General features: G+C 36.4%; 1 pseudogene; it reads right to left on the reverse strand.

Annotated features, from left to right (window-relative positions):
• Positions 1-20,662: 20,662 nt before the first annotated feature.
• LOC101100471 lies at positions 20,663-20,923 on the reverse strand (annotated as a pseudogene).
• Between the last annotated feature and the right edge of the window lie 51,166 nt (positions 20,924-72,089).

A 72,089-nucleotide genomic window follows, 5' to 3' on the forward strand; every position in this document is an offset into this window, starting at 1 on the left:
AGTACGAATTCCTTCTTGCACAAGTTAGTGTTTTACAGGAACTATAGGCTGGTGGTTCTACTAAATAGGTAGAACCAAGCGTTTTTGTAGTTAGGGAAGATTCACTGGCAGAGGATAGAAAACCTGGGAAGAGAGGGAATAATTAACGGCACACAATCTTGGATAAAGCAGCAAGGATTTTATGCAGAACCGAGTTGAATTTGTGTATTTTGTTAAGAAGGATGAACATGTTTCTGTAGACTGAGTCACCAAGGAAAGCAAGTAGGCTGGGTTATCATTCTGTCTAACACTGAGGTAGAGATTATTATCAGATAGAGGGGATAAAAGTGATTAAACTCAGTTCAGGAGGACTTCAGTAGCTCAATAACAAAGCAGCACTGATGAGAGTGTAGTCACGGTTGTCGCAAAGTATGTTGAAATCGCACTGGCAGGTGTATTAATTTGCTAGGCCTGCCATGACGAAGTACCACAGACTGGAGGGCTTACACAAAAGACATTTATTTTCTCACAGCCTGGAGGCTGGAAGTCCAAGATGAAGGGTTGCTAGGTCTGGTTCCTTCTAAGGTCTCGCTCCTTACCTCATAGATGGTTGTCTTCTGTGTCTTCATATGTTTTTTTTTTTTTTTTTTTTTTTTTTTTTTCTTCTGTGCATGTCTGTATCCTAATTTGCTCTTCTTATAAAGATACAAGTCATTTTGGACTAGGGCCACTCACTACCCCATAAGCTCATTTTACCTTGATTACCTCTTTAAAGGCCCTATCTCCAAGTCAAGTCATGGCCTGGGGCACTAGGGGTTGTGACTTCAACATATGAATTTTGGGGCAGGGAGGAATAGTAGAGGGATACAATTCAATCTATAACAAGAAGAATGTAGTCAAAACAGACAAAAGAATTCAAGTTATTTTCTTAGAGTTGAATATGTTGTAATGAGTAGAACTTCTCAAAATTTAATGTGGAGTAGGGACGCCTGGGTGGCTCAGTAGGTTAAATGTCTGACTTTGGCTCAGGTCATGATCTCACAGCTCCTGGGTTCAAGCCCCACATTGGGCTCTGTGCTGACAGCTCAGAGCCTGGAGTCTGCTTTGGATTCTGTGTCTTCCTCTCTCTGTATCCTTCCCCTGCTCACACTCTTTCTTGCTCTCTCTTGAAAATAAATAAAAACATTAAAAAAAAATTAGTGTTGAGTAAGCAGAATCATGGCCTCCAAAAATGTCTAAATCATAATCTCTGGGAATATAAATATGTTACTTTATATGACAAAAAGGATTTTTCTGATGCAATTTAGTTAAGGATTCCAAAGTGGCAAGATTATCCTACATAATCCAAATGAGCCTAATATAATCATGCTAGCCCTTAAAGGTGGAGAACTTTTCCCTACTGAGTTTAGGGTTAGAGAGAGACGTGATTCTGGAAAGTCAGAGAGATGCAACACTGTTGGCTTTCAAGATGGAGAAAGGAAGCCATGAGCCAAAGAATGTAGGCTGCTTCTAGAAGCTAGAAGAGGCAAGGAAATAGATCCTTTCCACAGCCTTGAGAAGGGACTGAGCTCTGTTGACAGCCTTGTTGATTTTAGCCCAGTGAGACCTGTGTCACACTTCTGACCCATAGAACTGTAGCATAATAATTTTGTTTTAAGTCACTAAGTTTGTAGTAATTTGTTACAACAGAAATAAAAAGGTGCCATCCTGTGGGTAAGAGTCATGTGGAAGTCTATTTGAAATGCTGACTCTGGGGGCGGCTGGGTAGCTCAGTCGGTTGAGCAGATGACTTTGGCTTAGGTCATGATCTCATGGCTCCTGGGTTCAAGCCCTGCATCAGGCTCTGTGCTAAGAGCTCAGAGCCTGGAGCCTGCTTTGGATTCTGTGTCTCTGTCTCTCTCTGCCCCTCCCACCCTCCCTCCCTTTCTCCCTCTGTCTCTCGAAAATAAATAAACATTAAAAAATATTTAAAATAACATGCTGACTCTGGTTCAGTAGGTTTGGAGTGGGACCTAAAAATCTGCATTATTGACCAGTTCTCCAGGGATACCAGTGCTGCAGGACTGTGGAGCACACTTTGGGTAGTAAAGCTTGAGAAATCTAGCCTGATCAAATCTCCTCATGTCATAGATAAAGGAATTGAAGTTAAGAAGAATTCATGGATACTGGTAGAACTGTCTTCAACTCCCAGCCTACTACAGTGTAACAGTACTTTGGAAAAAAAAAAAAAAAGGAGCCCATTAGGGAATAGCAAGCAAGAAGAAATGCCAGAGTTTGGAAAATTTGACTCCAGAGACCCTGTATGTTAATGGTGCCCGTGAGGTGTCCTGGTTGACATGTAGCTAATACAAATTGTTAATTATCAGCACTTTGTAAACTAACAGCTGTTTGCTATGTGCAACAGGATTATAGCCCTCTTGGGTCCCAGGAGTTTCTAACTTCCTAGGTGTCAGCAAGTTTGAGAGAAAAATTTCAGGGCAAATGGGCATTTTGTTGTGACAATTTAGCAGGAGGGAGCTCTAAAGCTGTAGATCATCTGCAAACTCAGAACTGTAAACATGGAGGGAGTATTTCCAGTGACCCAAAGGGCATGTTTTGTGTTTATCTTGTTGCCGGAGGCACTCTGTAATTATGTGAGAGCATAATGTCAGCTGATCTGCTGGCAAAAGTGAGGAAAACTGTCAGGCTTATTAAAGAGGATAAAGAGCTGACACGACATAACTGACATCTAAGGTGAGAATCAGACAGGAAAAGATTCTAAGAATGTGGCAGGGACTCATAAGGAGAAGGGGGTGAGCAGAACATCATAAGGAAGAATTTGGAGACCCTGGATAAACAAAGATTTCTGGAAACTTCCCACTCTACAGAATAGAAAGGAAGATTTATAGGCACCAGAACCAGGGTTCCCAAATGACTTCATACATGAGTACCACACGGATAACTTGCTAAAATGCCCGCTCCTCAGATCCAACTCCAGAGGTTCTTTTCAATTTCTTATTATACATACAGAAGTAGAGAGTGTAGTATACTGTGAGAAATAAGCCCACCTACCCAATCAAAGGAAGGGCGCAGGGACTTGGAGTGCAGTGAAGTGAGGCTTTAACCAACGTTCCTGCAAGAGTGGGTGTCTGCTGGACAGGCACACTCAGGGCAGTTACAGCAGACAATTTATTTCCTAGCATGCAAATCCCTCCCCTGGTTCCTCATTGGCTGAGTACTACAGAGGTTATAGCCTTACCTGGATGTTGCTTATGCCCATATAAGGCAGAAAATAGTCTGACTGAAACAAATGTACATTCCCTGAGGTGACACAGAGATTTTCAGTCCTCCTCCCCTTGTTCTTTGGCACATGCTCTTTGCAAAGCCCACAAAAATAAGCCTGTGAAATGGAGAGGAGAAGGACCAGAAAGTGAAGTGTCTAAGGATTTGGGACTCCTTTGTGGCAGGGATGGGGTGGGGAGGGTTCCTACATATTTCCAATAGGTTATAAACCTACTGTTAACTAGACAGCACAGCTTTTTTTTGGTATTTCTGAAAATGAATCATTTCCCTTACTTCTTATAATACTGACCTCTCACACACACATCCTCAGACTCAATAAAGATCAATGCACAACCAATCTGCCTGCATTTATTCCATCTGCTTAATGCCTTCCTTCTCATCTTTTCTCCTTCACTAGACTATACTGATGCCAATCCCAGCCATCAGGGAAAAGCATTTCCAGTATAGAGCAGAAAAAGCACAGAACACAGGGACAGAGGATTCCTGGTATCTTTGAGCAACACTACAGAGTTCTATGTAGGTGGGACGGAGGGAATAGGGGACAGTTGGTAAGGGATGAAATCAGAGACATAACAAGGCAAAGAGATGTAGCAGACACACTACTTAAGTCCTTGCAGCTCATTGCAACAGCTTTGGCTTTTAGTCTGGAAACTTCAGAGCAGAAGGGACCAGTAATTGTGTAAAGCTAAAATTGAAAAGGCAAAGGAGCCCATAGGAAAGTAGCTTTCTGGTAGGCGCTATAGTCAGAAGGAGTCAAGAATGCAGCTATGGCCAAGAACTTTGTTCCAAATTTGGGGGGCAGTAGGAGAACTATTACCCTGATCCCCATGGTAATAGTAATCAATGTCCCCGATGAATGGAGTAACCTCTGCCTCTTGGTTCAGTAATAGGAGAAGTCTTAATGATCAGAGGGCTGTCTCAGCTCTCAGTTACATGGAACATGACTACCTTCCTCACTGGAAGCATTTCTCCCTTGGTAACTAGCACCTTCAAATCACCCAGTCCAAGGCTGTGGGCACAGACACCAAAAAAAATCCCTTAAGTGAGTTATTAGGTGTAATAGTGAAAGGGATCTCTCCCACTCCCACTCATTGGCTCTTGAACCTATATAATTTGGTGATGTAGGGAATGGCATTTCTTAGTCCCAATTTCACCAATGTGATAGGGCACTCATTTTTTCTTGGCTTCTATCCAACAGGTCTGGGCAGAAATTTGGGGGGAGGGCAGAAAATGGTTCTTGGTTTAGTTCCCATGATCTGTTAGTCTTATCACTCCCCTGTGGTTAAATATCATATGGGGTTTCCCTTCAAAGAGGAGAACAGACAATTTCAGGGCAATCCTTTTCCTGTCTTCATGAGGCTACTTCCTGAAAAGCACCACTTTCCTTGTATGTAATGGTAAGCAGTTCAGCCTTTTCTGTTAAAAGGCTCTGAAATGAGTCAGAACCTGTTAAATTAACCTAACGTCCACTTTGTTCTCTAGGTCAGAGGTTCAGCATCAGGGGGATTTTGTTCTCTAGGGGATATTTGGCAATGTGTAGAGACAATTTTAGTAGTCACAACTGGGGGAGGGGGCAAGATAGAGCTACAGATATCTAGTGGCTGCAGGTCAGGGATTCTGCTAAACATTTTACAATGCATGGGACATTATCCATAAAAGAATTATCTGCTCAAAATGTCAATAGTACTGAGGATGAGAAATCCCGCCCTAGGCTGAAGAATTCACTACTTATTTGATTTCTTTTCTTAAACTTTGCCTAGTCATGCTGTCCAATGTAATTTATCTGAGACCAGGCAATGAGCCTGAATGATAAAATAAAATTTATATAAGTAAGACAATGCCAGCAATATACATCTGCTTCAAGTTTGAGCAATATAAATCCTCCTATTATTGTATTTTTAGGGAGAAACTAAAGCCACAAATTAAATCCTTTAATCATTTATAGTCAAAATTTCAGAAATTAAAGGTCATGGTTACTTTTTGCTCTGTCTCAGCCAGAGAAGTCTCAGTCAGATGCACGTGTATGTTTGGAGTTCCTTCTGCAGCTGAAGCATCCTTCACTAGGTATATAGCTCTTTCTGTACATTAGCTGAAATTAGTTGCATTAATCTACCTCACTCTTCCCATGTGCTCTTTTATAAAGAATCTGAACAGTTAATAGGGCCCATAAGCCTATCATAGTCTCAGCCAAACTCCCATACACATCAGCAAATCTCTAGTATCCAATAAAGAGTAAAATAGTCATATTATTATACACACCCAAGGACCCCCAATGGACAGAATTACTAGTTTCTAAGTGAAAGCAAGTCTATCACAAACTGAAAAATCTTTTTGACTTCATTCTTGGCATTCATTCCTGGTTAGTTTATGCCAGTTGTCCAAAATCACCCACCTGTGACTTGAAATTTGATAGGGAAACATCTTCCACAAAGATGTTTACTATGTCTTTGTATTCATGAGGAATAATCCCCTGATCCAATTGCCATCTTTTTTAGAGTGGTCTGTGAGCAAAATTAGACTCACCCAGGAAACTGGGTGCTATCCTGATCCATCAGACCCTTATCTGAGGTTCCTTCTTCCCTCTTGCATATTTAAAAATCTTCTTTTCCAGTTTTTTTAATCTTGTGTCCCTGGCCTTCCTGAATCATAGATTCAACTGTGCAGTGGCACAATCTTCACACTGTCCTTGGAGCAGGGAGCCACCCCTCCTTCATACCACATTTCATACTCAGACATTCTCCACATCGCACTCCCTTCTAGTTTCTGCATGTTTCCTCGCCATCTGCTGCCATCACCTATTCCTCTGGAAATCCTCAGGCTCCTGCTACACACCTTCCCTGGCATCACCTGCTATCACCTGCCCATGCACTGGGGTGCCAAATGCATCTTCTGCATTTTGTTTTGAGTTTCTTTCCCCTTAAATTTCAACATTTGACGTTTCTTTTTGAAACTTCATATTATATTTGCTCTTAATTCATAAATATTATTATATTACTTTTTGGAGTGTTTCTGATACCCAGAAAACTTTGGAAAACTTTGTTTATGACTTTTCTAATGCCTGTTTTTTATTTTATTTTTTTGCCTTTAGCATGGAGGCAAGCCCTTGATAGCGAAATCTTATTTTGCTGGCTTAGAACATACATGAATGTTTGCAACTTTTTGAGACTCCAATTTCTCTCTGTTCTGTCAGTTCTGCCCCCCTGAGATATTTGCAGATGTGCAGTTTAGAACTATAAGCTAGGAACAAAAGATTTATGTTGGTTAGGAAGGTGTAGTGAATGTCATATTAAATTCATAGCAGGAATGTATTGGAATTAACCCTTGCCATGGGCACATTATAAGACAGATATAAATAAGGAAAGGTCAAGAGTGACATGTATTGTAACTAATGTTTTATAAGAACAGTACTGTCTTGTTTTGGCATATTTGTTTAGATAGATGTGGGCATAGCAGTTAAAATAAGAAATAGAGAATTGTATACTGATTTTTATTGCCACCGATGTTATTTTTGTATCATACTGAAAACTACTGGTGAAAATTTCTCATGCTTCTGTTTATTCAACAACTTCTTGGGTGTTCTGAATATCTATTTATTTGGGGGCAATGTTCACAGCTAAGACAATAGGGCATGGGTAATCTATTGAAGATGAGATCATTTTTTAAACACTTTCTTCAAGGACTTATTTGGTCATCTTTATTTGTTCCTTCTTTTCTAGTAGAATATATATTGATATTTGCTTAAAATTCTTATTCAAGTAAATAACATATAGAAGATATCTCTTGCATCATAGGTATACCAATATATGAGAAGATATTTTAATAAAATAAAAAAGAAAACATTTTTCATTGTAGAACTCAAGAGGAGAGATAAATATTTGTTTATACTCTTACAGAACCAACACTCATCTTGTAGCTTTGGTTATTGGGGACATGGGGAAGATAAAGAAGGAGAGGACTAATGCTTTCTTAGGATACTTTTGGTTGAAGTATGTGAATATCAATTTAATCTGACTAAACAATAAAGGATTTTAATGGCTTACATAACTATAAATCCAGAGGTAGGATTTAGGTTTAGTTTGATTAGGGTTCTAGCAATATTTCTCTGCTTTTCTCTCAACATTGTCGATGTCAGATTTGCCCTCAAGTTGTCACACCTCATGCTGTCAAGATGGCTGCCAACAGTTGCTAGTATAAGGTGCTTCATGTTCACATTCCGTGAAAGGTAGAGAGAACAATTTTCCATTATACTGTCTTTAAGAGTAAAAAGGGAGTGCCTGGGTGGCTCAGTTGGCTGAGCATCGGACTCTTGATTTCAGCTCAGGTCATGATCTCACAGTTTCATGAGATCAAGCTCCATATTGGGCTCAGCACAGACAGTGTGGAGACTGGGATTTTCTCTCTCCCCCTCTCTCTGTATCTCCTTTGCTCATTCTCTCTCTCTCTCTCAAAATAAATAAATACAATTTTGGAAAAGAAAGAGTAAAAAGGGATATTTTCTAGAAGTGTTCAGCAACTTTCTCCTCATATTTGAATGGCAGGAATCAGCCCATTCTGAACAAGTCACTTGGCAAGAGAAATAGGATTATTCTTAGCTGGAGCAGACCCATCTTTTGAATTAAGACTAATTCCCCAAATTGAATGACTGTTACTAAATGGGGATGAGTGGAAATGTATGTTGGGGAGGCAATAACGATATTTACTAAAAGTGTGACTCATATCATAGAAATATAAAAGGACTATTTTTTATATTTATTTATTATTATTTTTTATAATTTATTTATTTTTTAATTTACGTCGAGTTAGTTAGCATATAGTGCAACAATGATTTCAAGAGTAAGTTCCTAGGGGCGCTTGGGTGGCTCAGTTGGTTAAGTGGCCGACTTCTGCTCAGGTCATGATCTCACATTCGGACCCTGCATCAGGCTCTGTGCTGACAGCTCAGAGCCTGGAGCCTGTTTCAGATTCTGCGTCTCCTTCTCTCTGACCCTCCCCCATTCATACTCTATCTCTCTCTGTCTCAAAAATAAATAAACGTTAAAAAAAATTTAAAAAAAAGAGTAGGTTCCTTAATGTCCCTTACCCATTTAGCCCATCCCCCCTCCCACAACCCCTCCAGCAACCCTCTGTGTGTTCTCTATATTTAAGACTCTCTTATGTTTTGTCCCCTTCCTTGATTTTACATTATTTTTGCTTTCCTTCTCTTATGTTAATCTTTTTTGTACCTTAAAGTCCTCATATGAGTGAAGTCATATGATATTTGTCTTTCTCTAACTAATTTCACTTAGCATAGTACCCTCTAGTTCCATCCATGTAGTTGGCAAGATTTCATTCTTTTTGATTGCTAAATAATACTCCATTGTGTGTGTGTGTGTGTGTGTGTGTGTGTGTGTGTATATATCAAATGCAATCAAAAAGAATATATATATATGTATATACATCACATCTTTTTTATCCATTCATCCATCGATGGGCATTTAGGCTCTTTCCATACCTTGACTATTGTTGATAGTTCTGCTATAAACAATGGGGTACATGTGCCCCTTCAAAATAGCACATCTGTATCCGTTAGATAGATACCTAGTAGTGCAATTGCTGGGCCATAGGGTAGTTCTAGTTTTAACTTTTTTGAGGAATCTCCATACTGTTTTCCAGAGTGGCAGCACCAGTTTGCATTCCCACCAGCAGTGCAAAAGACATCCTCTTTCTTTTTTTTTTTTTATGAAATTTATTGACAAATTGGTTTCCATACAACACCCAGTGCTCATCCCAAAAGGTGCCCTCCTCAATACCCATCACCCACCCTCTCCTCCCTCCCACCCCCCATCAACCCTCAGTTTGTTCTCAGTTTTTAACAGTCTCTTATGCTTTGGCTCTCTCCCACTCTAACCTGTTTTTTTTTTTTTCCTTCCCCTCCCCCATGGGTTCCTGTTAAGTTTCTCAGGATCCACATAAGAGTGAAACCATATGGTATCTGTCTTTCTCTGTATGGCTTATTTCACTTAGCATCACACTCTCCAGTTCCATCCATGTTGCTACAAAAGGCCATATTTCATTTTTTCTCATTGCCATGTAGTACTCCATTGTGTATATAAACCACAATTTCTTTATCCATTCATCAGTTGATGGACATTGAGGCTCTTTCCATAATTTGGCTATTGTTGAGAGTGCTGCTATGAACATTGGGGTACAAGTGGCCCTATGCATCAGTACTCCTGTATCCCTTGGATAAATTCCTAGCAGTGCTATTGCTGGGTCATAGGGTAGGTCTATTTTTAATTTTCTGAGGAACCTCCACACTGCTTTCCAGAGCGGCTGCACCAATTTGCATTCTCACCAACAGTGCAAGAGGGTTCCCGTTTCTCCACATCCTCTCCAGCATCTAGAGTCTCCTGATTTGTTCATTTTGGCCACTCTGACTGGCGTGAGGTGATACCTGAGTGTGGTTTTGATTTGTATTTCCCTGATAAGGAGCGATGCTGAACATCTTTTCATGTGCCTGTTGGCCATCCGGATGTCTTCTTTAGAGAAGTGTCTATTCATGTTTTCTGCCCATTTCTTCACTGGGTTATTTGTTTTTTGGGTGTGGAGTTTGGTGAGCTCTTTATAGATTTTGGATACTAGCCCTTTGTCCGATATGTCATTTGCGAATATCTTTTCCCATTCCGTTGGTTGCCTTTGAGTTTTGTTGGTTGTTTCCTTTGCTGTGCAGAAGCTTTTTATCTTCATAAGGTCCCAGTAATTCACTTTTGCTTTTAATTCCCTTGCCTTTGGGGATGTGTCGAGTAAGAGATTGCTACGGCTGAGGTCAGAGAGGTCTTTTCCTGCTTTCTCCTCTAAGGTTTTGATGGTTTCCTGTCTCACATTTAGGTCCTTTATCCATTTTGAGTTTATTTTTGTGAATGGTGTGAGAAAGTGGTCTAGTTTCAACCTTCTGCATGTTGCTGTCCAGTTCTCCCAGCACCATTTGTTAAAGAGGCTGTCTTTTTTCCATTGGATGTTCTTTCCTGCTTTGTCAAAGATGAGTTGGCCATACATTTGTGGGTCTAGTTCTGGGGTTTCTATTCTATTCCATTGGTCGATGTGTCTGTTTTTGTGCCAAGGACATCCTCTTTCTCTGCAGTAAAAGGACTAATTTTTATTCCAGGAAGACTCTTCATTGAAAAATGCAACTTCTTTCTTATGAGTCTATAGAAGAGAAGTGCTAGCTTAGAGTTAATTTATTCCTTTTAGGAATTTTAGTTTTTTTAGCTTCAGAGGAAACGGTATTCAGTCTTAATGTTTTCAATAAGATCTTCATTCTGCCTTAAAAATTAGAAGTCAAGGGCGCCTGTGTGGCTCAGTTGGTTGGGCGTCCGACTTCGGCTCAGGTCATGATCTCGTGGTCCGTGAGTTCGAGCCCTGCATCGGACTCTGGGCTGACAGCTCAGAGCCTGGAGCCTGTTTCGGATTCTGTGTCTCCCTCTCTCTCTGCCCCTCCCCTGCTCATGCTCTGTCTCTCTCTGTCTCAAAAATAAATAAATGTTAAAAAAAATTAAAAAAAAAAATTAGAAGTCAGATCTGACAGGGTAGCCAGTGAGCCCTCAGGAGCCACTGTATTCATGACTCCAAGAAATGGAGAGGCCCACTGCTTATTGAGAGAGTGTGCAGTTCTGGGGATCGAGGATGTTGTTGTAAATGATGTAATTGTTTCTACCTCTGAACTAAGCTCCTTGTAAGAAGACTATACACCTTTACCCCACTGAGTCAGGTTTGCCATGTAAGTAACAAAATATATGGTAATAGAATGTGAGTGGAAATGACATATGTCACATCTGAGCAAAAGCTTTAAGAGGCATTATATAATTCTGTAAAACCTTTTTTTTTCCTCTACCTGAAAAATGGCACACTCCAAATAAGGCTTCTTCAAGCTAGGTCTTAGAACGAGCAGACACATGTTGTAAAATAGCAGCCGACCAAAGTGAATGAGGAGTAAACCTTTGTTAGTATAATCCAGAGATGTGGGAGAGTTTGTGTGCTACTGTAGCATAATTTATAAAAGCTAAGTTTTATTATTTTTAAAAAAACCTTCCTGTCTTTTTTTTTTAAAGTTAATTTAATTTAATTTAATTTAATTTAATTTAAGTGAGGGAGAGGGGCAGAAATAGAGGGATAGAGAATCTCAGGATCCACACCCAGCACGGAACCTTACACAGGGCTCGTTTCCACAACCCTGGGATCATGACCTGAGCCCCAAACATGAATCAGACGCTCAACTGACTGAGCCACCCAGGTGACCCACAAAAGCTAAGATTTAAAAAAAAAAAAATTAAGTGTTTGTTTATTCTTGGAGAGAGAGCACAAGAAAAAGAGGGACAGAGAGTAAAGGAGACAGAGATTCTGAAGCAAGCTCCATGCTGTCAACACAAAGCCAGATGTGGGCCTTGAACCCACGAACAGTAAGATCATGACCTGAGCCGAAGTCAGACAATCAATTGAGCCACCCAGGCACACCAAAAGCTCAGTTTTAATATCAGTTCAGCTACAAGAAAAAAAATCTGTGTTATCTTGGATAAGTCAACTAAGCTTCTCAGACATAGTTTTAATCTATAAAATAAAATTTAAAAAAAGGTCTTTAGACTTTATCTATAATGCTTAACAATTTGACTACTAAACCCAGTCTCTTAAAGCGTTGCCAATTGATTAAGTTGTATAATATAGGTAATAATGATGCATTTTCTTTCTTTATTTTATTTAATTTTAATTTAATTTTATTATTTAATTAAAAAAAATTTTTTTAAGAAGGCTCCACACTCAGTGTGGGACTCAAACCCTGAGATCAAGAGTTGCTTGCTCTACCAACTCAGCCAGCCAGGCGCCCCTATTTTCCCTTTTTTAAATAATTAAAGGCATTTATAACTTTCATTCAGCATGAGATAAATCACGCTTTCATAATAAAGTATGTGATTCTTGCCAAAAGAAACATTTTAGTTTGCCTAAACTACCCCTTTATAAATAAATATATATTTCTGAGTCTTTTTTTAAAAAGACTCTTTTATTTATTTTTGAGAAATAAATAATTTTTTAAATTATTATTTAAATATTATTAAATTATTAAATAAATATTATTTAAATTTAAATATTATTTACTTTTATTTATTTTTGAGAAAGACAGAGAGAGAGAGGGAGAGAGGAAAGATGAGAGAGAGAGGGAGACAGAGAACCTCAAGCAGGCTCTGTGCTGTCAGTGCAGAGATCAATGCGGGGTTCGAACTCACGAACCATGAGATCATAACCTGAGCCAAAATCAAGAGTCAGTCGCTTAACTGACTGAGCCACCAAGGTGCCCCTGAGTCTTTTTAATATATAGGAAATAGCTAAATCCCTATCTTTTTAGAACTCCCTAGTGGAATCTAAAATGCTCCATTTTAGTTCTTTTCTAGCACATTCTATTTTGTATTATCTCTCTCTCTCTCTTTTTGACTACTTTGAGTACATGATCCAATAAATGTTTAATTTAAATGTAAGGATGGTTAAATTGCTACAGTTCTAGAGATTTTTTTAAGTACAGACTTTTCTAGCATTATGTAACAAAATAAGGAGAAATTGAATTTTTTTTCAGAAAAACAGGAAAACAAGTAACACAAGTTACAAAGTAATTATAGCAGTCCACATATACTTCCTCATACACACATCCCAAACTTTTGTTAATGGATCTTCTGCTAATCTTGTCCTGCAGTTATGTTTTGATTTTTTTTACAGTGTTTCAAAAAAGGTATTTAATGAAGAGAAAAAATGGCCTATGAAAACCAATTCTAAGTGGGACATGAACTAAGATTCTTTATTTGTTTATTTTTATTATTATTTTTTTAATGTTTATTTCTTAGTGAGAGATAGAAACAGCACATGAGCAGAGGAGGGGCAGAGAGAGAGAGGGAGACACAGAATCTGAAACAGGCTCCAGGTTCCAAGGGGTCAGCAGAGAGCCCGACATGGGGCTTGAACTCACAAACTGTGATCACGACCTGAGCCGAAGTCAGACACTCAACTGACTGAGCCACCCCGGCGCCCCAAACTAAGACTTTTTTGTTTAGGGTTTGCTAGATGCTGCCATACCTGCTCCAACATCAGGCGGTCAGAGAGCACCGGGGCCTCATAGCTAGGCTCTGGAGATTAGAGGAAGGACCACCAGTAGATAAATGATTTATGAGTTAAGCAAGTTTTAAACATTTTCTTTTAATTTTATTGTTGAGGCAATAATAGATACAGGTAATTTAAATGCCATTTTAACATAACTAGAAGATATTTTATGTACGATGTTCCAACTCATTTCATTTATATCTATTAAGGTATTAAAATATTTAAAATACTAAAGATGTTGACCAAACTCATTATCTCAGTTTTCTGCCCCAACTATTCCAATACATAAAATTGTGGGTTTGTGCTTGGCCTAAACCTGGCAAGGGTGAGGAATGGAGAATGGTGAAGAAGCAGCTTGTAGGGAAGTAGAGAAGTAGTTCCATTATATTCTATATTAATAAACTGAGCTATATTTCAGAACATGCTGGTAGTAAATATCTCTACCACTGTAAATGTATCTATTTTTCTTAGTGACATTCTAAGCATCTAACATCTGTACACTGAGTTTTATTACAAAAAACAACATTTAGACAAATTAAATCTACTAAAATCAACATTTATATGACTATATCCAGTCTCAAGAACAGCAAACAAGTTGTAAGTACTAATGAGAAGATATTTGAGAGCTTATTGCATCACTATTTGTACATGCGGATGCAGAGGAAGTGGCTAGGTCGTTTTGATGGTCAATTATTAGAATTGTTTATACTTAGCCGGATAGCGATTTTCCAACTGAGTATGGATTATAAACAAATAGCATGTAACTATCTAAAGAGGTTCGGTGTTTAGTGCAGGCCAGAAGAAAGCTAGCCTTGAATGAGAATGAGGAAAACACGTGTTTTGTGTTTAGTAAAGTCACATTAATTAATATTTAGGATAACTATAAACCAACCTCTTACCAAACAGGCCTTCTGGACAGGCAGGGTGCTTGTGATACTGGACAGAGATGGGGGTTTATGGAGGTTTTGCTGAAAGTGGTGCTAGATTGTATCCTGAGACTCTGAAGATCTGACTAATGCGTGCAGGAGGGAATCTGGAGTTGAAAGTCAAACAATCATTCCAGCCAAAGGTTCAATCTGGAAAGACTGGACACAGAAAGAGAAATTGCACATGGCACAATGGGGTGAATCAATGGCTTATAGACCAAATGTGGGGTTCCTGGCAGTAGTCCATGAGACTTAGGTGCTGGTGTTTTATAACCTGAGACTCCCCTTTGGTGATAAGGAAGCCTGTCGTTAAGGCACTTTGTGATGCTTCCTTATAAACCAGAGGTTGCAAAATGTCATGTTTTGTTTGATCCATGTAGTACTTAACCACAGAGTGATTTAAAGATATTTGCATTAGTTGCCAACACTTAACACCAACACATGCTCGATTTACAGCTTTTGTGAAAACATCAGAAATCTAGCATTATCAACCTTGCTGCCAGACATAGCATGGATAAACCTTGTGCTGGGCCACTCCTCTTGCAATGGCCATGCACTCTTCTATCCCCACCAGCCCCTAGTGTCCCAATCCTGCGGATAGGAGATGGTTGCCTTTTACCATCAGACTAATTTTGTTGTTTTGCGTACAGTAGAATTAAGACAAAACTAAGATATTTCTTAAATCCATTCTGTAGTTTTTTAATTTCAGCTTTTTTTTCAATTTTAAAAGGCTTCTGTTATAAAACATTTCAAACATATAGGAAAGTAGATATAGGTAATCCCCATGACCCTATTTCATGGCTTTAACTGTCATTACTCATTACTCAAGTCCCATCTTGTTTCATCTATATCCCCACCTCCTTCCCTCCACTGTATTATTTAAAAGAAAATCTCTGACATCCTAGGATTTTCTCTGTGTTTCGGCATGTAACAATAAAAGATAGGAACACTGATGTAAAACAATCACATAATCATAATATAGTCACACCTAAACATTAACAATAACTATTTATGCAAAATATCCAGTGTGTTAAAATTTCCGATGGCCTCATGCATGTACGTTACACGTTGTTTAAATCAGGATTAAAATAAGTTATATACAAGGTAATTGACTGATGTCTTTAAAATATCTTCTAATTTATAGCTTCTCTCAGTCTCTGTCTGTTTTTTTTCTTTCTCTCAATCCCCCCCACCCCTTTGTCTCTTTCTTCTGGTCACTTATTTGTTCAATAAACCTGGTTGATTGTTTTGTAGTTTCTCACAGTCAAAAATTTGCTCATTTACCATGATAAAATTTAGCATGTTCCTCTATTGTCTGTATTTATTGTAAACTGGATTGAATTTTTTGGAAATAGTATTTCATTGGCAGTGGTATCTTCTATCAGGAGGCATATAATGTCAGGATCTCTCTCTTATTAATGTTAGTGTCCAATGCCTAGATCCAGCAATTCATGAAAGGTTGCAAAATGTTGATGGTCTCATTAAACTATCCTGTCCTTGTTTAATACCTGAAATACTTCTATTAAGAAAAACATTCTCTTGTTTATTATTTGTTTACCTAGTGGCACAGTTCTTACAGGAAAGGCTGAATAAATGTTTGATTATTTTCTTCTATTAATGAGTTTCTCAAAATAATTGGCATCCTCCATTTGAGACTAATTTGTATTTTTTTAGTATTATGGGCTCATGTATTTAAACATATTTCTTATGTCTCAATCCATAGGAGGTATTGTCCTTACTGATGCTTATATTTTTCTATCTTTAACTTCATTTGGATTCACCCTAGGGAACTTTGAAAATTCCTTTGTCACTTGTTGGACAAACTGTTCCAATCTCATCATGTACATTTTTAGCCCAGACATAGACTTCAGGAATCCTGGCTCCTTTGAGTGAGGACTGGTATTTAAAGGCTGTGATCTGGATGTTGGGAGCCATTTAAAGTTAAAGATAACTTAGAGAACCATGTATTGATTTTCTTTATTTCTTAAACCTGACTCACTTTACTCATTGTCTTTCTTGCCCTCATTATCATTTCAGTTTGCAACTCTTGCTCAAAACCAATTCTAAACCATCAACCTATTGGTCTAAATGCAGAAGTATTCTACAACAGGGTAAAAGGTAAAGAATTTGAATTACTTCACAATAAGAGAAAAAAAATGGGGAGGAAATAATTGAAAATTACAATTAATTTTACTTGCAAATCTCAGTCTGAACTTCTACTTATAAATAGCAGAACCCAGACACTGTTTACTCACTTGTGAAATAAACCATGCCCTTGGTGTCCGGGACTAATTGCTTTATTTACTCTGAATTTCAGAGGATCTTTCTTTTGAGATTATCCATGTGGAAACACCCTATCAAGTTGGTAAAACTTAAGTGATGCTAAATTTAACTGACATTTTTTTTATTACCGGAAAGGAAGACAAAAAGGAAACTAAGGTTTATTGTCTACAATGTACTAGTGGTTTTCAAATACATTATCTCATCCTTATAATCACTCTACAAGGTAGTATATCTCCATTTTTTTTCTTACTAAAGTTCATTAAATCTGGAATTACCAAATTTAAAGAAAAAAATTCCAAACATTTTTCACTATAATATTTTGAAAACTCAAAAGTAAGAAAAGAAAGGTAAGAATGTGGTGGGGGGAATGTTTTCTTAGTGATCAACATGAATAGCATTGAAGTTCTGGGTTCATTCTATGTAAAGAAATTCATCCCATGAAATTGATTGACTTTCATTTATTCTCAAGAAATTATATTACCCCAAAGAGAAGGGATGTTTATGGACACTATATTAGTCAAGAGAGGCTAGGCTTTGCAGAATAACATAACAGTTTGTCTCTCACCATTGCTTATCTATTATAGGTCAATAGGAGGCAAGGTTGAGAGAAGTTCTCTTCCATACAGTCACCACCTGACTAGGTCTCACTGCCTGTAGCTATATAATTTGGAACAGGTGATATGTGAGGTGTCAGCAGAAGGAGAAGAGAGACTGAAGAATGCACTCATATGGTTAAATGTCTAGGGTGGAAATGACTTACCACATAAGCTCACAGCCCATTGGCCAGAATTAGTCTGAGAGGAACATTTGTATGCAGTAAGTTTATTGGAAAGTGCTCTCAGAAACACCTGTAAGAGAGTGAAGAAAGCAGGTTTGGACAGAGGGAGAGCTTGCACTGTGTGCAGAGACAAGAAATGATGGTTTAGGGAACTCTGGAGCTGAGATGGCACCTCAGACTTGTCCCAAATGCTGGGCCTTTGTAGCCTAGCATCCAGTCAACTGGATAGAGCCTGCCTTTAGCTTCAGATCTAATGGAGATGTACTTGGTCTCCTAATGCATTTCTATCTATAAAGCCCATTTAATTGTTTAAATCATATTAATCTTAGTATATCATATTAATCTAATCTATTTCAAGATTGATATTTCTCAGTGAGAAATTTGGGAACTATAGTCATATTTGCTTTAAACCATTAAATAATTATGGGACAAAAACTCTTCATTAAAATTTTCCCTTTAGATGTATTGCAGGAGAGATTTTTTATTTTGATGATTGTTAAGATTTTGGGTAATAGTCTCATGCTCTAGAGGAAGATCAATGGTTGAGTTATTTCTAATCAGAAATTCCAACTTTTCCAGAAAGTTTAAACAACAGAGAAATTGTATCATCTAATACAGTGTCAGTATTTGTCTTCCTAATTTTATTTCTGGGGTGTGCTGAATATTAGTATTAAAAAGCATGTTATTACAGCAGAGGTTTAGAAGAGAAAAACAACGAAAATGTTGAAAAAATGCCACAAATCTAGCAAATATATTTCTTTCCTTTTTTTTTTCAAACTATTTTTTATGATTTGGAAAAAAGGTGGGTTTTTCCCACTATTATTCCACTGTTTAGGTGCACTATTATTTATATAATTATGGAAAAAAAAAGACGAGTAGAGGGAAGCAAGAATTGTAGTTTTTAAAAATTTGATGTAAAAGTCCATATTCACTTGTCAAATAGATTATTTCTTACTCTCAAGAATAAGCAGAAGAATCTTATTAGAATATATGTTTTGAAACATATAAAACTTTTAGGTACTTTTTTTTTTATCCAAGAAATTTACTGCAAAATGGTCACAATTAATTACATTATAATTCTCCTGTGAAATTATTTTTCTCTTTTCCTGTTTTTGCTTTATGCAGGTGCTTAACATAAATTTATAAACATGATAGCAAGTGTATTTATCTGGAGATCTGCACTGGTAATAAAGTAGACAGAAGTCATATGTATTCAGCATGTAAAAAATGTGGTTACCCTAAATTGAGATGTGCTTTAAGTTGAAAATACACACTAGATTTTGAAGACTTACTATGAAAAGAATATTAAATTTCTCATTAATAACATTTTATTGATTACATGTTAAAAATAATATTTGGATGCATTAAGTTAAATAACATATTATTAACATTAATTTTACCTGTTTATTTTTCTTTTTTTAATATGGCTACAGAAAATGTGAAAATATATTTGTGACTCAAATTTGTAGCTCCCATTATATTTCTGTTAGATAGTGTGATCTAAATTATTAGTTTTTTTTCAATATTTTATAATGAAAGTTTTCAACTATAAAATAGAAAGGCTAAAACACTTTTACAGTAAACATCTGTTCTTATACAATCAACATTTACTAGACTTGTTTTATCCTGTATATAGCTATGTTTTTTTAAAAAATTTTCACCAATCCATCTGATTTTCAGAGTAAGCTGCAGACATCTATGTTCCTCTAGATACTTTAGCATATAGAAACTAGTTTTGAACTCTATTAAAAACTGAATATTCCTTTAGCCATGTTCTTGCTTCTTTAGATCTGAATGTGTTGGTAAACAGAGGCATAAACAGACTAAATATATCAAATCAGATTTAATAAGTCTTCTGAGTAAAAGGAACATTTAATCTCTGTTGACATTAAAGTACAGATCTAGATTACCCAACAAATATTTGGAAACCTTATAACATTAAATACTGATTAGAAAAAGATTTCTGCCATCTTCTGAGCAAGTGGCAGAACAACCAGGCTGTGTTCCAAGCCAATTGAGTTACCATGGATGGTTATATAACCTTTGAGCCTCTGGTAGAATGTTTATCTCACAAGATTATAGTAATTAAAAGAAATAATAATATGTAACTAATTTGCTTGAGGTTTGGGCATATACTAACTTTTATTTTACTATTTTTTTTAAATGTTTATTTTGAGAGAGAGAGAGAGCAAGAGAGCGCATGCGTGTGCACATAGGGGAGGGAGAGAGGATCTCAAGCGGGCTCTGTGCTGACAGCAGAGAGCCAGATGGTGATGTGGGCCTTGAACTTACAAACTCAGGAACCATGAGTTTGAGCTGTGAGATCATGACCTAAGCTGATGCTTAACTGACTGAGCCACCCAGGTGCCCCAGGCATATACTAACTTTAAAAAATAAACTTAACTAGAAATGAATGTAAAATATTTGGAGTATTTTGTCTGGCAGGTTGATCAGCAGATCCCTTGGCAGTGTAGGAATATCACTAATAAGGAAAAAGAATATTCTTATTGATGCTTCATCATTGACAAATATACCAGAAAGACATATGTTATGTAATACCCTCAAAAGAAATGGACATATGTTTCTTCCTTGTTTTACTGATAAATATCTTATAGAACTATCCTGAGACTTCTGTCAACATTTACCAGATTGAAAACTCCTAAACAATTTGGATTTATGCTTGTGGCTGACATGGGAAACTTGATGAGAAAACGTGTTTATGGAATTAAATTGCTGGTGATTCACTAACAGATGATGGGCCGGTTGAAAATAGGATGGTTAGCTGTGTTGTTTTCCACTCTCTGTGTATAGCTATATGGTCAACCATGTTAAATATCCTTTAACATTGTTATGATACTGAACATTTTTTACTATTATCCAAATAACATAGACACATAATTTTAAAAAGTTTTAACAAATAAAGCCAGATGCCACCTCCTTTCAGTTTCCTTGCTCTTGTTACTACTTAAAGGCAATTATTTTGAACTTTTAAACTTCTTTGAAAAAAAAATTAAAAAAATAAACTACTTTGTGGTGTTTGCTTACATATTCCTAAATCCTTTCAAAGCATCGATAGCTTTTGGTGTGTTATTTTTAGATATTTTATATTTACTTTATGTTAAAGTAGGTAAAACCTCTAGTTCTTTTTTCTTCTTTTCTTTCTTTCTTTTCTTTTCTTTTTTTTTCCTTTCCTTTTTTTTTTTCACTTTTCCAACGAGTATTTATCATTGGCTAGGCCATGATTCAGGATCCCAGAGTTGGAATCACCATGTACTCAGGTCCTCCTTCACCACCCTGTTCAGATCTTCGCAGGAAACTTGCCTTCTGCCCTGTGGTGGTCCAGGCTGACACACAGGATGTGGGGCAGAGGGACTTGTCCACACGCAGGTACCATTTGCACGGGGAGACATCACCACCCCCTTAACAGTCATTGCCTTCTCACAGTGGTGAAAGTCCCAGTGGTTCTGGCAGCAGTTCCTAATTGGTTCTGGTTGGGGAAGTGGTTGTCAAAAGGGGCAGTCTGTTAGTTCATGATTTTGGTCTTGTTGTCTTCTGCCATGCTACTGACTCTTAAAGACACCCTGAAGCACCCTCAGCAAAGATGGAACGTTTAGTTCTTTTACATTCCCCTTACAATTCTCATATCAACCCAATATAGTTATAACTCAGTTTTTAAAATCCGTAGCTAGAATTATTATTATGACTTTGCAAACCTTTTTCACGCTGAGCTAAATGGTACAGATGTAGGCTCTTTATCTGCACTTTAAAATTTTTCCTGGAGTTAATCATTGCTTTCTTCTTTCCATTTATTTTGTTTCTTTGAATCAGGAGTTAAGTTTTCTACCCCTTCCAATAGTTCTGCAAAGTTTCTCAATAGATTTCCTACTATTTAAACCTATCAAATAATCTTTCATATACTTCTTTTTAATGTAGGATTTTTCTCTTGAAACCATCCATCCTCCTCTTCTAATCTGAACAAATTACTATCTATGCTTGCCCTTGACTGTGGAATTTCTTTCATATATCTCTCATGCTTGACCTCAATTTCTCAGGACTCATGTTTTTTTCTTCTTCATTTAGTCACACATTTTGAAGAGAAATTTCTCCAAAAGCTTCATGAAAAAGGATAAAAAAGAAGTAAGTAATTTTTTGAGTCTTTAAATATTTGAAAAGTCTTTATTTTTACCTTATTTTACCTGATTGATATTTTGGTTGGCTCTAGAATTTAGGATTAAGAATCTTTTTTTTCCACAAAGAATCTGGAGGGCATGGTCTTTGTCTTCTAGCATTTAATTTTGTAGCTGAGTAATCCATTCCCAGTCTTTTAAAGTAATTTTATTTAAAAAAAATCTGGAAGCTGTTAGGGTCTTTTCCTTCCTTCCTTCTCTTTCTTTCTTTCTTTCTTTCTTTCTTTCTTTCTTTCTTTCTTTCTTAGATTTCATAATTAAATGAGTTGGTGTAAGTCCCTCTGCCCTTATTAATTTATTGAATATTCTATTAGTCCTTTCTATGTAGAGATTATTTTCCTTATTCTGGGAAATATTCCTCTTCATCTTTTACTCTTCAGAGTGGGGGATAGTATTCTCCCCATTATCTTCTTTATGAGTTCTTTCTGGAATAGGTACTTGCTGAATGTACAACATCTTGGATCAGTTTTCCAATTTTCTTTTTTTGCTTTTCTATTTACTGTCATTTTTGGCTTTTAAATTCTATTTTCTAGGATTTTTTTTTTTACTTTATGTCATTTATTGACTAACTCATTTATTGACTAACTCATTTATTGACTATTTTGTTTGGGTATTATTTTAAATTTCAAAGAACACTTTTTCTTTTGTTTTCTGATTATTCCTATTTTATGAAGTCCTAATCTTGTTCCACTAAAGAAAAATCAGGATTCCTTCAATATTTTCTTCCCCCTAACCCCCGCACCATCTTAGCTTCTCTGAAGTGCACTTTACAGTTTGTTTTGGTCATTGTTTTGAATATTTCAGACTGTCCCTTGACATTCTCTGATGATCAATATATATTCAAGATGAAACATTAATAAAGAGATGGGAAGTTCTTTGTGCTGGGGCAGATTTGTCCATTGGATTGGTAGATCTGTGTAATTTTTGTGGAGTGGTTGAGTGTTCCTAGAGAAAGATCCTCCAGGCTTCTGCTCTGAAATTGTAAATCTTAGCTGGCATACGGGGGGATGGATAGGTCCAGGAACTGTTTAGCTTACCACTGGGTATGGAGACTTTTACTAAGTTCTCTCTTTCTCTCCCCCCATCACCATGCAGAAATTAAGTTCAATATCTTACTTCAGAATTACTTTGGGTCTTGTTTTCCAACTCTGGAACAATTTAGGTTCAGTTTCTCTTGGGAAAAAAAAACATTGTCTTCAGTGTACTTGAGGTGTAGTGACCTAAAAGCACAGAGAGGGGACAATCTGGGAGTCTTACTGCTTCTTTTAAACATTTATAAATATTCCTACTGTCTTTAAATCTTTGACATGCCCACCTTAAGAGATGCCTGACAACCCTGTTTGTTCTCTGTATTTAATAATCTCGTATGGTTTGTCCTCTCTGTTTTTATCTTATTTTTGTTTCCCTTCCCCTGTGTTCATCAGTTTCATTTTTTAAATTCCACATTTGAATGAAATTCTATGATATTTGTCTTTCTCTGACTGACTTATTTTGCTTGGCATAATACACATTGTTTCATATGGTAAGATTTCCTTCTTTTTGATCCCAAGTAATATTCCATCTATCTATCTCTCTATCATCTATCTATCTATCTACCACATCTTCTTCTTCCATTCAGCAGTAAATGGACATTTGGGCTCTTTCTATAATTTGGCTGTTGTAGATAGTGTTGCTATAACCATTTGGATGCAATGTGCCTCTTCAAATCAGCATTTTTGTATCCTTTGGATAAATATCTAGTAGTGCAATTGGTGGGTTGTAAGGTAGTTCTATTTTTAACTTTTTGAGGAGACTGTAGAAGGGTATTTTTAAAAGAAGAATTAAGAGGAGTTTTCTTTACATCCAATTTTAAATACTTTCCTTTATTCTTCATCTTTGTTTTGCAATTCCCTCTTAATATCATCTGTTTCTTAGTCTTTTCTTTTTTCTTACCTTAAGTGCTAAATTATTCATAATTATTTCACCTATTTTTTTTAAATAAACATTGTCTCAATATAGGATTATTGCCCACTGCTAAATAAATGCTGGTTTGTTTTTGGTTTTGTTTTTGTTTTTTTTTTTTCCCCCACAGAGAGGTGGTCTGTTTGTCTGCCATCTTCTCCTGATCATCTTTCCCAAATATTTAAAACTGGGATAGGTTTCATTTCCACGTGTAACTCTAATTCCATTGTAGCATTTACCATATTATATTGAAGTGACTGGTTTGCTTGTCTTCCTAAAATTTCACCAAGAGTAGGAACTGCATCTCATTCATTACTGTATTCCCAGTGCTCAGCTCAATAACCTCAAATATAATAGGCACTTGGGAAATATTTGTTAAATTAATGAGTGTTAAAATGCATAGATAATTTTCACTAGTGTAAAACGGTAAAATATTTTAGTTCATTAGGCTTATGATTGTTATTATTTTGATCATTATAAGAGATAGTGAAAACTAAAAATTTTAAGATCATATCTCAGCACTAATTATCCTTTTATTCTTTCCCTGCAATTAGTGAAAATGTGACTTCTTAAATGTTTCAAAGAATACCTTTGAATAATTCTATTAATGCTTTTTTTGTAGTTCCATTGCAGTTTTGTTAGCCCAAGTTGTTTTAACCTTCAAAAATTTTGCCTTTCAGGTCTTAATTCTAGTGCATTTTTAGGATTTCTGTCTAGTGCTTGCTTTTCTCCTCACTGTGAAGAACTTTATAAGAGAAAGGAGGCAGGCATTATAATACACTTTTTTCATACTGAGATAAACAAAGAACTGTGAGTGGAAAGGTTTATGTGCATGAAATATTTATGCTAGAATGAGGAATCCTTCACACTATGATATAATTGTGATTGTCTCTCTCAGAGTAGTTCTTGGCTTACAAAACAAAATGCTACCCCAGGCTGAACTTCAAAGTAGGTGGAGGCTTCAAAGAGAAAGACATTCAGCAGAGACAAAAAATAGAAATAAAAATGAAGCAGAGAGAGAGAGAGAGACAGACAGACAGACAGAAGGCTCAGAGTTAAGTCGGGATGAAAGCACAATACAATGCACCATGCTTAAAATAAACAACTATGAACATGCCCCAGATACAGTACTTTTGTATTTTCACTGATGGAAATCAGTTTTGAGATGTCCAAAAAAAGATTTTTAAGTGCATTTATTTAAGCAGCTGAAATATTTATTTTTGATGTTATCAGCATGTGGTTCAGGTTGTCTCTTGAACATGCTTGATTAAAAAGTGATTTGGCTTAGCTCAGTGTTTTGCTCATCAAAGGAATAAAGCAGTACTGGAGATTTTCACAAATAATCTTTTTAAATACCATGAATACAGTTAGCTATGTTCCTAAAATAATGTTTCTCAGTTCTCTTTGGATACTTATGTACATGTGCAATAATAGTAAAATAAAAAGAAGTCTGGGATTTATTTAGGTTTAAAGTCCAGTAAAAGGAAAGGGGATGGTACTCATTTCATAAAGTTTAATTCCTAATGATTGTCTTTATTATGCATGTATATATGCTCATTAATGAACATTTATCCAAAATAAACAAACAAAAAGAACAAAATGCTCATAGTTGCAATTTACATCCATACAAGCATTCTTAGCATTTCAGCATATTTTCTTCAAACCATTCTTTTTTATGGTATTATTTATGTTAAAGTTCTTTTCATTATAAACAATTTTTAACTATGGTGAATAACAAAGAGAAGAACAATAGGTAAAGATAATGAAAAAAATGATCAGGAAAGGGAAGTAAAAATTTTTATTTCTGGTACTTTCCAAATACTGAAATTTGCTTTCTCATGACAGTCAGAAAACTGCAATGAACACACAGACCCAAAAGCTTTGAAAGTACTGGGCGATAACGCTTGCAGAATTTAAATGGAACACATGTTATTTGGACTCCTTTGCCATGAAAATAAAATAAAAGCCTTACAAAATAAAATGAATATTTGGAACATCATTGACTGGTTCCCCTTTATGTACAAGATGTCATGCAGGGGATATTGTGTCAAAATCCATGGACATTTTTAGCCCATAGCATATAGTACTTGACCCAAAGTAGACGCTTAAAAAATATTCTTTTGGGGAAACTAATGATGTTTTTAACTGCAATAGACTGTGAAAATAATACAACAGTTGGCCTGTATTCAAAAAGATTGTGTAATATTGTTGGGAAGATGAATCAATACACAAAAATGTGAAATGTGAAAATGAGAATATTAGAGGACTTCCGAGAAGACAGTGGCCATTGGGGCATGGAGTGTGAGAAACATGGAGAAAGAAAGATGTGAGATGAGCCTTAAAGCTAAGTAGAACTAAGTAGATTTTAAATTCTCTGGCTTAGTTAACTAAAGAAGGAGAGATGTCACAGATGGGAACAACATCAGGAGCAGCAGTTGAGAGAAGATACTGGCCATGGCATGTCTGCAAAATAGTATGAAATTGGAAGACTAACAGAAGAATGGTATCCTGAATACTCAGGTTTAGGGATAAAGCTACAAGAAAGCGGTCATGGAATAATTAGACATCAAATAAGTAGTTACAACTGTGATGAAATTTACAAATGTAAAGTTGTGTACCACGTATATGGGAGTATAATTGGCGTGTTAAGCACGTAGGAACAATGAGTGTAGCGGTAATGCACCTTTATGTTATTTCTCATTAGCTCTTTAAAATTTGGTGAGGAGTGATCTTCCTCTGTTTCTATGAAAACTCTAGTAGTGTCATGTTTCTCTCATGGTCACTTTAAATCGCAAATACTTTCTAAATCAGAAATTACAGCGTGCTTGTCTTTTGTAATAGTCAAAATTTCCAAGTCCATTCCATGTACAAGCTATCCACTTCTATCTAGGCTTCTATAGGAGTAGAGGTATGGTTGCCTTTTTCTCTCTCACTCATCTCCTTACCCTTTTACTGCTTGCTTTTTCTGGCTCTTCTAGGGGGAAAGGTGGAGGTGTAAAGCAGCAAGGGAGGGAGGGGAACAGAAAAATTTTTATTTGACTAGGATTATCCTAAAGTGATCTTTTGGTTTCTGGGCCTGCCTGGTATGTCTCTAAAGCTGACTCTGTTGAGGGTGCTTTGTGTATCCTTATTAGGGCCTCTTACCTGTGCTTTCCTTCATAAGGTGATATATTCTCCTCTTGCAGGTTGTATATACCTTCCTCATGCCCTGAGAATCTTGTGATACCTTTAGCTTATCTCCACTGAGAACTTCTTCCCACTCCCCCTCTGCCTCCCTCTGCCCTGACAAGAACCTATTAGGCAGGGCCTAAATCAATTCCACATCTGCTTTCTATTGTGCATGACCCACAACTGGATTTGGGGACCCCAACACAGCCTTTGTCCCTATAGATTCTAGGAATGTAGGCTGATTTCAAGGCAGCCCTCTCTTCCTCAGGTTATCTTTTAACATATAGACCATTTCTCATCCTTTTTCAATTTTCTGGACAGCACACCAAAGACACCAGCTTCATTTGCTTCCCTAACTGGAGGTGACAAATAATGAACTCTTTAAAAGATCTCTTTGAAGTCACTTTCACTAGGCTTGAGGTGCAGATGAAGAACCCTTTTCCACTAATGGATATTAGCCCAGGTATTTCCAAAAAATTCTCATCTTAAAAAATTCTTTCTCTCAATATGAATATGAAGGTGAAGAGTTATTAAACTGATTTTGATACTTTTCTCTAAAAGTTTCCATCTTGGTTTGACACTTCACTTTGGTGAGGATTTCTTTTTTAGAGATTTGGATAAAACTTTCATTTTATATCCTTGTCTGGAAGCATTTAATAGGGTACCTAGCAGTTTATGAGACCAGGAAATATTTTCCTGTGGAAATGAACAGAGAAATTTCATGGAATTCAAGAAGAGAGCATTTGAAGAATGGAAGATTGCTCCACAGTAAGAAAGGCATCTGGGGACCCAAGTAAGAGAAAGACTGAGAAGAACCCATTTTCTTGGGGAGCAAAAAGGCTATTGATGATCTTGGCAAGAATAGTTTCTTCCATTAGTTAAATTCTCTGAGGTTGAGGAAAGAGGGGAAAGTAACAAAATGGAGACTGCATGTGTAAGGAAACAAACTACAAATTTCAGAGCTTCAGAAAATTTGGAGTGAAGAAGAGGGAAGTTGGGAATTCTTTTCAGACATAAGTGCTGGAGGAGGGAGTCAGTGGATAAATAGTGGTTCAGGATACCAGAGACAGAAGTGATCATGGAAAAGGAGAGACAGGTGGGCTCAACAAGACTGCAGGGGATGAATCTAGAGCTGAGTTAATCATTAGTCTTGAGCAGGAGACTCTTACAAGTGTACCAGGAGAAAGAATGTGTGTGGGTGCAGACCAAATGTGAAGATCTGGTGTTTGAAAGCTGAGGACTATATATGGCTTGATGTCTTCTACTTTCTCTACTTAATCACAAAGTCCTCGAATGACTGTTGTTTGGAATTGAGAAAAATAAAATAAACCCGAATAGCAGAAGTCCTTTAACTAGCTTTTATATCTGGATTTGACATGATAGGAAAGATATGTACAGAGGAAAATTATGAAACATATAAGTATAAATATGGGGTTGTGATGATTAATAATTTTACTTAGTGCCTACTTTGCCCAAGAACATGTGCTAAGCTCTTTACAAACATACAATTCCCTATCTCCACTCACCTAGACTACAGTGGATTTCCAATCCACTTTTGCTCCTATAAATCATTCTCTGTTCAGCAGCGAAAGTGGGTTTTTAAAAAATGCAAACCAGAACATGCCCCACTTGAGCCTTGGCACGGCTTCCAAGTGCCTGGAGATATGTCCTGCATCTTCTGGACCCTTCCTGCCCCTTCAACCTCATCTTTCCTTTGTTGTGCATTATACTGTTTTGGAGTTATTGTAAATAAATGTTTTTATTTCACTTAAGTTTTCTAATAGTTTTTACAAGGGATATAAAAAAGCTACGGAGTTTTGGGGCACCTAGCTGGCTTAGTCGGTTGAGCGTCCGACTTCGGCTCAGGCCATGATCTCACAGTTCATGGGTTTAAGTCCCGTGTCAGGCTCTGTGATGACCACTCGGAGACTGGAGACTGCTTTGGATTCTGTGCCTCCCTCTCTCTCTGCTCCTCCCCCATTCATGCTCTGTCTCCGTCTCTCAAAAATAAAAGTTAAAAAAAAAAACTACTGAGTTTTACTTCAATTTATTAATTGTCTGGTAATACTTCAAAATATTATTTAGGTTAAATCTTTTGCAACATACATATAGAATGAATGCACTGAAACAAATGAACTTTTCCCCAAACCCCAAACTCCTTTATCATATAGCTTGAAATCCTATTTTGGTTTGAGTAAAAAAAGAAAGATCTAGAATGTTGTATTCTCATTTCTAAGTAGGGATAGCAGCAGTCAATGCATGGCAACAAGAATTATGGGAAAATGTTAACATCTAGTTTTCCACTCCTTTATTCATTCAGACCTCTCTCTGGCTCCATTTTGTTTTTATACAGCTCTCTCTGAATGAATATGTGTTGGGCATAATATCAAGATAAATTTTCTGTTATTTGTCATAGTGGTGCTTTTTGTAACACTACACTTAGCCTTATTCCATATTTAATGAACCCATAAATTTAGGGTAGTTTTAATAAGGCATTAATTAAAATTTTCTATGAGGATAAAATATGGCTCATGAGGTTCTAGCATGGCCTGCTTTCCTTCCTTCTTTCTTTCTTTCCTTCCTTCCTTCCTTCCTTCCTTCCTTCCTTCCTTCCTTCTAGTAATTAACAAGAATTTGTCTGCCTGAAACCAGTATTGCACTGTATGTTAACTAACTAGAATTTAAATAAAAATTAAAAAAAAAAAAAGAATTCGTCTGGATATCCTTAAATCAACATTATCCAGAACAAATAAAGAAAATGTAAAGACATGGTTTGGTTTTAGCAATTCTTTGTATTCTAGTAATTAAAACAAGGATAGGTAAAACTGAAAATAATTTCTACTTAAATGTTTTGGGAGAAGAACATTAGGAGATGTTTACTAATTCAGCGTGATCTCCACAAACTGACACCTTTAGCTATTTTTAAAATTTTGCAATGGGTCAATAGATTTACAATTTACACATCTTAAGGGGAATGTTAGAAAATATGAAGATATTGGGGTGCCTGGGTGGTTCAGTCAGTTAGACATCTGACTTTGGCTCAGGTCATGATCTCACGGTTCGTGGGTTCAAGCCCCACATCGGGCTCTTTGCTGACAGCTTGGAGCCTGTAGCCTGCTTCGGATTCTATGTCTCCCTCTCTCTCTGCCCTTCCCTGCTCATGCCCTGTCTCTCTCTGTCTCTCAAAAATGAATAAAACGTTAAAAAAATTTAAATAAAGAAAATATGAGGATATTTAAGTAACACAAGTATCTCAAGTTAATGTGTTTGAAACAGTATGTATATTTTTCTATAATTTATACATTGCTGCTCATTTTTATAAAAGTTTTAAAAACCATTCTCTCTTTGGTACTTCCTTAAAATATCTGAATAACTTTTGTAAATATTACTTATGTAGTAATTGGCAAGGAAATAAACATCACTCACAAAAGCCAGAAAATAGATCTTAATTCAACATAGTTAGTAACAGTTTTCTTCCATGTTTAGTATATATACATAGATTGATTTGGGTTTTGTTATGGGGCATTTGAATCCAAGTATATAATTTGTTCCAAGCAATTATTTCCCTACTCTACCTTAATAGCTTTAATGACCTCTATATTCCATGGACTATAAGGGTAGATGCATTTGTTTTACTGATTTAATATTTGCTTTAGGGAAGACATAAATGAATACAAAGAACCAGAAAAGATGGTTTAACAAAGTGCTAACAAAGAAAATCTTATACACAGAGGATCTGGTATGGCTACTAATTCAGCCAATCCTTTCATCTTCGGGAAGCTACTCTATGTTTTACCTAGAATGCCAAGGAGACAGGCATCTTCATGCCCCTATCACACTTATTAGGTAGGATTCCATGCGTTAGAACAGTGGCTCTTAAAGTGTGGTCTGAAGACCAGCAGCATCAGCATCACCTATGAACTTGTTAGAAACGCAAAATTGTGGGCTCCACCCCAGGCTTGCTGAATCAAAACTCCAGAGTGTAGGGCAAGTGACCTGTATTTTAACAGGACCTCTGGGCAATTCTGAGAGTCACTGACCAATAAGTTGCACGTAGCTCTACACAGTTCCTGGGGATGGACTAGAGCTCCATTCAGAACATGATGTATTTATTATACATGGCTTAATTCTGCTTCTTTCTTAACTGAGCCATCATATCCTTCCTCTAGGTATAATGACATGATGGAAATCTGTATGCAGAATTAGATAGGAGAAAAGAGAATTATTCCCCATCTTCTCTATGTTTAGGCTTTTTTGTTATGTAAGACAGAAATTCCAACACAAACTGCTTCAAATAAAAAAGAGTATTCACTCAGTAACTGAGAGTCTAAGAATGAATAATAGTAATAGGTAGCATTTATGGAATGCTAAGTTTGTGTCAGACACTGGTCTAATTGCTTTTCTTTCATCAATTCATTAATACTTACAAAACTTTTCTGAAGATTGTTATAGCTTCATTTTAGAGAAGCAGAAATTTAGGCACAGTGAAGTTAAATAGCACGGTTGGGATTCAAACCTAGACAGTGGACCTAGCTTCAGGCTGGCTTGATCAGAGGTCAAGTCACATCACTGGAAATCTTTTTGCTCTCAAAGTTCAGCAGAAGTCCTGAGTCTGACTCATGTCATCTCAGGATCATAGGCTCATGTCTGAACCAATCACCATAGCCATGGGGGTGGGATGTACTAATCAGTTAAGAACAATCAGGACCATTCTCAGAGGTGAGGGTAGAGTCAGGAAATCAACCCTCTTCACAGGATACTTTTTTATGAGATGAGGGGTGAATGAGTAATGGGATACTACAGAGGAACAGAGAAGATCACCAAAGAAGATCACTTTATTACTCAAGACCTCTCCAAGTGGCATAAGTCCCATGCTAACTAGCTTTGACAAAGAAACATTCTTGCCATGGGAAGGGGAGAGTTTCATGAGGATCTGAGGCGGGAACTGTCACTGGAGACACACTGTTGCCAATACTCCTCTTCACTTTTCCACTTGGATTTTTTTAACGGGCACCGTCTTCAAAACCAAACAATTTCATTCTCCAGTGATAAGTTCAAGATCCAGGAGAAGAGCTGATATTATCTAAGCTTGGGTGATGGAGCTAGCCCTGAGTGACAGCTGTGGCCAGAGAGCTGAAATAAACTAAGGGCTGTTTTATAATAGATGCCCATGGATGCATACTACGCAGTGGACTCTCTCCTTTCTTTTTTCAATTCAAATTATGTAGTTTTGTTCAGATGCCTACTTTCCTTTGCATAACCCTAGCATTGGGAAGTGGTGGCCCCAAGATCTAGCCCCAGGTGGTGAGTGATTGATAGAAGCTAAGACTTTGTAGATATTGTTTTAGGAATTGACATATAATCCATTTCTGGTCAAAGAGATGTAAGGGGACTCTGCTGAGCTGTTTCTGAGTTTGGTTTTCCTCACTGATAAAAAGAAATTTATGGGGTCTTAAAAAAATTCTCTAGTTTGTGTAAAGATAACAGCTGAAAACAGAATAAAGACACTACTTTATATAGTGACTTTGTTTTCACCAGACTTGGATTTTGCTTTTGATTTCATGACTATTTAAATAAATTGTTGATATATCTGTTTCACAAATGGGTAGCCATTTTTGTCTTTATCTTGACTTGGCCATACATCATAGGTGTTTGAACTATACAGGAAAAAGGAAATGATGGCTCTATATGGTTTATCTTATTCGTCTCTTTCCTTTTCCATTTTTCTTGTTAGTAGAGTCTGGTACTGTTGATGAGTTTTCCCTTAAGCAAATGCTGGATAGTTTTCATTTTAGTATTTACAGAACTTTGGGACCTATGAGTCATTATCCTCCAAGAACTAATCGGATACACTGATTCAAGTGATCATTATGTGCCCCCATTTCATTTATAATAATTTTTCTATGTTTCTTTTTTCATGATAGACTCAAAGAAGCTAATTGAGAGTGAGCATGGAAATACCCAAAGAATGATTTTTTAAGACTATTAAAAAATGGGATTATACAAATAAAGAGCAAGTGTATGTCAATATCAGCATCAATATGTCAGTGTTACTACCAAAGGAAACAGAATGGTAAACTGATTCAAAAGGCATTTGAAGAACTGGATTTTTGTATGCACTGAACAAAAAGGGTTGGATTTCTAGGTTAGGTACAAACCTAATCCTGAAGGGCAACAAAGCCATATCATTTGGGTACAATTTCATTCAGACAGAAATTATTTGCATTTCTACCAGACAAAATCTACAAGGTAACGTGTAACATTATAGAGTTTGGACTCTGATCACTAATACAGAGTCAAAGAAAGGGTTTGTTGCTCTAGAGATTTCAAGAATTCATGGGGGAGCCTATTAAACAATGCCCCCGTGTGACATTGAAAGCACATGTAATCATCCTTCTACCCTACTTTTTCTACATTTTTCCTTAACCACACTGATACTATAAGATTATTACAAAGATTAATAAAATAATATATGTGAAAATTATTTATACCATAAATCTTCATAAAAATGTAGAATGATTTTTTTAGACTATTACTATAATTACACAATATTCTGAAGGCAAGCTTGACTTAAAGGAGTCAACAGATTTGGACCGTATTTTTTTTCCCTAAGATCCTAAAACAGAGACAGTGGTGCTCCCAATGGCAGGATTAGAATGAATTCATGTCAGTGGGGACATCACATACACAAAAGTTTAAAGAAAACTTTACTACCCTTGGGGAGAAATGTTGCAAAATAAAATTATGATTGTTTTCTTGTCCCAGCCTGAAGATAATCATCATGGAAAATTGTGAATATCCTACTTCATTAATTCTACAAGTGATCATTAACAAGGTGCCCTGTGTGTTCTTTTGTGAGAAGACAAGGAGGAATAAGATACCCACTTTCTCCATAAGGATCCAGTTTTATAAGCAGAGACAACACAAAAGTAAACAATTGGAAAAAGAGAGGGAGAATAATTATTTGGTGTTAAATAAGGGCAACACGAAGCTTTGATTAATTTAACTTCCTTTCATTTAATCATTTGCAAGTTGGTAGTAGTATTTCTTGTCTTTTATTGTATACATTCACTGAAGTGTATATGAAACTCCCTGTTGCTCTAACTTTATATTTTATAATTTTTGCTTTTTTTCTCTTTGTTCCCATACCTCAAAATAAAAAGTAATTGAAGAAAAATAATAATTCAAAATATTCTCTATAAATTTTTAAATTTTTGAAACAAGATGAGATGTAATAAGTCTAATAAAAATGTTAGTTCATTTAATTTCCAGTATTAAAAAGAATACAGACCTGTGTTTGAAGAACCAAATAATTTTACATGTCTAAATATTCCCAGTAATTCTATTAAATGTCATGAGTATAATAATGTCATTATTGTATAATGAGTATACTAGAAGAAATTCTGAAAAAAATAGTATTTTTTTTTTACTACAAACCAGTAAGTTAGTATCAAAATAGTTATACTAAACCAGCAACATAACCACAAAAGAAAAGTTGGGCTATTTTTATGAATACAATGTTAAGAAAAGAGAAGACTACTTGTGAATTGCAGTGATTATAAAATTAGCATAACTTTGTATCTCCTTTGTGTTTGTGAAAACTCCCTAAATATGCCCTTTCAGTTTTTTGTAGAAATTATTTTCTAATAATTACTTGATTTTTATCATAATTCATTCTAGTTTTTAAAGTGCAGTATTTAGAAAGACCCAGGACAGCCCAGAGGATGGAATGCAATATTACTAAACTCCATAAACTCCAGTGGAAGGAAAACTCGGATACTGTCTATATTTTGTCCCAGACAGACATTTCTGTATTATCACTGTTTATTCAGAATACTCTTCATAGCAAACATGTGGTTTTATCTTTAGAATAAGGTTCAACCTAATAGAATTCCAAATAGTTCTGGTAAAAGACCTAGATGCTATGTGGCCTGCAATAGTAAAACTGAGAGTTCTCATTCATCAATACTATAAGTTAGTTCCATATGCTAACTTGAGATGGTTGCCAAGAAATATTATCCAGTGAAAAATAAACTGTGGTGTCATACAGTCTGATTCCATTTATGTTTAAACTACAACACAAGAGTTTAAATTTATACACCAGTGCGGAATGGAAACCAATGTAGTCCTCTCTCATTACCTATCTGAGTGGAACATTTTTTCTTTATTTTCCAGTCCTTGAATTCATAGCATTGGAAAAAAATATATATGTGTGTGTGTGTGTGTGTGTGTGTGTGTGTGCGCGCGCGCGTGTGTGTGTATGTGCAAATGGATAAAAGGTTAAAAGGATAGATGGATGAAAGGGGCTTTTGACTTTGCTCTATATACACTTGCATGTTGTTTGACTTTTTATGAGCATATAATATTGTATACTTTTGAAATACAGTAGAAAGCCAAGACAAAACATTTTTAAAAAAGAAGAGACGAACTATAAATAAGGTCATGGAAATATATACATATATTATTCAAAGTATATATTTTATATGAAAAAACATGTTATAGAGTAACGTTATCTTATTTATTTTAAAGGAAAAAAAGCAAAATGTATTGAGAATGGTGTTGAAAAGAAACTTTCACTTTTTCCTCTGTATACTCTGTTGAATTTTATGCAATAAGTATTTATTTTTATACTATTTTTGTTATTTATTATTTTTTTTTTACAGAGAATCACCAGATTGTTTTATTCTGCTAAAGGGCACGTCATAAATAAAGTTTTGAGGAATTTTAAAATATATATTCAGTGATTGGATAGGAAAAATTGTTTCACTCTGTATAGGAATTTCAATTAAAATATTTTGTTAATGTTTATTTTTGAGACAGAGAAAGAGAGAGAAAGACAGACAGAATGTGAGTGGGGGAAGGCGCAGAGAGAGAGGGAGACATAGAATCTGAAGCAAGCTCCAGGCTCTGCGTTGTCAGCCCAGACCCCAAACGTGGGGCTTGAACTCACAAACCTTGAGATTATGACCTGAGCTGAAGTTGGACGTTTAACGGACTAAGCCACCCAGGCTCCCCAAGGAATTTCAATATTAATAAAGGAGTCACTTGTGAACTTTTCTGAAATCCTTTCTGATGCTTTGTTTTCTTAATTTAAGAAATTAAGTTTCAATATTGTATTTTCATCCTTAATATCTCTAATGAGACCTTTTTAACTGCTTGATGTTTACAATATTCGTTTTTTATTCTTGATAAAGATATTTTGCATATTTCAATGTGGTCCACTAATTTTTCGTTCTTATGGATAGACTGAGTTTTTCACAGAGCTTGCACTTGTACTCCTCAGATGTCTGGGTTTTTGTTTGTTTTTGTTTTTTCCTGCATGTTCAGATTTGTGGAATCTCCATCTTTCTTATTGGTGATGTGTACTTGAAGGATGACTCACATCGTAGCTGACACACCTCTTGGTAAAAATGAAGTTTAATTTTGGGGTAATAGCCACAAAGAGATAAAAGAGTCTCTGGTATTGCATTTTGTAAACTGTTCTCCCTCTGGGGGCTGCCTCTTCCTCTTGTAGTTATCCAGTGAGAGTTCACTGACGGGAAGCTACTTAGTTCAGCACTAGGTGATGAGTCTATACTTCCTACCCACCCAGTGTCAGTGAAGCCCGGATGAACTGCCACCTGTGGCAGGCCCTGGACTGGAGCTTATGCTTTTTGTGCATCCTTGAACCTGATATGGCAGAGTAGGCATTGAGATGGCCAACATGATGTGAGGAGGCCAACACAGAGCTAGAAAGCTTCCCTCTAGGTTCTGTGGGTTCTGACCTATGTTCTGATTCTCCAAGATCTTCTCATAGTCTTTGTTTTAGATTCTGGGATCCATCAAATTCCTTTTTAAGTTTGTGGAATCTCCAGGTTTGGGTTCGGGGGAAGGATTGAATAGTTCGTGATTGTTCATGATCTGATCCTGACTGACACACTAAATTTCAGCTTGGAATGTACTCGCCTCCCAAATCTCCTTGACATCTGGCTTTATCCTTATTATACTTTAGTTCCCAGGTCTGCCATTTCCTCAGGAAGCCTGACTCACAGATTAATATACAACTCTATGCTTTTCTATATGGTGTTGACAACTGGGATGTCTTCAACAACTGGCCATGTCTCTAGATGTTAAGGTCCATGAGAACAAGAGAGGTGTCTGCTCTTCTTGTTTACATCTTTACCTATGACATCTGTCACAATGCCTAGACAATAGCTGAGACTCCATGAATATTTTTCAAAGGAAAGAAGAAAAAAGGAAAAAGAAATAAGTGTATTTTTGTTAAAGTGGAATGCAATGTATATCTATTTGAGAGCAATCTACTTCTGAATTAGTCACATCTGTAATACATAAAAAGTGTGGAAACACAGACTGCCTTTATCCTGGATGCTAAATGACATTTGGCCTTTTTGTTTTATTAATATCTTTGTTACACCAGAAGTAGATAAATTTTCTGGAAAAGAAACAGAATATGTTATAGCATGAAATAAAAATTAATTCTATATTAATCATTGGGAATGAATAATAAAGTGTTAACTGTGTACAAAATATTATGAAGAAGAGACTGTAGAATTCCCAGTAGGCAAAGTATTCCTTACTTAAAAGTCTGAAAATCTATGTGAAACATTTAGGAAAAGTTAAACCTTTTTTACTGAAAAAATGACCACAGAAAACTAGTGAAGATTAGAGCAATAAAGAAATAAAAAAAAGGAAATGGCAGAATCACTTTCAAGATCCTCCTTCTAAATACTTTAACAATTAAATAAGTTCTCCCTATCTGTTCTAACATAAAAGTGAATTACTCAGATCATTGTCTACGTGTTTAATAAAGCAGATAGTTCTATTCTAGGCACATTTCTCATGTTCTCAGATGCTAGTTCATAAAGCCTTTCAAATACTAGACGGTGTCAGGACATAAAATGATTCTATGACTCAGATTTTTTTTTTTTCCTGAGGCATTAGTCTTTGGTAGAAGCCGTGGGTCCTTGCATGTTATCCTCTTATATGATCCAATTCTCCCTTTCTGGTACAATAATTTAATCTCAGAGACACATGTATGGATACATGAACAGACAATACTTCTCCCTCCCATCACCTCCTCACTTATCTATCTAGTTCTCCAGGGTTGTCATCTTCATTCGCGATCTGCAATTACAGGATAAAGTCAATTGCTTTACAATGAAGCAAACAAAAAATTTTTTATCTCCAAAATCTCTACTTTTCTCAGTCTTTCACAATACAGTTTCTATTTAGTGCCAACTTGTTTTGTTCTTTTTGCTTGCCATTGAGCCAACTTTCACTCCGTCATGTAAAATGCACACTGTGGAAGTTATCAACTACCAATTAAGCAAGTTCCAAGTGCTAGGAAGGAAAACAAAACAAAGCTCTCAGCAGGCAAGGCTTACACTGATAGCTGGAAAGCAACAAATTAAGACTAATTCACATAACTTCAGAGCATGACTCAGAGCCACAGATCATGAGTCATGGCTTTCACTAAGATAGTGCCTGCAATACACATGGAAGAGCTTAGTGTATGCAAAAACAAGCTGAAAAATGCATAAATCCACCATGGACAGATCAGTGTATCGCAAAAATGCATATTATGACTAGGACTGTCATGTCAATAAAGGATGTACCTGTGAAGAAATCAATATTTCAAGTGACCCAAAATAGAGTGCATTGTAAAATAGAGGCTTTGTTTATATTGAACTTGTCACTATGACTATGAATTTCCAGTATGAGGAGGAGTTTGAGTAGTACCTTATGGGACAAATAAGCCACAGCCACTTGAAGACATGCCATGAAGAGAGAAGGAAAAGCAAGACACTCATGCCAAGTCATCTGTGCTTGTGGGCTCAATTTGATGACTTCCCTGCCATCTGATTGGCTCAAGTCTATGGTTATTAGACTCACTCCCTATCCTCACTTGGGGTGTCCTGCCAGTCTTTTGGCATGAAACCCTCTTTTCTAATTCCTCCATTTATCATGGTATGGACCATGTTACTTTTTGCTACCCTTGGATCCGTTTTTTGCCAACACTGCAAGGATGTTAGAAATCTTACTTAAACCCTGGATTTTCATCTCCAGTTTTGTTTGTTGTTTACCTGCTACTTCCTCCACCCTCAACCATATATATGCACACAAAGATTCTTCAGTCCATTTTCTTTTCTTTTTTTTAATTTTTTTTTTTTTTACATTTATTTATTTTTGAGAAACAGAGTGAGGCAAAGCATGAGCAGGGGAGAGGCAGAGAGAGAAGGAGACATAGAATCTGAAACAGGCTCCAGGCTCTGAGCAAGTGGTCAGCACAGAGCCCGACACGGGGTTCAAACCCACAAACTCTGAGATCATGACCTGAGCCGAAGTCGGACGCTCAACCAACTGAGCCATCCAGGCGCCCCTCTTCAATCTATTTTCTGACTGTATGAGGTATATTATCTTCTCAGCCAGGATCAGTGGTGGATTTTTTTGTAGATGTTACAGATAGTCTACTAGGTAGAGGAAGTGGACCAAAGGACATAATTTCTAGGTAGATAAAGTATAGGTTCAGAGATCTGGAAACAGTTGAATATGTTACTTGGACATATAGGTAAAAGAGATAATTTTTTAAGAGGAGGAGTGAAATGAGTGAAGATAAGAGGTTACAAAAGTGAGATAATAAGAAGGCCACACACTGAACAAACAAAAAGGAAAACAGAAACAGATTTATAAATACAGAGAATAGACTGGCGGTTGCTACAGCAGGGAGTGGGGTGGGGAGTGGGCAAAAAGGTGAAGGGGATTAAGATGTGTAAACAAAAAATAAATAAATAAAAAGGCCACAAAGAGTGGGGCACCTGGGTGGCTCAGTCGGTTAAGCTCCAACTTTGGCTCAGGTCACGATCTCGCTGTCCATGAGTTCAAGCCCCAAGTCAGGCTCTGTGCTGACAGTTCAGAACCTAGAGCCTGCTTCAGATTTTGTGTCTCCTTCTCTCTCTGCCCCTCCCCCACTTGTGCTCCCATGCGCATCCTCTCTCTCTCTCTGATAAATAAATATTAATTTTTTTTTAAAAGAAGGCCACAAAGAGTATGGCATTAAGAAGTGAGAAGGGAATTTATGCTGTGGAAGTTTGTAGGAATGCTGGTCTGAATTCTTGGTGGAAAAACACAAAAGATAAGAGACAGGCACATCTAATCTGTTTTTTCCTTCACTGAATTGTTATATCTGTGAGCAGGGCAGAACCCTGGCAATATAAGGTACTGGTGAAGAGAGCAGATTCTGAATTCTAGCAAACTTGGTTTCAGGTCCCAGCTCTACTGGTTACTCTTATATGAACCTGGGCAAGTACACACACTCCTTGGGCCTCTGTAAAATAGACTTAACAATTGTATATGCTTCTTTGAAATAGTTGTCTATGCACACTGTTTCTATCTCCTAAACTCCCTCCCATCAAGATTTTGGCCCCATCATGCCATCCACTCTTGCTGTGGTCACCAGTAACATTCATGTTGCTAAATGCACATATGGTCAGTTCTCAGGACTCACTTAATATGTCAGCTGCATGTGGCAGAGTAAAGGCATCTTTCTATATTTGTTTTTAGTATATTTATTTATTTTGAGAGAGAGAGAGAGAGAGAGAGAGCACACAAACACAAGGGAAGGGAAGAGAGAGGAGAGAGAGAGAATCCCAAACAGGCTCTGCACTGTCAACAAGGATCCTGATGCAGGGATTGAACTCACGAACTGTAAGATCATAACCTGAGCTGAAATCAAGGGTCAGACCCTTAACCAACTGAGCCAAGCAGGCACCCCCATCTTTCCTTCTAGGTATATTTTTTTCCTCTTGGTTTTGAGGACACCACATTTTCCTGGTTTTTCCTCCCTTGCCACTGGTTGCCACTCTTAGATTTCCTCTTATTGGTTTTTCCTCCCTACACCCCCCAACTCTCAATGTTGTGCCACAGAATTTAGTTTTTTTCTTCTTGTCCATATACATTCCCTCCCTTAGCCATCTCAACCAGTCCTGCCAATTTGAATTCTATGTATATGCCATAGACTCCCAAATTTACATCTTTAGCCCAGACCTCTCTCCTGTATATCAAAGTGTCTACTGAAAACCTCCATTTGCATGGCTAATGAAGATATGAAATTTAACATACCCAAAATGGAACTTCTGGTCTTCTCCCCCTATCTCTTTACCTGTAGTCTCCTACCCTGTAATTTGATGATGATTCCAGGCCCACAGTTTTGGAGTCTACCTTTTTCCTGCTCTTTCCCTCATATCCCATATTTAATCCATCAGTTAATGCTGTAGGTTCTACCTTCAAAATATACCTGGTCATTTCTTACCACTACCTGTGGTTTTACCCCAGTCCAAAACCCATCATTTTCACCTAGATTATTGAAATAGTTTCTGAACTAGTCCCCCTACTATCCTTGCCTCACTAAAGTTTCTTCTTAATCCAGAGTTTGAGGAATCTGTAAGTCAGATCATGTTGGTCCTGTACTTAAAGCCATTGGAAAATGGCTTCACATCTCATGCAGAGTAAATCCAGTTCCTACAAGGTCAACTCCTCCAACCATCACCCCACTTCTTTGACCTCACTTCTGTCTCTATTCTCTGCCTTGCTCTCTCATTTCCAGCACATTAGCCTCCCTGTGCTACCTGGACATGCCATGCTAGTCCCCATCTCATGCCCTTTGCACTGGTTGCTTCTAATAGCAGTCTTTTTTGCAGATATTCTCACAACTGCCTTTCTTTACACTTAAACTTTTGAAGTGTGTTATATTACAAACTCAGCGTTCCTTGCCTTGATCATCTTATTTAAAATTGAAACCAGTCCCACTTCTGGCATCCCTGACCCTTTTCTGAAACTGCTCTATTCTCCCATAGCACTTATCATTTTCTAAAAATGTATTTAATTTTTTTATTTATTACACTTACTGTTTGTTATTTGACTTTTTCCAGTGGAATGTAAACTCCAACAGGACAGGAAATTTTATCTGTTTCATTCATATATCAAGCACCTAGAAAAGTGCCTGGCACATAGTAGGCATTTAGTAAATATTTGTTAAACTTGAATAAACAGATGCCATGTTGGTTTTTGAGGGTTAAACAACATACTCTGAAACTTACTTTGTTGATTATTTGATAATATGTTATTTTCCGAAAGCTTTCCATTTTGAGAGATGAAAGTAATCTTTAGGCAAAGGAATGTATTTCAGACCAGATTTTGAGATTTTAATGAGCTGAATAAAAACAGTATCCTAGGGATAGGGAAGTTTTTATCTAAACTTCTAAAATGAGACTGTGTGTGTGTGTGTGTGTGTGTGTGTGTGTGTGGCAGGGTGATTCTATTTTGTTTCACTAATGGCTAATAATCATCTTATATATATAAAGATCTTTGAAGAAAATTAGTTCAAAGAAAATCCATGATTATAAGTGTTTCATTTGTTGAGAAATAGTCTGATAACATTCGGTCCACTTTGAATAAGCAGGTATATGGTTTGACATCTTTCCTTATAAAATAGAATAGATTCAGTTCCATCTTTTCAAAAGTATGAAGGTATATTGGGAAGCCACTGATCCATAACGTGAAGAATATCTTCTCTGTGAACAATTATTTTCACTGTCTATTGGATTTAATCCATTTCACTGAATTTTGAGCTAAAAAAAAGAAGTAAAGATTCTAGAGGTGGCTGAAAATGATGGGTAAGAAAGGTAAGCATTGTGCATGCCCATTGAGTCTCTATATTATTGATTTATTATTGAACATTACTTCAGTTCTATTATATATAAGCAGTGTATTAAGGAAGTAAGATACAGTCCTTGGTCTCAAGTAGCTATAGAGAAAATTAAAATAAAATATAAAAGATGCCACAAACTAAATGTGCACAGATGCCGTGTAAGCAAAGATGAGGCTTGACTGCTTCTGATGAAAGGGTTAGAGAAGGGATTATCTGAGCTTATCTAGACAAGTATGAGTAGAATTTCATCAGAGAAAAAAGAAGGGACATTAGAGGCCCAGGAAAGTAAAAAATCAAATCTATGGAAAGCATCCAGAAAAAATTAGCGTAAAAATCAAGTAGGATGAGAGGGGCAGATTTGTGTTGGAAATCAGAAAATGATAGAACTGATAAATAAGTCAATTTACTAGTTCTTTGGAAAAAAAATAAGGTAGATACACTTACATCTAATTCAATCAAGAGAGGGGTATATATACTGCAAACAAAAAATATGTAGGAATAATCACAAATAAAAAGGAAATTAAAGGAATTCTATGACATTACCTTCTTCAATTCTCAAGTCCATGCAAAAAACCAAAAATGTGAAAATCTAAGTTAAAGGAATAATTCTGGGAAAATATAATTTACCAAAACTGATTCTAGAGGAGTTAGAAACATTTTCAATATTTTGAAAGAAAATAGAGATATTTTATAATATTCAAACACCATTCTTGATAAAAGTTTGAAATAGGAATAGATGGGTGCTTTTATGACAAAATAAAATATATCTGTTTCAACACAAATGTCGGGATTAGGCTTAAGGGTGAAACACTAAAACAAGTTGGATTAAAGTCAGGAATGCCCACTATAATTTCTGACATTTTATACTGAACTGGATGCCCTGGTCTTACTGTTAGACAAAGGAAGAAATCAGACTTATATATGTTACAAAGGAAGAGATAAAGTTACCAATATTTGTAGATAATTTATTAATTATATGTACAACTCAAGTGAATTCCTAAAAATAAAAACAAACTCCATATTTAAAAAACAATGAGGAAATTTAGTAATTTTTCTGGAACAAAATCAGTATTGTCATTCAGCTAATGACAGTCAGAAAATATTTGAGGAAGGCTCTATCTCAATGCCATCTGAACAAGTAAATACTTAGGAATAAATTTTACTATGGTATGTATAAAATCAATATAAAGAAAACTTTAAATCCCTATTGAAGGACCTGAAAAAAGACATGAAGAAATACAAAAACATATTGTATGCTTAGATAATAAACTTAACATCAATATGTCCCTTCTCAGTAAGGTATAATCCATAAATTTAATATTATTCAAATAAAAAAGAGTATTTGAAGCTAGACAAGATAATTGTCAAGTTCACTGAAAATATGGAAGAATGGTCAGAAAATAATAAGGAAAAAATATAATTAATGGTGGTAGTGGGGTGTTAATTCTATAACACATTACAACATGTTCTAAAACTACAAGAACTAAGATGATGTGACAGTTACTTTACTAGACATTTCAGTGAACAGAATAGCAAACTTAGAAAAAAAAATCTGTCTGTACATATATATACATTGCACACAGGACACAGTATGTGATAAAAGTGCGATTTTGTATCTGTGGGGAAACACGATTTTCTAAATATAAATAACACTGGAAACATTTGGTATCTATTGGAAAAGGTCAAATTTATGCAGACCTCATTATTTACATCAAAATGAATTCCTGATGTTTCATAGCTTAAAATGTTAAAAAAAAAAAAGGAAAGAAATCATAACATACTACAACAAGACCCCACCATAAAACAAGTGATGTATCAAAATTCAGTTGTTTACAATGTGGGATTAATACATATTACTGTGAGGTTAATGAAGTGACCTGAACAGCAATAAGCCTGCAAAACCAGTAGACCCAAACTTCTGTGATAACTAGCTTACCATCTATACTCAGTCTTGGCCATGGTTTGTCATCTTCTCATGGTAGCTGCTTAAATACTGATGGGGAAGATTCTTGGACTGTGGTTGGCAGCAGTAATCTCAGGATTTTGGAGAACAGTTGGCACCCATTTTGTCAGCTCCCCCTGAGTAGATTAGGAGCAGAGAATACTGCCACAGAGCTCCCTTCCCAGCTTGCTATCCATTTTGTGTCTCAACCCACACCTCAATGGGAATAAGAAATCTAGTCCACACTTATTTGGAAATGGGGGCTACATGAAGATGGGAACCCATTATATCTAAGATAAGATTTTCATACAAACAATGTGGAACTTTACTACAAAAGAAATCATGGAAGAGTTTTCAAAATAGTCTTGGAGTGGGGAAGGAAGCTTTTGTAAGTATAACATAATACCAAAAGATATTGAAAAATAAGTTGATAAGCTTGGGTGAGATAGGACCCACTAAGTACAAAGTCTAAAGACAAATAACAAATTAAAGAAAAAGAGATATTTGGAACTGAAACAAAGTTTTGATTTTTAAAAATATAAACAATATCTAAAATAATTGAAAAGCCAACATCTTGACAGAAATGTGTTCAAAAGATAACACATAATTCATAGAAAACAAACAAAATGTTCAATGTGTGTGTCTGTAGAGATTTATTATAAATGATATGAAAATTAAAATGACACTGAGATTGGGGCACCCAAGTGGCTCAGTGGTTATGTGTCTGATTCTAGATTTCAGCCCAGGTCATGATCTCATAGTTTGTGAGTTTGAGCCCTGCGTCAGTGAGGCAGTGTGGAACCTGCTTGGGATTCTCTCTCATTCCCTCTTTCTTCCTCTTCCCAGTTTGCTCTCTCTCTCTCAAAGTAAATAAACTTAAAAAAAAATTACACTGAGACCTCATGTTGTACTTATCAAATTTTAAGTAAAAAATCTTTCATGATATACTCTGTGGGCATAAGAGTGGGGGAACATCAGTTCTTGTGCTTTTTAAAAATGTTGTTACTGAGAATATAAATTGTCAGGGCTTCTATTTGGCTAGATCTATAAAAATTAAAAATGCACATATTCTTCTATCCACTAATCCACTTATGGGGCTCTATTCTACAAATATATTGTGTAAATGATTTATGTACAAATTTATTATTGAAGTACTTTTTATAATTGTAAAATATTGAAGCAACCTAAATGTCTAATAATAGGGACTGGTTAAATAAATGATTTTACATTCATACAATGGACTATCATGAAGCTGTGAAAGAAGATGGGTATCTATATACTTATAGGATTTCCAAGATATATAATTAATTGTAAAATGCGGGACTCAGAATGTAATATACACCTCATTTCCCTAAAAAATATGCACATATTTTACATTTATTTCATATAGCATATTTCCATATACACATTTTGTAAATACATTTTGTAATATTACTTAAAATATCCCAGAAAAGATACACAAGAAATGGGAGACTAAGTCTGGGGAATGGGTTGTTGAGGATCAGGACTTTCCACTTATGTCTTTATATTTTGAGTTTTGACGGTATGGACCATAAAAAAATAAGTTTAAAAGGGTTCTATTACTAATATAGCTTATAAACTATGCATTCTAATTTAGCCTTTGTATTTAAAGAAGAAGAAAACAAGACTTAGGACAGTAGTTACAGATTTTCCAGCTTTCTGCAGACAGGACCACAGCTAGATCTTGGATTTTCTGCCTCTCAGTTCAGGGCAAAGTCTACAGCACCAGAAGAAAGTAAATTTACTTAAGTGGATATTATAAAGAACTCACAGTTAAGGAAACAAAATCAAAATTTATAGTACATTTTAATTTGAGATTATGTTCTATGTATGGTCTGATACAAAATATTCTTTAAAAAATTTTAAGTTTAGGGGCGCCTGGGTGGCGCAGTCAGTTAAGCATCTGACTTCAGCCAGGTCACGATCTCGCGGTCCCTGAGTTCGAGCCCCGCGTCGGGCTCTGGGCTGATGGCTCAGAGCCTGGAGCCTGTTTCCGATTCTGTGTCTCCCCCTCTCTCTGCGCCTCCCCCGTTCATGCTCTGTCTCTCTCTGTCCCCCCCAAAAATAAATAAACGTTGAAAAAAAAATTAAAAAAAAAATTAAGTTTATTTATTTATTTTGAGAGAGATAGAGAGAGAGAGATAACATGAGGAGAAGGAGGGACAGGAGAAAATCCCAAGGAGATTCCACACTGTCAATGCGGAGCCAGGTGTGGGGCTCTATCTCACAAATCATGAGATCTTAACCTGAGCCAAAATCAACAGCTGGATGCTTAACTGACTAAGCCACCCAGGTGCCCTAATCGGATACAAAATATTCTGAAAACGTTACTGTCTTTCAATCCATGAGGATGTTAGTCATATCTCCGTCTTATGGCACGGTCTCTTGAGTAGTTTTTTCAACAGCGGTGACAGAAATTGAGACTTCTTTATCTTTCAGACTCTCCTTTATGATCAAAATCTTATAGCTGTGAGATAACTACTTAAGGTCAGAGATTATCTGTATCTGTGGAACAAATATTTCCTTCATACCATGTTGACACCATTTCCTTTAAGACTTGGATCCAAACTCGTCTCTTCAAACATATTAGCATTCCTTGTCTTTCCTGAATTATTTCCTCTCTGATTGTGCCTTTAATTCTGTGTCACTTCAACTCTGAAAGCTATAATTGATGCAGTGTGTCCTTCCTTTCAATTAAACTGTACAAATATTTAATGAAATTGCAACCATGTTCCATGTACCATGTCTGGGATTTGAGTTCAAAATGCGAATAATAAAAAGCTTCTCTCTTCAAAACCTCAGCTCAATCACTAGATGATCTTAGTGATGAGATATGAGAAGGATTTCTTATTTTGTGAGCCACTAACAGATTTAGGGGAAATAGAAGAAACAAGTTGGAGGACAGAGAGAATATACATCAACTTGCAATTTTTGAAGAGCTTGTAGGACACATACATGGATCTATCCAGAAGACAAAGGAAAACACAACCCTTAAGATTGAGCAAGTGTTTGAGATAAAAAATAGAGGTTTTGGACACATTGCCTAATAAAGGATAAGTTGGAGACTAGGCCCTGGACTTGGTGGGAAAAGTTACTGATGCCCATGGAAGACAGTAAGCAAAAGAGAACAAAATATGAGAAGAATTTAGGAAATGGTCAGAGGAGGAAGAGGAAATGAAAGCTACTCATTATTTTATGCCAAAGAGTTTAAAAATTCCTCTAGGACAGAACAGTGACTTTTACTTCTTCTGTACCCAATTTCCAAGGCATTAGTGCAATGCATGCAACAGGTGTTTAATAATTGCTTGCTGAGTGGATGACCTAGTGGCATGTATGAAAACCCACCTTTTACTTATTAGCAACATTTCTATTGCTAACTTTTTACTTATTAACAATATTTCTATTGCTAATATGGACCCAGTATCAAATACCAATATTATCAATAAATCAAGGTAAAAAAGAATATTAAAAACTGATTTTCCTGAGTTTTTTTTTTCAGTGTTAGAACTCAAACTAAAACCTAGTTAAGTTAAAAAAAAAAGACTGTTCAGACATAACCTACTCACCCACGTTTTCTAAGAGGTTTAAGGGTTATATGTTAACATTTCTATTGATACTTTACTCTCTCTCTCTTTTTTTTTTCCCTAACATTTTGGGCTCGTTTTGTCACATTAGAAACATTAGGCCTAATAATTTTTAAGCATCTTAAAAGCATTTGGCTTTTGTACAGGATACCATTTATATAGCTCTTGCCAACTACAGCAACACTTCAAAAATCGTATCATAAACGGTTTAGTACCTTGCTAGGAAAAAGATAATCTTTTGACTACACTGACTCTTTTAGGCACTTGTAACTTACTATAGAAGCCAGGCTAATTGAGTGAAAGACAATTCTCTAAAATTGTAAATTGTATGATCATTGCCTCATTAGATCACATAGTAAACCAGAGTGAGTAAAAGACCAAAATTCGGCATGGATTATTAATTAAGTGAAAAGAGGAAAATTAAAATCAATCACAGGAAAGATCAGCAATGGTTACTCATATGGCAGCTGGATGACCCTCAAACAAGAAGATTATGCAGAAGTGTTGAAAGAGATGGAAGAAGAAAGGCCTAACATTTGTTGGACCCGATGGCATCTTACAGGATCCAGGCTCATAATTTCCTAAGTGACTCAGCAGCATTGCACAATCAAAGCTTTGGGAAACCCAGTTGCTTAAGAAAACTCGAAAGAACTAAATTGTGCTTTGCTGACCTACGTCATTATAATTCTTCCCCAGTTTCCCCAAATGCACCCCAGAACGGTGTGTTGACTTGCTGGATAGACTAATTTTTGTTTGATTAAAAATGTCTTAAGAGTTCTTACCACACACATTGATCTATTTAATTTTTTTTCTGTAAGTCTAAATAACTAGGAGTCGGAGCCATTAACCCTTCAGTATTTCCTGTGTTATTTTGAGCTTCTTCAAAAGATCTTTTAGTCATGTGCTGAAAATAAATTTAGGCCAAATAATTATTCCTCATTCAGGAAGAGGATGAAAGCGTGGGGAACTTAAAAATAAAGGGGAAAAATTAAGCAAAGCTGTTGTAATCCCCAAAGGCAAAATTTTCAATCCAGAAAAGTGGATTCCTTTTCAATTTACAGCATAAAAACAACCTTGAGAAAATAAACATCGTGGCTTACACAAGTTTCCATCACTAAAAATTGTTTTTCACTAAAAAAAACCAAACCACAAATATGTGTAAGAAGTGATAGGGGACAGGGTTCTGATATTTGTTTGTTCTATCAAATATCACATTTGTTGGTTTTTGTTTACTGCAACATAAATAATTTCATCAGGAGCTAGGAAAAAAGGCAGTTAATGACTTTATGTTCACAAATGGAAGGTTAATGTTTCTTACTTCCAAGAATTTAGCACTAGGTAAGTGTCGGTTAGGCCGATAATTAATAATTTACAGTAAAAAGCATAAATCATATTCTGTCATGAATTTAGCTTTCCTGGGAAATACACATACTTACTAGCACTGTGTGTTTACTCATTTATCTTACTTATGTTAATAAAATTTGGGATGTTGTCACTAGAAGCAAGGGTTTAGTTTGCTAACATTCCTTTAGGAAATATACTATGTTTAGACAGACTTTTAAAACAATCAACATCCGGACCAAACATCTGATAAACTGTAAGGCAGGAATAGGTACTTTAATTTTAGATAGCGTAAGGATGACTTATTTCCTCTCTGTGCAGATCCATGGTTTCTTTTTTCTAGGACCAGTGCTGAGGGGGAAGGTATTGAAACTGAGCTTTGAGCAGACTGGGGAAAGATGTTCAATAATACTTTTAGTCTGAGTCAGAACCCCACTTAATCTCCAGGTTTAGGGGGCCCCATTGTTTTTTTCTCATTAGATTGCAAATGACTGAGGGAGTTAACAGCTTCTTTTGTATGCCAAAAGTATACTTTGGGAATAACAGATTCTTACTACTTTTAAAAGTATAAAAAAAATCAGTATAAAAAAATCTAGTAAGGTAGTACTTAGAGACATTTCTGAAATTTGTATTAGAAAAACACTTTCAAAGACATTTATGTGCACCTCCTTTTCTCTTGTTCTCCCCCTCAATGAATGTAGGGATTTCTACCACTTGGTCTCAAAAAAATGAAGAACAAAATTCGATCATTGCCCTTCCATTTCTTTTTTTCCCTTTCCTTTCCTTTCCTTTCCTTTCCTTTCCTTTCCTTTCCTTTTTTCTTTTCTTTTCTTTTCTTCCCTTCCCTTCTCCCCCCCCCCCCCCCCCCCCGCCTTTTTTTGCATTCTCTTCAGATCTCCACCAAAGGCTCTTAAATGGCATGGATGTTAATTTATGACACAACAGCTATTGTGTTTGTCCACATCTTATGATTAAATGATTGTGTGAAAATTCTAGTCTCTATTGTTCCTTGATTGGGAAAGTCTTTGAAAACCTAAAAGGTTTTTATGAACTTCAAAAAGGTATGATGGCCAATTGTTTGAACTCCTGTGAAGGAATTCTCCCACTTATTCATAGAACACAGTGTTGTGATGTTAGAAACTCAAATGCTTTCCACACAGGATGTTAGTGCATGCACACATGTCTGCTGCTGTGATGTGGGAAATACAATACTTCCAGGTTTGTAAGGATATCAGCTGTAAACAGGATGCACAGTAACAGTTATGGACACAGTGCCTCTCTCTGTGGAGAGAGAAAAGTTTTGAAGATCTTCGTGGCAACATTCTGCTGCAGTAAATATAAAAAATACATTCAAATCTTTTACCAAATATTTCTAACATACTCTATATATGTCCCAAACACAGGATCCTGTTTTAGGCAATAGACATTAATAAAATTGTAGAACATCCTTCAAATATCCCAAGCATAGCACGTATATAAGGTTTTGAAAGAAGTGCTTCATTTTATGATAAGTAAAAAATAAAACATAAAGAGAGATTTGATCTGGTTACTCCCAAATTCTCTTCAGATCAAAGACAGTGAGAGTTTATAATTGCATGCAGTATACAGAAATAGCTTTTGATTTAATGAAAAGTTTATTTATACATTAGTTTTACAGGAATTTTACAGCTATATCATTATGGCAAAGTATAAGCATTTACTGTTTAGTAGGGTTTATATTGCCATAACCATTGAATTTATAACTGTTGACCTTTCATCACTTTTGGAAAGATATAAGTAAGTAACACATTCAGAATTGCCTTTGGTTGAGACTTGCTTCCTGGAAAAGTCAAGGGAAGACATTTTAGGCAGTATACATAATCTCTACAAGTTGTCTCTATGAGATAATAATTGATTGTGGTCTCTCATTCTTTTAAAGGGCAGAATCAGTGTGATGAATCTAAGGAGGATAGTAAGGAATCCAATCTTCCAAAGAAATGCTTTCTCCTATCCACTTCCCCAAATCATTATTACTATCATTAGGCTTCCTCTTTCCCTTCTTTGCATTTTACCATGGCAAACTTCCCTCAACCCTGCCAAATTACACACACACCTCTCCTTGCTTCCTTGCAGTGAAACTGAAATCAGAAAAAACACACAACTCCACTCAACCCAATCTTACCTACATCTCCATTCATATTTTCAACTGATTCCTCTTTGGGGCCATTTTCTTTCTGGTTTTAGTTCTTGCTGCACGTATCAGCTGCTTATTTACATGCATCTTCAACTTGTATTCAAGATTCTCTAATCTGAGAAGGAAAATGCAAGTAATAGCCACTTCTATTTTGCATGCTCCATCCACCTGACTCTTTCTTCTTTTAATAGCCAAACTTCTCAAGTCACATTATTGTTTCTACTTCCTTACTGCCCAGTCACCATTCAGTGCACTGACATTTGAGTTCAGTCCTCACATCTGCCCTTTACCTTTGTTCGGCTCCCACTGAGGTTATCAGTAAAGTGCTAATAGTGAAAATTAGCATTTTTTTTCTAGTCTGGGTGTTCCTAGACTTTTTTTATTATTTTTAAAATTTTTTTTTTCAACGTTTATTTATTTTTGGGACAGAGAGAGACAGAGCATGAACGGGGGAGGGGCCGAGAGAGAGGGAGACACAGAATCGGAAACAGGCTCCAGGCTCTGAGCCATAAGCCCAGAGCCCGACGCGGGGCTCGAACTCACGGACCGCGAGATCGTGACCTGGCTGAAGTCGGTCGCTTAACCGACTGCGCCACCCAGGCGCCCATTAGACTTTTATAAAGTATTTGAAACTACTCATCAGTCTTTCCTTAAAACTTGTAAGTCCTCTGGCTTGGGTGACAACTTAGTTTCGGCTCTCCTCTTCCTCACTTTATTTTGATTAGTTTTCAGTCTCTTTATGGACCCTCCAGCATTTTTAAATACTGCGAATCATCAGGTATCTATCCCGTGGTCTTCTCATTTTTCACACTTTTCCTGAATGATCTCAACTACCAATTGTATGTCGACAAGTCTTGTTGCAGGCTGACCTGAACACAACTCTTAGATTTTTTTTGGTAGATACAGTAGCCACAGAAAAAATTGGGGGGAGGGTGGGAGCTAGCTACACTCCACTGTTACTACCACATAATAATGAAGGCAAGTCTCAGCAAATTCTGCTACATATGTGAAGCATTTATTATCTAAATATTCATTAGAAAGTAATCACAAAAGAAAGAATTGTGTAATATGTTCTGCAAAGCAGAGGAGATACCAAGATTCTAGAAATAGTAGTTCTGTCACCTCTATTATCAACATCTGACAGAGTCCTCCCACTCACCTAAGGCATCTCTAACAGTTTAGGCTACTGGCTTTGCTGGTTTCTCATTCTCTGTTTATTCATGCATAAGGATGGGTAGGATGTACTTCTAAAATATTTTATCTGATCTACATGTTATTAATTCTTTTGAAAGTATTTTGAAAGCACATCTGAAAGTATTTTGAAAACATATTTTACTGAAAAAATTTTAAGTCGTTCATTTCACAAATACAAACCCATCTCTGACAATGTGGTGCTAATTAAAGCAAAGCATTAGTTTTGATAGAGATCCAGGTGGCAGAAATGCATGTACTCATAGGAGATGCCTCTGGAGGATGGGCTTCTTCCCGACCCCCAGCTTTTTTGAGCTACAATTGACAAGTAAAATTATATATATTTAAAGTGTACAAGATGATGATTTGATATACATTGTGAAATGTTTACTGCAAGTTAATTAACACATCCATTATATAGTTATCATAGTTGTTATCTTGTGTATATGTGGTGAGGACACTTAAGAGCCATTGTCTCAGCAACTTCCAAGTATACAATACAGTGTTGTTAACTATATTAGCATGCTCTACATTAGATCCTCAGAACTCATTCCTCTAATAGCTGAAAGTCTGTACTATTTGACCAACATCTCCTCATTTCCCCTACACCCCAAACCCTGGCAACCCCCATTCTACAATCTGCTTCTATGAGTTTGACTTTTCTTGGTTTGACATATAAGTGATATATAAGTGAGAGATGTCTTTCTCTGTCTGGCTTATTTCACTTATCATGTTGCAGTGTTTGGGGAGAAGATCAAATGTTCCTCTTGGACTATTTCTGCTTGATTAGTGATGAACAGAACCTGGCTTATAGTGTGGCCTAAGTGTCCTACCTAAAATATCACACTGCATATGTGGATATTTTCACACAGCAACCCCAGTCTCAGGTCCTTATGTTCATCTCAGAATTTTCTTCCCAGTTCTAGGCTCATATGCAAATGATTATATCAAAAACACAACTTGCCCAAACTGAACTCATATTTACTCCTTCTCCAATCCCTGAATATTCCTCCTTTATGTTTTGTACTCTTTTGTGTTACTGTATGGTCAGTGACCCCCTTTCCAAGACTCTTGCACACATGTAATCACTCAACAAATCCTGTCAGTGTTAGAGCCAAATTCTTCAAATCCCAGCTCTGTCATTTACTAGCTATGTGACCCTGTGCAAGTTTCCTAACCTCTCTGAACCTCAAGTCCCTCATTTTTAAAGCAGGAATGATAACATCTGCTTCACAGGTTTTGTGTGAGGGTGAAATGAGATGAAGTAAGAAATGTGCCCTGTGTAAGGCTTGGAACGTGAAGAAGGCTGAATAAATGTTAGTTTCTTTCCTTTGCCTTTTCTTTCATACCATCATCATCCTTTGGTACCTTTGAACTAATTCCTAATTAAGTCATTTAATAAACTTTTATGTATCTCATCATGTGCTGAAAAGGTACCTCGCTAAGGTGTTGGGAACACAACTGTGCCAAGATAAACATTGTCTTTGCACGAAGGGAGGTACATTTTAATGGAGAAAACCGGTGTGGAAAGAGCAAGCAAATAATTATTACAAGGGAAATGGCGATAAGGATTATGAAGGAAATACATAGAAAGCTGAAACAGAGAAGAACAGGAGCTGGGGACTACTCTGCACGGGGTTACTCAAACCCTGTAGAATCATGCAGTCTACACATTGCTCATTCCCTGTCTGCAAACAGAAGCATGGACATTTAGAATGTTTGGAAACATGGCTTTAGGACATGGCTGCAATAGTCACGTGTACGAACAATGACTGTTTAAACAGAGCCCATCACCCTCACGTTATAAGTGGTGTGAGGTCTATAGAAATGCTGTGTCCAATAAAACCAAGTTGTAGCTTATCATTTTAACTTAAGGTAAGTTTGTCAGCTGTAACTCAAATACGTATAAGATTCAAAAGCCATTTCTTTCATTGAAAGATAGTTTAAATTTATAGAATCAATTATTGGAACTTATTACTGATGAAGGAATAATTATGAATTTTAAAACTACAATGTTATTTGCTTCATTTTGGATTAATTAAATATGAAGATTTTTGCATGTGCTAAACGGCTATTTTCATTCACATCAGCCTATCTCTGAGATGTTGTCTCTACTATGAATGTAATCAAAACAAAACACAGAAACAGTGTAAATATATATGTTATCTTCTGCAAGTAGAACTGTCATCAATCCAACCTAGATTAAATAAATTCACAAGCAAAAAAAAACAAGCTCACTTGCCATTTTAAAAACTTTAAATATTGATACACACTATTTTTAAAGTGTGCAAATAGTCTCTTCTTGTTGGGAGTCACTGTTTCACTAATAATTCTTTTTATTTGTAATTATAAATCAATAAAAATTTATGAATGCAGTAGTAATTTCTATATTTATTGATGTATGCACACTTTTAATCAACATTTACAGTTTTTTATGTTGTTTCATTTTGTGTTACCTTCCCATGTTAGATTTATTCTTATGAAATTTAATAAAATGTAGTCTTGTGTTTGATGGATTTCATAATAAAATACTGAAACCTTATTTTGAGAATGTTTATTTTCTATTTTATTTTTCTGCTAATTTAATTTTATTGCATTTTACAAAACTATTAGACAAGGTGGATTGGGAAAAAAAATCTAGTCTTTGCCTCTTGCAAAGCATTCTTGTAGATAGGTAGTTGGGGAAAAATCTCTAGGGAAGGGACAGCAAAAGCATATGAACTGTAGCCTCCTACTTCCCAAATATCTCCAAAATTCATGTCTTTCTGTACTGATGCTCATAGTCACTACTGTGGTTCAGACTCTAATCACCTATAACATGGACATCAGCAAAAACGTATGGTGCTAGGGAAATTCTTTCTTTTCTTCTTCCTCCTCACATCTTCTGTTTCTCTTTTGTATCTACTCTGAACAACAAAAACAAAAACAAAACTAGAAAACTGACACAGACCTGTTTCTAAAATTCTGGAATGATTATCATTTGTACTACCTTCTGGGTATTTCTCACATGCTGCCTTAGTTTATTGAATTTTTATATGTGTGTGTTTTTATATGCCCACATTTGTGTGTGTGTGTGTGTGTGTGTGTGTGGAGAGAGGGAGAAAGAGAGAGAGAGAAAGAGAGGCAGACAGAAGGACAAACAGACAAACAGGTTATGTATTACCATCTCAGAAACTAAAATGTAAATTCTGTGCAGGGATGGCTTACATCTTATACTTTGCATCCAAAGGGTTCAATATATTTCCTTACACATAGTAGGTGTTTAATTGTTTGTTATTGTTAGCAGTGCTATAATAAATCTAACAATGCATCCTTCTTCCACTGATTCTTTTTCTGTCTCTCTGTACAACAAAGTCAGTACAACTTTATTAAGGCCTCTATTATTTCTGTTGGGGAAGAAGCTTTGGGAACTTTAATTTTTGACTCAGCAAACCACAGGATGTCTGTACAGAGAGCAGACCACAGTGGTCTGGTGGGCGAGCCCGTGTGGACATGTATACCCTGGGACCCTCCAGATAATACTGTTTACCCCATGTGACCTTTCACCAACTCATTGCTGACTTCATTGGCAGTGAAGTAAAACCTTTGCTTTTACCAATTTCTGTGCCCTTAAAAGGAATTCAATAGACACCCCTTAAGCCCCCTCATATTTAACAATTACAGTTCTATAAAGAAAGTCACCCATTTAAAAATGTAATTAGCAATGAGAAAAAGTATGCACTATGTTTGCAGTGTGAATCTTGCCTCTGAACTGAAGACCAAGTGAAGCCTGCTTTCTAAAATCAGAGCCTATAATTCTTGCAGTAATGTAACTATTTCAGAGAAGGCCATTTAAATGCTCATTGGATGAGCATTGCTGAGTTTCTTTTTAACAATGTGAAATAACTACTCTCAAAAATAAAGGGTCAAACAATTCATAAGTCTAAAAATAACATTAGACTTAGGAATAAAGACCCAAACTTAAATGATAATAATGTTTAAAAATGCATTTTAAAGTAATTTGAAGATAGTCTAATATTTTTTTGGTGGTATGAGGTTCTTAAAAGGAGACTTTCAGGAGTTGTGTGTAGTGACTGGTTTGGGTTCATTAAATTTCAGAAACAACTCCCAGAGCTGATTTTCAACATCTTTCACATTCCTGAGATCACTCTTCTATATGTTGAGTTCAAAGTAGTTTGCAAAAAGGAATCTCTCAGGCAGAGACATAGAAGAAGGAGATAAGCATTGGGTTGCAAATGCTTTCCAGTCAATCAAACCCAAACCAGGTTCCGTTAATTTTTCAAACCTTGTATATTTTAAGAAAATTTAATCCACATGTGTCTTATTCATTTACAATGAAATCATGGAATTTTTAAAAACAGCTGTTTAATGTCTAAAAAGTCATTTTGATATTTTTGCTTCCTCCAGTCAAAACCAGAACTGCATTTCTCCATCAGAAATTGATTCCAGGATCAAAGACTGAAATTCAATTTGAAACTCTAAACCAATTCTTCTAAGGTGAATGTTTAAAATCCATCAAAAGAATTGTCCCTCTTAGAGAATTCATAAACTGAGGAGATATTTAGCTCATTTAAGTGCTCAACAATAGGATTTGGGACTTTTATTTGGAGACATTTGAAATGTCAAAAATCTTTTGTTTTTTTAAAATGCAATAAGGCCAAGGAAAAACTGGTGTTATTATAATGCTTTTTCATTCTGAGAGATCAGATCAGTTTACCAAATATTAGTTAAGCAGTATAATATTGTGTTCTCCATATAAACAAAACCAGTAGGTTATGTGTATTTGTGTATAAATAAATATATTATAAGCAATTGGCTCACACAGTTAGGGAGGCTGAGAAGTCCCAAGATGTGCATTCTGCAAGCTGGGGACTTACAAAAGCCAATTTGTAGCTCCAGTCTCAGTCTGAAGGCCTGAGAACCATGAGAGCTAATGGTCTAGGTTCCAGAGCTGATGTTTCAATCAAATTTAAAGGATGAGAAAGTCCAACGGTCCATCCAGCTCAAATAGTCAGGCAGGTTCCTTCTATTCTGCATTTTTGTTCTAGTCGTGTCTTCACCTGATGGGATGAGACCCAAGTATGTTAGGGAGGGCAATCTGCTTTACTCAGTCTATGGATTCAGAAACACTCTCACAGACATACACAGAATAACGTTTGGCTAAATGTCTGGGCACATTGTGGCACAGTCAAGTTCACACATAACATTAACCACAGCAAATATGTCTAGCACAGCATTAGTCACTGGAAATGCTATGCTAATAATGTGTGCTCTGTTCTTGAAAAGCTCATAGTCTAGAAAAGACAGCCAAGCATGTAAACACAAAATTTCAAGGCAAGGTCATAAATGCAGTAATACAATGTGCAAAGGGTAAGAGTAAGAGTGACTAACTCCAAACTCCATTGAGCTTTGAGGAGGAGAATTAGGTGCCTGATGGAAAAAAGTAAATAAATAAAAACTTGTTTATTTTTCCTTTAAGTTACTGCTGTGTGAATCAAATAACTGAATGATCATAGTTTTTATTTAGTAAGCCACTAATCTGTACTAGGTAGAGTGTGAGGCAATTTATCTCAAATCATTACAACCTGGGAAATTGTTATTATCATCATATTATCTTTACAGAAAATGAGATCAAGAAGTTTCAATGACTTTTTGTAGTTTTTCTGGTGGTATTCAAATCCAGAGTCACTTGGTTGCTTCAGAAGTTGATGCTTTTTTCACAATTTTACATAAAATGTTTACAGTAAGATTTGTAAGTTTACTTTTGTTTCAACATAGTAAGATATCATTGTGATTCTGTTTTTCCATTTCAATTTAATTTGAAAGATGTTACATCAATAAAAATGTTCTGGGAGCACTTGGGCGGCTCAGTTGATTAAGTGACCAATTCTTGATTTTGGCTCAGGCCACAATATCACCGTTCATGAGATCAAGCCTTGAGTCAGGTTCTGTGCTCATAGCACAGAGCCTGCTTGGGATTCTCTCTCTCTCTCTCTCTCTCTCTCTCTCTCTCTCTCTCTCTCTCTTTCTCTCTCCCTGTCTCCCTGCTCCTCCCCTACTCACACTATTTCTCTCTCAAAATAAATAAATAAACATTTAAATATTGTTCTGAACTCTGAGCATGGAAGGGACAATCTGATAAAGTATCTCTGTTGGGAAAGAGAGTGATTGTTACTCTACTATTATCATAGGTATTGTGGTATATTTCTTGAAGGTAAGACGAAAGGTAGTGTAAGAAGTAGCAATGGATACAGCAAGATTCCCCACTAGAAAATGCATGTGTAAGCATCGGTTAGAAGACTGTTTCCTAAATAAAATGGCAGAAGCAAGCCCAGAAGGAAATTTTTAACAAGTGAGTGGTGACATTGGACATCATTTGTTGCTTATGGAAAATCCAATTCCACTTTCATTCTTTTTCTACTTTGAACTCTTGAGGTCTTCCCTGTTCAAGCTTTACTCCTGCCTACTGTTCGGTTTCTCTTTCTCCTTTGTCAATCACTACTTGTGTTCCTCTTAAGGCAGCATAAGAGAGGCCCTTTTCCATCATCTAGACAAGAAAAAGCAACCAATTCTGGAATTTTTTTTTGAAAACAAACAAAACAAAAAAAAATTTTTATCCCACCCTCTCACACAATCTAAACCCATATACACTCATTTGCGAATACGTAGGAATATACACATATATGCATACAGAAGTCTGTATTATGACAAGAGAAAAAAGGTAAAGCACAATCAACAATTAGTGGAGAATGAGTAGGTGATACATGAAGATATAGGCTAATGAGGAAACCAGGAATAGGAGGTGTGAAAAAAGTGTGCTGGGTGGTAAGGATGGGTGCATGAAATCTGTGTTGGTGTAAACAGCACATATATCCAGCCGCAAGTGAAGACTTCCAAACTAATGGCCATAAGTTTTAACTAATCTACTCCTGATAAAATTTTCAAGTATTTTCTTTCCTTTTCAATTCTCAGTATATAAAGTAACAATACTGAAGTTTTCTCTTCTGTAAACTACAGGAGGCTGTTCGAGATTCCCCATTGCAGATTGGAAATCATAGGTTTTGCAACCTGGGCTCAAATCCTAGTTTTTTTTCCCCTTATGGGAAATCTCTCTCTGCTTTAGTTACCTCATTAATTATTACTGATGTGAGAATGGATTACTAATAATACCTACCTCATGAGATTTTTGTGAGAAGTTGAGTATCTTAAAACAGACAAAAACCTGGCACATAGAAATACTCAACAAAGGGCAGCTAGGAGTAATTATTATTTTTAAAGTGATCAATACCGGGATATGAAAGAACATTATGAAATGATTCAGCAGGGCTTGAATTTATTTTTTTACCATAGGAAAAAAAAATAGCACAGGAAGAACAAGGAACAAGTGCTTCCTTGCTGGGAAGTAATTTACGGTGGTCTCAAACACTATGTCTGCTATGCTCTGGTCTGTGAAGAATAATCTTTTTTTCTTTTTTTTTCTTTTCAAAAATATCCCTTAAATGCTAACAGTGTTCTTCTTTTCTTATGCACAGATATCAATGGGAAATTCATACTTAGAAAAACTGGTTCCTTTGTTATATGAAGAGTCAAACTTTTGACTCCAGTAAATGAGTGCTTGGAGAATGACCTTAAATTTATGAAGACAGAGAGAGGATGATAATTAAGAAATTTAACTATAAAAATAACCAATTTTTAGGTCCCACATGCCTTAGCATAATACACATAACTCACCTTCTAGAAAATTTCATGTTAACAATATCTCTATTATGGAATTGATTCCTATGTGATCAGTCTTGTTTGCAAGGTTATTGTGAAGACTTAGATAATCTCTCAACATCTCGAGCATTAGTTTTGTATCTGAAGTGTGAGATTAATTATATCTATCTCATGGTGTTATTGTGGATATCAAATAAAATAATAATAATCCAAATATTAAGCATATTATTTGAGATGTAGTAGGCAATGTCCATAAGTGTTAGAAAATGATTCTTATAAGCCTAATTTTCTGCTGGCTTGTTTTACTTCTATTTCATCAGATTGTCAAGAATATAATTTATCAGAAACACGATATATTATCTCCATGATTATTAAATCAAACAATCAAATGTCTTTATAACTTTCCATAAGGAATCTTTCCCTACTTATCTGGGAGATACCTTAGATTCTGCTTTTAATGAAGTGTCCTTACAATCTAAAATAGACAAAGAATTTTGAGGGGAAATAATGACTAATAATGACTATAATAATAAATAATAATAAACAGAATAAGAGATTTTATTTATAAAGAGAATTTAGGAGTAAATATAGGTCATTTTAGACTCTGAATTATAAATATGTTGGTGAGTGTTTGTAGGCAAGAAATACCTTGACATTGTATAAAGGAGGGGAAAGAGTTTCTTTTTCATCACAGATGAAAAGCCAACGTTTTTGCAATTGTCTTATGATGATTAGAATCATAGGATAAAACTGGGTTGAAACCAAGAACATATCCTATCCTGGGAATTAGACTTTATTATTTTCATCTCTCCTCTCCCTGACTGTTGCAATAAGGTGATGTGTTCTATGCTGCCATGGAAAGGAGGCTGGGGCATGAAGGATCAGGGGAAGAATTTATTTACAAAGATAAGCTGTTGTGAATTCTGGGTTAGTATCCCAATAGGTTAAAAAAAAAAGGCACTGAAATCATCCACGTTAGCATAAATGTAGTTTGACAAACTTTAAATTACCAGGTTGGTTCTGATCATTATAAAGCATTGAGTAAACATCTGTGTGTGGCACTATGCAAATAAACAAAACAAGAAAATCACCGAAAAAACAAACAAACAAAAAAACTAGACATAAATGTCCTGTTACCCATGTATAATTTCAGACTATTTTTATAAAGGTTTGATAAATCCAGTAAGTTCACAGAAGTTTGCCTGTTGAGATGTGCCTATTGTAGGAGGAGACTCGGGAAGTTCATGACAAATACCCTGTAAAGTTAAGAGGACCTACAGCTGTCTAGAATGACTGCCGGTTAGGGACTCTGGTGCCAGTCAAAAGAATACTGGCAGAAACAATTGCCAGTGGAGGGCTGTTGAGGCTCTTTCTAATCCATGTTTGAGAGGGCAAATGACATTAGCCTCCTTTGACACAATGGGGAGAAGCAGAGTCCAGGATGTTTAACATTCATTAGGCACCAGATACTGAACAGATCATGTAAAGAGATGGGTATTTATCCATGTGAATGAAGTAAGTAATGTCTTAAACATGCTACATAATTTGAAACATGTTGAAGACAGCTTCAAAAAGAGTGTTTGATTTAATAAATGTTAACAAAAATGGAGTATCGTTGAATGGGGGAGGGACCGAGAAAGAAGATATATTTTTCTTTGGGTTCCTATGTTTCTCCAGAGTCACACAAAAGTAATCTTTGGAAGGCACGCAACATAACTTTTTTCTAGGGCTTCTTAAACTAAGATACTAAAATGATCTTCAAGGAGTCTCAAAGTAGAAAATAGGTACCAAGGTAAAGTGGCTTTCTGTGGCTGTTTATATCCAACTTTATAATGCAACTTACATGATGATCCTGGTAGAGACAGCTCCAGAGAAGAGGCCCTTATAAAGAAACCTGCCAGCATATTTATTTTTCAAGTAAGTAAATTGTCTGACTCTTCTTGAATACATTTATTCCATAATGGAAGAAGAAAATTTTGAATCGTTTCTTTTTGTACAGACACGTTTTTAAGCAGCTTGAAAGGATTGTTTTATCTCTGCAAAGATACTAGTTTTGCAAGTAGCTTTAAAACGACTTTTTCATTGCTGTCACTCATCATTATTTACAGAATCAAATGGTTTGATACTGGACTGCCTAGACTAGGAAACAAAAGGTTCAAGGTCATTCTGGTTCTAAGATGTTACAACTCTAACAGCCTTAATAATTGTCTCCTAAAAGTGAGTCAGTTGAAAATTTTGAAGATCAAGTCAGTAAAACTGTATGTGACGAGTGACATGAGCTGCAAGATAGGAAATGCTGGTTTCCCAATAGAAAGAGCCACCACATGCCTGCCAGGGCCAGAAAGAAGCCCTTGTGAGAAGAGTGGCTAATGTAGGATGAACCTCACGTGTAGACTGCTTCTTGGTAACGTGCTTACCCACCAGTGTGGTAGGGGCTAGAGGTGAGCTAGACGTGACCCAGACATTGAGCTGGTTCAGTAGGTGTGGGGATAAATCCTTGTTGATGACTATCTGACCTGGTCATCCTGTAATCCCCACCCCTGACCTGCTAAGTCAGCAGTATGTATTTTAAGAGGCACTCCAGGTAATTCTGATGCATGTTAGTTTGAGAACCACTGCTTTAGACTATGAAGTACAGAGGAGAGGCATTTAATTCACCCTTGCGGTTGGGGAGGGCTTCTGGAATGATGAGTCATTAACTTGGATATGCTGGGGGAGACACTTTGAGTGAGCTTCTACAGAATGAACAGTTTAAGAAAACGTATGGAGGCACTTACTCTGTAAGAGGTGTAATTCCTTTTTTTTTAACGTTTATTTATTTATTTGAGAGAGAGAGCGAGCAAGTGAGCAAGGGAGGGGCAGAGAAAGAGGGAGAGGGAATCCCAAGCAGGCTTCATGCTGTCAGCATGGAACCTGGTGTGGGGCTTGATCTCATGAATCATGAGATCATGACCTGAGCCAAAATCAGGAGTCAGACGCTTAACTGACTGAGCCACCCAGATGCCCGAAGGCGTAGTTCTGAAGATGGCATCTAAAATGTGGACATGGAGGAAAAATAGTGGGAAAGAGGGAAAGCTTGTAGGCCAACTTGCTGCAGACCTTGTGTGCCGTGCAAAGTCTTAGCATCTTTAATGAGCTACTGAAAGTAATATGAAGTGGATAGTTTAAAGACACCAGATAGGAGGTTGTAAAAAGCCCAGCTAAGATATGGTAGAGCTATAAAACAGAGAATGGACTCAGTAGCTCCTTATGAGGTATAATTACCAGGCTTCAGTGCTAGATTGAAAAAAGCAGACAGAGAGAGTAATAGGATGACTAGCAGCTTTCTAGGATGGGTGACAGGAGGGTGGTGTTGTCACCAGATGAGATGCGATAGGCAGGAGGAGAATGTGTGTGTGTGCATTTAGGCGTGTTGCATTTGAGTTGCTGTAGAGCAGCCTTGAGGAGGGTGACATTCTGTAAGAGATTCAATAGTTATTTCTGAAGTCCTGAAGAGAACAGGCTTAAGGTTGAACAGTATATAGGGCTGTTAAAGCCATGAGGATAGATCAAATTCCTCAGGGGTACAATGTGAAGCTATAGAAGTTTTGTTTTCCTTAACCATTTATAATAGCCTCCTAATCTGGTATAACTATCAATCTCTTCTCAGAGAAATGCACTGATGGGTAAAACTCTGCAAATCACCTCTGTATTCATGAGCCTCTCAAAGTTCCTCTTCACTTGTCTAGGGATCCAAGTGAAGATGTAACTTTATCTTACTTACTTCAACCTACACTTGATGTGAAGTTCCAGGGGCCTTAGAAATGGAAATTAAAATAGTATCAGTTGATAGGTTGTGTGGCAAATGCTCAATAAGTTAGATCACAATAACCACAAAGTAAGTGTTTCTTAATTCAATTCTCCAAAACCCAACTTAAATTCTTTCATTTTAATTTCTCTCTTCTTGGTTTCTGTCTTTCTGTGCTCTTCACAATACACCCTTGCTCCCATTAGGAAAAGCAAACAAGTGAAGCAAAACAGGTCCTTCTGTCCATACAACCCAAATCCCCTTGCCCTGCACCCTTTTACTGTCTTTGTTTCTTATGTATCCGGATCAGGGACTTGTATTGTCTGGTACAGTATTTCCTTCAGAATAATGGTTTTCAATTCAGGCTTTATAATTTTGTATCTTCTAAAACCCAGTTTTTTCATCTGTGAAAAGGGTTAGTGATTTCTATTTTGCAGAATAATAGCATCAGGATTAAATAATTTCAGCTTTGCAAAAGCATGAACCAGAGAGCTCTTTCCTCTTCCCCTAGATCGTGATCAAGGCGGAGACCTGAAGGAAGGGTCCATAAGGAATGATTAAATATTATTAGGTTGCTAAACCATCCCAGGACTTTTAACTAGGAGAAAAAAAAATATTTACTAGCTCTCTTCTCAAAGAACATGCTTGTCTGTGGTTGGAAGGAAATACTTTGATAAGCTGCATGGAGTGTGAGGTGAGATGCCTCCTTCCCCCAAGGAGTATTTTGAGTAAAAACAGATGGTCATTAAACTGACTCCCTGGGAGGGTGGGTTCAATTTAAAAGGGAGCTTTAATTTGTTATGTAGGTTGTGCAGAGCTGAGCCACCGACCCATCACTGACTTTAACCATCCCCCATGTGGCTCACAGCTTCCCCTCTAAATAAATGCTAAATAAATATTTTTAAAATATTGAATTAATATTATGCAAATTGGTAGCCACCCTGCATCCCTGAGTGTTTGTTACCAGTCTGAGTATGACAAAAATATTGGGTGAAGTAAGCCTCACCCAGTTGGGTTCCTCTGAAATGGTGCAATTGCTATATCATGCTTTGCTGAAATAATACTCTAAGCTAGGGCTTGCTCTGATTTTATTTTGAATCTCAGCAGAACTGACACCATGTTCCTAGCAAAAGTTATGAGTCTGAGGAAGCCTGTGGGGGCTGACACAAGTCAAGAGCAGATTTGGGTGTGTGAAGGCAGTCCTATCTGTAGTAATTCATTCTATTTTTTATACTTCTGGGGAAACTTTTATTTTTTTCTGAGAAGAAAGGTTCAAGTGTAAACTGTTTGAAAACCCACTTGAAAAATTTGTGAGGTTTACACGATTGCAGAACAAATAAAGCCATAACATGTTTTTCAATTTATATCATTGATTTCACATATTTACATTTCAGTTTCAGAGTATTTTTGCAAATTTTTCCCCTCTAAGAATAATTCCTCTTTGGCTCTCCCCACCATTCACATGCCCCACCTATTCTAGTTCCCTTTTCAATAAGTAAATAACAAAATCTCCACCTCTGCTTGATAGCTTTGTGGCAAATGTATGAAACTGCAAAGTAAAATGTCATGGCTTTCATTTTTTAACAGGAGGACTAACGTTTTACCAATTACTTTCATGTCACTCTGTTCTACTCTTCTGACCAGACCCCATTTTATGTCTGACCCATCCTTTTGGCTGTGATGGTCAGGACGTAGGACTTACAATTGTCTGTGTGGAAGATGAATCTCACAGTGAAATGTACAAAGTGATACAGAGGAGCTTACACTTTAGGAAGACCGACGGGTGTTCAAAAATAAGGTATTTCTTGATTTTTAAAATGAAGAAGAATATGTTTAATTTGGGGAAGAGAGTATGGATGGGTTTCCAAAACAGGAGATTTGTTATACTTGCTATAGATTCACTGCACAAGGTGACAAACCACTTAGTGTAAAATGGAGCTTAAATCTTTGGCGATCAGAACACCATCTCAGGAAAAATCTGCTCTGAAATGTGTACTATTAAGCCCTCTCACAAATCACTGTAAAGATGAGAGCTAGAAGAAAGATAAGACAAATTGAAATATATTGCTTATAAATTTACTACACTCTTACCCTTCAAAGTACCTTGAGTCAACTTTAGAACTGTTTTTGGATCAGAGCCTATGAAAAGATGTACCATGGGCCAACATGTTCTCCTTTTAATTAGGGAACGCACATAATTTAGGGAAATAAAGGTGAGCCTTAGAAGCTCTGTTTAATGGTTATTGGTCACAAACTTCCTTTTTTATTAAAATTAGCTTGTAATAAAAGAGAAGCCACTCTATAGCACAGATTAATTCCCCTCAATTAATCTTCTTTTTTTTTATTTCATGCAAATTATTGGAGGAACCAAATAAAAGGAAGAACTTTCTGGAATTTCCAAGGGCAAATGAATTTGAAGGTCTCAGTAAAGAAGGTCACGGTGAGGAGCAATGGTTGGTAGCAGTGAGGGAGAAATTGTGATATGAGAAAATAAATATAAAGGACAAAGAGAAAAATGGAAAAGTAGTGTTGTTTTTAATCAACTTGTAAGAATTGGTGAAGTGTTCTGAAGTACCATTCATACATGCATGCACACATGCACACATGTACTGCACAACCAAACAACCCAGTGGTTTCCATTAAAACTGGAAGTCAGAACCATAGCTAATCTGCAATGTAAGCACATGGAATCAGAAAGGCTAATGGATTCCATAGTCATCAAGCACCCTCCTGCTTTGGATCACAGATGAGGGGGGCATGGTTTAACATACAAAATAAATGCATAGATTACATAATACAGCTTTAAATTGTAGTTCATTTTAAACAGGTCCCTGTTATTTAATAAAATCGAGCACACGCGTGTGTGTGTGCCTGTCTGTGTGTCTGTGTGTCTGTATGTGTATGTGTGATGTCTAAGGGCATGTGGTTTGAGGAAGTATGATGTATGTGATCTGAGAAAATCCACACAAATGAATTCCATCCCTCCCTATCAAGGAAATACCCTAATTGTGGCAGCTACCTGCTTAGACTGTATTGTATTACTAGTCTCTGATCAGTATCTCTACATTGCTTGTCTTATATGCTAGAGTAGTAAATAATAACAGGAAGCCATTAAAATAAGGGTTTATAGTTAAATCTTTGTTGGTCACCCAAGAGGAGTTTTGGTTCTGCTATACGGAAATAACTGTTTCCTCATAAGACCTGCTTTATTACCTGTAGTCTTTTGTTCCATGAGGAAACATCTTCGCCTCACAGAACAGTCTAAAATGTTAAGCAACGTTGCTAAAAGTACATGGTTCTCCATTTCTCATTGCTCTGAACTTTCTCTTATAAAACTTATGAGTGCTAGGCATGCTCAGGAAAACATCTTAGTATAAAGGGATAGACTTAAAGCTCCAAAGGAATCAATGAAGTAACCAGACAAAAGCATGGGTCAAATAAGATTGGGGAACACTGAAGTATAAATATCAGAAAATAGAAAGCTTCAGGCTTCTGAAAAAGTTTCTTTTTTCCTTTTAAAATTACTGTATATACAGGGGCACCTGGGTGGCTCAGTCGGTTGAGCGCCTGACTTCGGCTACGGTCATGATCTCGCGGTCTGTGAGTTTGAGCCCCGCATCGGGTTCTGTGCGGACAGCTCAGAGCCTGGAGCCTGCTTTAGATTCTGTGTCTCCTTTTCTCTCTGCCCCCACCCCTCCACTGTTTGTCTCTGTCTCTCTCTCTCAAAAATAAATAAACATTTAAAAAATAAAATAAAATTACTGTATATACAAAATAAAGCTAAACTAGTCCTGTTCCTTGGTTTCAATGACAGTAAAATTAAAGGGCATTTTTTTACTAGATTTGTCTTGATTGCTACATTATTTTTCAAGATTTAGAGTCTTCTAAAACAGTATTCCTAATTTTCTTCAGAGTTTTAGATACTATATATTAGTCTTCAGAAAATTTATTATGTCAATTTCATAAAAAATGTATTTTTAATAAACTAACTTCAATAGTTATATAGGAAATATATAAATATGCTAATTTTATACTCTAAATACAACTATAAATTTTACATATATTCATATGCATACTTATATATGTTTGCAAATGTTCAATTCAGTTTATAAATGAACATAGTGTATTTGTGAAGGTTTCTTATAGTTTTATCATTTTGACTTTAGGATGCATTTTTTCACAGATAAAATTTTATGATTGCTATTTGACTCAAGTATTAGTATAGCGAATCTTACTTAATCCTAAATGTCCATGAAAAGGAATATTAATAATGTATTTTGACCAACAGCTGCTTTATGAACGGTGCATCCTAGTTCCAGCTTAAGATGCAGGAGAGGCTTTATTCTCATCTTCCCGGCGGCATCAACAGCTCAAAAGTCTGGGTGCGGTGGAAGTGGGCAAACACTGAGGATGAAGAAATTCCTGTGTGTGGCTGGATGCCATCTCTTTGCTTGCATAACAAAAAGCAAATTGCCAGCCAAGTTTCTCCTTAGGTACTCGAAATTGGAATGGCTGGCATTTGCAAGTAAACTATACCACAACATAAAAAGTTTTAAGTTGATCTCAATCTCTTGCCATCCACCCACCATCCATCCAACTAGTTTTTCTTTTTTAATTTTTTTAAATGCTTATTTTTTTTCTGAGAGAGATAGAGAGACAGAGTGAGAGTAGGGGAGGGGCAGAGAGAGTAGGAGACACAGAATCTAAAGCAGGCTCCAGGCTCTGAGCTCTCAGCCCAGAGCCCGATGTGGGGCATGAACTCACAAACGGTGAGATCATGACCTGAGCCGAAGTCTGACGCTTAATCGACTGAGCCACCCAGGCGCCCTCAACGAGTTATTTTTTTTTAATGTTTATTTATTTATTTATTTATTTATTTATTTATTTATTTATTTAGTGAGAGGGAAAGGGGCAGAGAGAGATGGTGAGAGACCAAGCAGGCTCCATGCTCAGCACAGAGCCCAGCTCAATATCATGACCCTGAGATCATGGCCAGAGCTGAAATCAAGAGTAGGATGCTTAACCGACTGAGCCACCCAGGTGCCCCTATTTTTGTGAACTTTATATTGTTCGTGTTTAGATTGTAAATCTTTCAAAGAGATGTCAGTTCATCCCTCAGAGTAATTGCAATTTTCTTTGGAGTCTTACATTTTTGGTGGCAGGAAGGTCTAAGATGAATTGGGCAACCTCTTTCATTTTAAAAGTTCATAAGGGGGAAATGGATAGAAAGCTACCAAACAAAGAACCACACTGAAAACAAAATAAGTTCTAATTCAAAAATTATTCTTTCCAGCCCCCAGGATGAAGGCAAATTGCAGTTAGGCATTGCAATGCAATAATTGCAAACATATTTTCTCCAAAACCTGAAAAGACTAAGTGGTTTTTTCAACTAAATATCTGATCGTAAGCAGAACCTTTCAAATACATGTGTGACCTGTATGCCTTTATCTAATTGCTGCTTAATAGATTTTACAGATTTGCTAAAAGTCTTTCAATGAATGCTTTAGAGTCTCAGAAGAATTATTTTCTGAAATTTTTGTTTGAAAATTGTTTAAATGAACCAGTATTCCATGAAGCATTGGAGAATAAAACAGATATTTTAAATAAGGAAACTGACTTTTGTATTCATGAAGATTCTTATACTATGGATTATTTTGTTTTCTGGAAATTTCTTCACAATTCTAGCTTCCTTGATTTCACAATACAGCATTTCCTTGATTCTCCTGCTATCTCTGATCTCCACTTTCTTTTTTCTCTTTTGTCCACATTCTCTTCCTGATTTCTAAGTGCAGGTGCTCCCCCAGCATTCTGTCTTCCCTATTTCCAATCTCTCCCTTTCCACTCCAACAGCTTCAATTACCACCTTTACTAACATGATTTCGGAGCCTATGAGTCTGGTTCCAGTCTCTCTTTTGCATTTTTTCCTGTCTGCCTAAAACTCTTCATTTAACTCTTCCAGAAGCACCATAAACCTAACACACTCAAAACCAAACTCATCACATTTTCTTTAAAAGCATCCTGATCTTTTCTCCTGACTTTCCAGATTGTTCAGAAGATCTCCATTTTCTCAGTCATCCAGGCTCCTCGAGCATCTCAGATGTCTCTTACCATCTTTAAGTTTCTATATCAGTCACCCAACTACCATTCCATCCTCTCCCATTTCTTCTGCCCTACCCTGGTTTTAGGTAGTCATTATTCCCCGCACCCCCGGACAGTGTAACAAAACTTAATTGGTACCTCTGCTTCCTATCACTCTCCAGTCTGAAATCCATCCATCCTACACACTTTCAAATTAATCTTCCTAAAGTGCAGTTTCAATTCTATCACTTCTCTACCAGAAATCCTTAAGAGCTTATCGTTTGCCACTGTATTCAGTACAATATCCTCCTTCTGCCACTCAAGTCTATCCAAACACAGTCCTACCACACCCTTCCCTGTCACAACAGCCTGCACTTCAGCCAGACATGAGTGGGTGGTATTCCAGGGACAAACTGTGGTTTTCTACCCTTTTGCCTTCATCAACGCTCTTTCTTTCATGAAGAGTATCTTACCCTGTCATCTGTCTCAACTTGTTAAAATTCCACTTAGTCTTCAAATGTTGCGGGCACGCACTCCAACCAGGTGCAATTCCTTCTGTTTATGTTCTCTGTTTCCTCACATTGCATTGTTTGTTATGCTTCTAGTGGGTCCTACCTTATTCCACTTTACCCTGTAGCTACTTCAGGATGTGTTTATTTCAGTTTGGCACATTTTTTTCGTTACTCATATGTGAAATGAAATGCATCTATTATAGTGTAAGGTCTCTGAGGGAAGGGTAGCCTTATTCGTATTTGTCTTTGACGTAGCACACAGCAGGTGCCTAGGCAGTAGTAGAGGTTTTAATTACTACTGGTTTTTACTGAGTTGTGAAAAGAAGACACAAAGAGCATTTAGTACACATATACATAAGTTTGCTCAAAGTTATTTGAGACATCTTAGAAAGCATTCCAAGATTTTAGTCCTAAGGAACATTGTCTTGCAGAATCTAGAAGTCAAGATGTTTCATTTCAATTTTTTATTTTAATGAAGGGCAAATAGGACTGATTGCACTATTTATGCCCAGGAGCAATTTATGTCTCTATATTCAGAAAGTTGTGACCACGTAAGAAGATAATTTTGGTTTTCCTTTAAACATTTCTCGAATTCGATCACTTTGCTTCATTTTCTTATCTATAAATTGGGGAATGATATCGTCTACTTCATATTGTGGTTGAGATTTACTTGAATTAATACATGTAAAACTCTTAGAGCAATGTCTGGTATACAGTAAGAACCTGATAGCATTTAGCTAATATTATTATCAGTCATAAGCAAGGTTGATCCTTTCAGGAATCACCCCAGAGTGATTGGAATGGACATATCTGCAGTCATGCACAGATTTTCCTTGCACTCATATCTTTGTCTACGTCCCTCTTGGATCCTGCGCATCAGGATAACTGGAACTAAAGTGATCTGTGCCCATTTCCTTATTTCACCTAATATATCCATCACCACTTCTGAGTAAACGTTATTGGTTGTGTTTAGATGGAGGATTCTAATGCCTTTCCATTTCATTGTAGGAGTGAATCAGATTCCATATCAATTGCTTATTTAAGAGTATAGTATTTTAGTTTCATAAAACGTAAGCTTCATATGAAAAAGGGGTTGAGTCTGATTTACTTATCACTGTGCCTCAGGCCATGGCACACTGCCTTATGTATTGTAGGCACTCAAAAAGCATTTGTTGAATGAATGAGTCACTTAATGGAGTTAATGACTGAGACATGATTTGTTTTTCTTACCTTTAGAAGATACCTTACAGACGAGCTCTTTCTGAGAGCAATTAACATACAGTTTTTAGTACAAACCTAAATTGCCCATTATTTTGTATTAATAGATTATTTGCAATATCTTGATGAAAATTTCTATTTATATGAACTTGCAGTCTAA

This window comes from Felis catus, chromosome B2 (assembly GCF_018350175.1).
Source record: "Felis catus isolate Fca126 chromosome B2, F.catus_Fca126_mat1.0, whole genome shotgun sequence".
Taxonomy (NCBI): domain Eukaryota; kingdom Metazoa; phylum Chordata; class Mammalia; order Carnivora; family Felidae; genus Felis; species Felis catus.